This window comes from Melanerpes formicivorus, unplaced genomic scaffold (assembly GCF_026170545.1).
Source record: "Melanerpes formicivorus ecotype bairdi unplaced genomic scaffold, bMelFor1.0.p_v2 SCAF_43, whole genome shotgun sequence".
Classification (NCBI taxonomy): domain Eukaryota; kingdom Metazoa; phylum Chordata; class Aves; order Piciformes; family Picidae; genus Melanerpes; species Melanerpes formicivorus.
This window is the reverse complement of record NW_027142395.1, coordinates 4321468-4382415: the sequence shown is the minus strand read 5'-3', so window position 1 is coordinate 4382415 and position 60948 is coordinate 4321468. Positions and strand designations below refer to the sequence as shown.

Here is a 60948-nt window from a genome sequence, read left to right as displayed (position 1 = left end):
GGTGGTGGTTATCCCATTTGATTGGACATATTCCTACAGGAAAAAAGTCGTGGGTGAATATGAATGCTTAGTACTTTGCATCTGGGAAGAGATCACTGCTCTCCCTTGTCTACACTGCCATAGATTTTAACTAATGAGAATCTACTCATCTCTACTAAACTGACACTAGACTAATGTAGTGCATGGCAGTGGGAAGCAAAAACCTTCTGTGTTATATATTTACTTTTGTGGAAAAGGATATTGCAACATGTATTATTTCTTCTTCTTCACTGGTCATCTTCATTCAAGTAGGTTTTACCCCAATTGTGTAAAAATAATATGAGTAATCAGTGAAAGTACTATCGAAAATCTAATCAATACTCACCTCTCTACCAAACTTTTTAAAACAATATATAATAATAAAAAGACAATTAAATAATCTAACTTACACACCATGTACTGCTTGCTGGCTCCAAATGTTTGGTAACCTCACCACAACAGGGTGTCCTTGTCCACTCAACTGCATGTTTCATCGTTTGTCAAAGAAACAGATCTGATGCACTGATATTCAGAACTCTTTATTTCAGAAAAATTCCCATTGATTTAATGAGAAGACACAAAGAGTGTCCAGGTCATATTGATCAAAATATGAAGTCTGTATATATAGATAGAGATAGAGATAGAGATAGAGATAGAGATAGAGATAGAGATAGAGATAGAGATAGAGATAGAGATAGAGATAGAGATATGGGCTTGTATGTACATGTGCCTGTGTACATATAAGTAATACAAATACAATACACAAAGGTGCACAGAAAGAAATGCTTCTATTCCACCCCCCACACTCCCACACCCCCGGCTAAAGAGTTAGTGACTTAAATACTTAAATGGCAGTTCTGTAAGGAATGAAGCTTTGAATTTCTGCAAATATTTGCTATGAATTTCAGCTCTAAATTTTTATCTAATTTTGACCTCCTGCAGCTCCCTGATTTTAAAATAGCCTCTCCTAATTTTCATAGAATAGAATCATAAAATCATAGAATCAATAAGGTTGGAAAAGACCTCAGAGATCATCAAGTCCAACCTATCACCCAACACCTCATGACAAAGACATGGCTTCAAGTGCCACACCAAATCCTTTTTTGAAGACCTCCAGAAATAGTGACTCCACCACCTCCCTGGGCAGCACATTCCAATGGCAAATTACTCTTTCTGGGAAGAACTTTCTCCTTGCCTCCAGCCTGAACTTCCCCTGGCACAGCTTGAGACTATGAGGATATATTCTGAGGATATAAGATGTATTGGGCTGAATAAGACACAAATCTTCTCAGATATAGGCATTTTCTCATTTGAAAAGGAAAATACAAATCTACATTTGCACTCTTTCCCATCTTGATTATGAATTTAAGTCTTTAGTTTAAATGATCAAATCCAGTACTGATAGATTTTTAGCACAGCAAATATTGGACAGTCTTACTCAAAAAGTTACATCCAGCATGCAAGCTTACCATTCATCATTATGGGTTTATTGTAGAGTTTATTATTACAAGATAGGTTTACTCAAGTGCTAGCTTTTAATGGGAGTTTGGAAGGCAAGGGAAGTAAGGTCACGCCGTTCTTTTGGTGTATTGTACATTAAATTGGAAGGTTCTGCTGATTATTACAGAAATCTACTTTCTCCCTCTTACACACTAATGAAAAGTTTTTTAGAAGGAAATACTGAGAGTTCTGTACCTAATAGAAATTTCATAAAACTTAAAATTCTTGACACATTGGTTAGATGCCTTTAACTTATGTGTGCCTAATCTGTTTTTTACAGTATTTCTCTATCCAAGAGTTCTGCTAGCTATAGATTACTTCCACACAGAAATACACACATCTGGGTGTTAGCATCTGTGAATGATTTGATTGATTGCCTATTTGCCTGTGAATTTTCACATGTAGAGGGGAAAAAAAAAAAACACCTATTTCTTGAGAATATAAGGAATTAGTTGAAGCCTTAAAATTATATCTTATTATTAAACAGGAGGTTATCAGCCTGCTTCACCACATAATACACAGCAACTAGTTGTTTATTTAACATATGGCAGGAAAAGTGCCTACTTCATCAAATTCTATGCATACTACACATTCAAACTTTTCTGCTTCTATAGTGTCTTGGAAAAGTTCCTTTATGCTCAAAATTGTGAAGCAAGGATCACATTATGGGTCTCCAGACATTTAATAAGACTTCTCAAAAAAGGAAGAATTATGTATATCTACCTTAGTGTTGAAGGTTACATAATATCAACAGTGTCTCAGCACTTCTCAGTCTTCAAAGATTAGCCCAAAGGAAATATACACCAGGAACAAGACCTTGCACTTCTCTGATTTTTTTAGTACTCTAAGAAATATAATTGGAGAGATAATTGTTCATCTTTTCATTCCCAAGGAACAGAATCAATTTAAAATACTTATAATCAATAGTAACATGACTTGTCTTCCTAAGGTTCTTGTCTGACATTGAAGACAAAAGGATTTTGCATTGTTCGGAAACAGTTCCTCCATGTACCAAGATCTGTGCTATCCTAGCCTGCTACTCTCTGTGCCAGGTGACTAATTGGAAGATTCTTTAGAAAAGTTCATTAATACCATTGAAAGATCTCCAAAATTTACTTTTGTAAGCTTCTCTCCTCCTCTTATTTCATCACAAATCCTTTTTTCCCCCTACTTTTTCCACTTCTTAAGACCCATGGTGCAGAGCTGACAGACCTGGTAGGATTTTCTCCATCAACTTCTGTGCACTCTGTGCATGTACACTCTATACACGTAGAGTCTTTCCTTCCCTCTGGACAGGTTACAAGGTTAAATAGGTTGCATAATTAATTGCAGTAAAAACAAAACAACAAAACTTTCACAGGATGGGAAGGTGGTTCTCAAAATTCTGTCAGACATGCATCACTCATCAACATTAAGATTTTTGTCATGTGAGGTTGAATCACTCAGCCAAATTGCTCACTAATGTTGGGCAAACTATGAGCCTTCTAATTACCTGAATGCAGTCAACGTGCTTTAGATTTACATTGCACACTTCTACCTTCGAACTAGACATGGCTTATTTATCCAACAGGGATTTTCTGAACCTTCTTCAGCTGGAGGAAAAAAATTAAAGCCTTTGAGAAAGAGCATATGAAAATAAAAAGAGCTCCTGGCTCTTTACTCCCTGTTTGTGGCCTCAGAGTACAGATGATTTTGAGGTGATCACAAACACTCTCCATGTCCTTGTAGTCTCCCTAGCTGAAACCTTCTCCTATGACACAGCATCCTCATACTTTCTGCAGCTGTAGAGAAAGCAGGTATCTTATTGACAACATTCATACTCTCCCATCCCCCCAGCCTCTTTCCTAGTTGAAGCAAAGCCTTCGACACTGTCCCGCACCACATCCTGGTCTCCAAACTGGTGACACATGGGTTTGATGGGTGGACCACTAGATGGATAAGGAACTGGCTTGATGGCCGCACCCAAAGAGTGGCTGTCAATGGCTCCATGTCCATGTGACAAGCCCAGGCCAGTGACAAGCAGAGTCCCTCAGGGATCTGTCCTGGGACCAGTCTTGTCCAACATCTTTCTCGGTGCCATGGACAGTGGCATTGAGTGCACCCTCAGCAAGTTTGCTGATGGCACCAAGCTGTGTGGTGCAGCAGACACGCTGGAGGGAAGGGAGGCCATTCAGAGGGACCTTGACAGGCTGGAGAGGTGGGCACAAGCCAACCTCATGAGGTTCAACAAGAGCAAGTGCAGGGTCCTGCATCTGGGTGAGGCAATCCCAGGCACAAATACAGGCTGGGCAGTAACTGGCTGGAAAGCAGTCCTGAGGAGAGAGACTTGGGGGTGCTAGTGGACGAGAAGCTCAACATGAGCTCTCAGTGTGCACTTGCAGCCCGGAAAGCAAATCAGATCCTGGGCTGCATCAGGAGAAGTGTGGCCAGAAGGGCAAGGGAGGTGATTCTCCCCCTCTACTCAGCTCTGGTGAGACCCCACCCGGAGTACTGCATCCAGTTCTGGAGCCCCTATTACAAGAGGGATCTGGACATGCTGGAATGTGTCCAGAGAAGGGCCACAAGGATGATCAGAAGGCTGGAGCACCTCTTCTACAAGGACAGAGTGAAGGAGTTGGGGCTGTTCAGTCTGGAGAAGAGAAGGCTCCGAGGTGACCTAATTGTGGCTTTCCAGTATCTGAAGGGGGCCTACAAGAAGGCTGGGGCGGGATTTCTCAGGATATCAGGTAGTGATAGGAGTAGGGGGAATGGAATGAAGCTGGAGGTGGGGAGATTGAGACTGGATGTGAGGAGGAGGTTCTTCACCATGAGAGTGGTGAAGCCCTGGAATGGATTGTCCAGGGAGGTGGTTTGGGTGCCGTCCCTGGAGGTGTTTAAGACCAGGCTGGATGAGGCTCTGGCCAGCCCGATCTAGTGTGGGGTGTCGCTGCCCATGGCAGAGGGGTTGGAACTAGTTGATCCTTGTGGTCCTTTCTAACCCTGACTGATACTATGATATTATGATACTATGATACTATGACTTTAAAACCAGAGATAACTTCAATTGTCCTGGACTAGCCTTCAGTAATCCCAAGATTATTTGTGGTATCTACAGCTTCCTCCAGAATGTTGTGTTTAGGTCTTCTTGCTTCATTCCTTTTGCCCTGATCCTTTTAAGCCAGTGCCCTCATCTCTGTCCTCCATGTTCAAATGTCTCAAAGTACAGTTTGATGGATTAAGAGAACCATCTTAAGGCATGCCCTCTCCTTGTTGAATTCATAGCACTCAGACCTGCCAGCCACAAGTCTGGCACCCAGTTTGGCACTGTAGATTTTGCCTTCCTTTATATGTAATACAGCCAGTTATACCTCTTTACTTTCTTCTCTTCTTAGAAGATTAATCTCTTCTTTATGATGACTGTAAGGCCTAATTACCAGACTTCTTCAATGCATACCAAATGCCACTGTCAACCTCCTTACACTTGAAAGCAAACCTGAACATATCATCCTCACCCAAAACTGTATTTGTTTCAAAATGCAGATCAGGAGGGGAAAAAAAAAAAAAAAAAAAAAAATCCTTTTGTTCTGCAAAATTCTTCTTGGGCTTGAGTTATTTCCTGATTACTTTCTGGCTCTAGCAGGTATCAGACAGAGAAAACCTGAGAGATTGTTGCACAAGAAACCCATGCTTTACAGCTCACTATCACTCAGTGAAATCTTCAGCACTAGGACTAGTATCTGGGCTTCCTCTGAAACTTATGGGGAGAATGAAACAAGTAAAAATTCATTAAGCACTAATTAAACTCCATTAGAAGAAGGAAGATGTGGTAAGTCTCAAGAATTTGGGAAGTCCCATTGTAAAAAGATGTTTGAACTATGTTTCTGTTGCTAAGTAGAACAGGGCTGAGAACCCTTCTCTGGTCCTGATGCTAAGAGGGATTTGTCACTAAGTCACTGGGTCCAGAGTGGACCTGTAGTGTTTTAGTTCTGAATTTGAGAGGTGATGTGTGTATGTGTGTGTGTGTGTGTGTAATAATATATATATATAATAAAGGGATGCCTTTGAAACTATTCAAGAGGTATTTTCATAGTATGAAGCTGAAGGAAGTTGAGAACTGAGAGCATAGAAGGGCTCCTGGAACTGCAAAAGCTTTTAGGAGAGTGTTGGAGGACTGCAATAGTGCAGGATGGAGAGAGCCAAACTCAGTGCCATGCAGTGCAGACTGCACCTTAGGAGTGATCCCATCTGTGTGTGGCATCCCCAAGCACTGTTTGAGAGAGATCACAGTCAAAGCTGTACTTGGAAGTGTACTGGTAGCTGCACCATGTGCTTGAGTTCATGCATCCTCCTTACCTTCTGCAGCATGAATTAATGGAATACCATTTGGGGGTGATGGTGCTGTTTGGTTTTGGTTGGTTTGTTCATTCATTTTGGTTTTGTTTTGGAAATAAAATGTCCATGATGCATTTGAGCTGATTCAAGAACCTGTGAATTAAAGTGAAGAAGACTTCAAATGACAGAGGCAGAATTAACTCAGAAAATAGGAGGCTGAAACAATACACAGAAATAAATATAGAATGTTGACACATGTTGACACAAGTTCAGAAGTGACAAATTTTCCATTGGAAAGTTGATCAGCTTTAACTGATATTAAATTATCTAACCTCTCTACCTTTCCACAAAGCTTTTCCTGTTGGAGTTTTAACCTGTATGCAAAACTTCTGAAAGTAATGCAAGACATGAGAAGCAAACTAAATTGCACTTCCTAATTTCTGTAAATAAAGCAATTTACTTATTTATTACAAACATTATTGGGACTGAAATTTAACTGAATGCATTCTGAAATATTACAAAGTTTCCCTTACAACTAATAATTGCTTTGGTTTTAGTTAATGCTGCCTTGTTTGTTTTTATTTATTGCCGACAGCAAATTGTAGCAATTATTTAAAAGGAAAAAGATCCAAAACAAGAACAAATTCCAGTTAAATGAGTCAGTGCCTTTGACACTAATCTCTGTGCATATTAATTGATGACACTACATTGCATTTCAGCGTTCCTTAGTCTTGCAGAATTTCAATTATGGATGTGTTTATGGGCATACTACACTCTATAGACCATAGAAGAGCTTATGCAAAATGTTTCTATAGGGAAGGGGGAAAAGTAATGTACACATCTGTAAATAGTGCTTACTCACTGATTCATTACAAGAATACCTGTGTCTGGGGCCCACCTCGAAATGAGAGCTTTGGTTGTTTTATGGACTGTGCTTGTTTGTCTTGCCATGGGATAGATTCAGCTCCCCAAAGACCTCTAGCGCCATTATGTACCAGGAAAGCGACATCAGTCCTGCTCAGTTGCAGGTAGAGCAGGGTAGGAGGTTACTATTAATAAGACAAAGAATTTCCTGTCATGGTGATGATCTATCTGAACCAGTTTCGACAGCGCTGGGAGGTGGACAAGACCAGGCTGAACCTGCCGGGAAGACCAAAGGGCATTAAGGACGAAGCCTCGCTTTCTCTCGGCAGCAGCCGGAGCTGAGTGGTAGAGCCCTCTAGTGAGATTTCTCTGACTGGATCTCCCCTGCGGCCCCGTGGAATCGGCCTCAGCCCAGCCTGGGGCCGAAGGAGCAGTTTTCGTTCCCAGAGGGGAACCGAAATTGCTGCTGCAGGAGGCGGACGGAGGTTTACCTCCCTTTGGCCATCGCCCTCCACGCCCTGGCGAGGGACCGTGGGGTCTCTGGGCCGGGGAGCTCATCTGCGGCGCTGCTAACTGAGCGGCTGCCTAAACTTCGGCGGTACCTCCGCCCCGGGACCCCTCTAGCCACTGCACCAGGGGTACCTGTGCTTCGTCCCCGGCCCCGGGGCGGGCATCGCGCACCCTCGGAGAGGGCAAGGTCATGACCGAGCCCGTCGAAACCGTCAGATGCCTGGCGGAGGAGGACAGGAGGGAAGGGAAGGCAGTCTACTCCTAAAAATACTCCCAGGCCAAATCTCCGTGAGCCAGGGATGGAGTCGGTAACAAAAATGCCTTGCATCAGTAGGAACAGTGAGCAATCTTAGTGCTTTCCTCATCATCTTGGAATAATCAGCGGAATTAACTGAGGTCGGGGAAACAGGGTCTTGGGTTAGTTGTGGGAGGCAGTGAGAATAGGGGGCAGCCATTAAAAGAAACCTGATCGCTATTCATCAACTCGGAAGAGGGGAAAGGGGGGGGGGGGGGGGGGGGCGGCGAAGGGAGACCTTCGTGGCTCGAGCTCATAGCAACCTGGTCTATCTCTGATCAAGAAGATCCCTGGAAATAAGAAGTTTATAAATATTGTCAAATTGATGCTTGTAGTGTGATTTAAGTTGTCAATCCCCCAGAAGCCCACCAGAAGTTTAAATTCTAATGCCCTGCATTTCTGGCTAGTTATTGCAAATCCCCTAGGGCAGAAAGTTCTCTCTCCTTATTTTAACCATATGTGCCTTTTATTGTAGTTGTTGTCTTGTCTGTAAGCTGTACGTTGTCTGCTGTGCCGCGGAGCATCTGGGGCGGTCCCCGAAGCCAGCCAGGGTGAGGGACCTGGGTGGGCATCGGCACAGTCCCCCATGCTCCCCCCTCCCCGGGCCACCCCCCAGCCGGCAGTCCCCTCCGCGTGATCTGAGCCCTGCTGTGGGCCGTGGACGGGGGACACTCCGGATCTGAACATAGATGCTGGGGGTAACGGCCGGGAGGGTACTGCTCTTAGAATTGAATGGGAACTTGCATCCCCGCTCCTGAGATTGAGAAAGGATAATACAAAAGTAATCAGGACCGGCCGCATTAGACAGTTGGGGGCTATCGGGTTTCAGGGGGAGCGCGGGAGGTTACAGTGCCTTGTGCTGAGGACACAGTGACGCCCCCTGAGTCCCATTTCACCGGAGGGCGGCGGGGACGGGGACGGAAAGGTTCACCGAGGCCAGCTCAGTCACGTCTCATCAGGCCCCAGTCTCCTAATTAATACATCTCTTTCGAAAATGTTATTCGAGCATCTCAGGTCCAGCTGGCCGGGAAACGGCTCCGGGCTGCAAAGGACTGACGGATCTGCGGGTGCGGGGAACGGCGCCGCTCCCTGAGGCAGAGGCTGCGCTCCCGCCGGTGCCTCAACGTAGCTCTCCCCCGGCCCACAGCACCTCGCTTCCCCGCCCCCCAGCCCAACAACGTTTTCTTTCAAGCGGAGTTTGTTAGCATAATCGAGTTACCCGCTACATATCTGAAATCCTTCGTGGGTCCCCTTGAGGAATAGCGCACTGCGCGCTGCAAAAGCTTTGAATTATTCCTTTCGTCCCAAATCACGGAACAGCAAGCTATTGTTATTTGCCTTAATTTAGTTATGGTCAGTGATCCTCCGTCATGTTTTCTTTTTCAGTCGGGGCAGGATCTTACTGCCATCTGTGACGGGATAGACCCCGAGATTTAAACAAAACGCAAAAATAAATAAAATCTTGGATAAATAACGGGAAGGCGGGAGGAACAACTCACGGTTCCGGGTTGTAAACTGCCTCCATGGATCCCGGGAAAGCTCTGACCAGCAGAAAGGGCCGGGTCCCGTCAGGGAGAAACTGGCTTAGCTCCCCCTCAGGTTCGGGGATAGGGGGCAGGTGGGCCTAGGATGCTGGTAAAGACCTCTATGATCCATTTTTAAGGGCTTGCGAAAATAACGGGGTTAATTGCGGCGGGCTTTCTGTCACGTTAAAGCCCTTCGATTTTAAGAGCAATGCATATTGCACCCCCGCCAAAGGAAAAAAAAAAAAAAAAACCAAAATGAAAGAAAGAAACGAATACTTCGAAGTTGTTTGTCTTTTGCTTGCTCTTCCTGCAGTCCTTGCCACAGTAGTGGACATCTGCGAGGATGATGCGTTTCTTTTTGGCATGTGAAGTTTGCGGGGTTTATCATTTTTTCCCTACTCCTGCCGATAAAACCTCCCGGAGAGCCGACGTCCCCTTGTCTTTCCCACACAGGCAGCCAAGGCCGACTGGCAAGAGCACTCGTGCCCTCAGCCCCGCAGAGTGGGAGAAGACAGGGAGACATCACCCTGCCTCCCGCCTCTCCGGCACAGGATTTGTTTCGAGCCCAGCGGGCGGCATCTGTGCCTCTGTAACATGGACGAGGGGGTCTGCAGAGGCAGCGACTATGGGGGTTTGTGGGAAGATGCAGAGCAAGAGTTTGGGTGAATCGTTTCCTGTCTTTAATGGTGTCTGTCATGGAAACGGTGCGGGCCTGCACCTTGGCGTTCCTCGAGGAAACAGTCGAGGCACAGCCGAGAAGGAGATTTTCGGATGACTGCAGCGCTTTTGGCCCTCACTTGTGGACACAAATCAGTTATGGACAATGAAAGGCTCTTAGGAAGCGACACGACCACCCCTTTCTCGTCCCCCAGACAGTCTGTGCCCCGGTTAATGACCCGACTTTTTATTTCATTCGTATTTAACGATTAATATGTTGACACTCTCACGCTCCTTCGTGTGTGGCAATGACTACGCCAAGGGGTGAGGGCTCGTCACGAGTGGAACCTAGGGAAATTCACCGCCGAAATCAAGGCCCAATCCGGGGATGGAATGACCCCCTGGTCTTCTCCACCGGTCTGTAGCGGAGCTGGGAACACTTTTAGCCTGCGATTAAATGAAGACAGCCTTCAGCCGCCAGAAAAAAATGTTCTCGTCGGACTGGGGGCAAGCGTTAGTTGCGGTGAACCAGCTCTTTCGTAAACGCCAGAAACACAGCTCCGCGCCCGATCATCTGATTCTCTCTCAAGTCGCTACAACTTGACTAGCTCCACGCTGTGGATTTGCAGCCAGTATCTGCCCTCCTAGCAGGTACAGGAAGATTATTTATTTTTCGTTTCTCCAAAGTTAAAAGCAGTTATACAGAATGTGGTATCAGATGTCACTAATTTGCAATTGCTTTGGGACGCAAGCTGATGCAGGGTGCTCGGGATGGGGCTAGTCCTGCATTTGCCTAGGCTCTGGGAAATCTGCAGCCTGGCTCAGGCAGCCTAAAATGAAAGCGTCTACGCAGGGGCTGGCGTGGCGGTTCTGTACTCACATTTTAGGCTATTAGAAGGCACTTTCTCAGATCTAAGTCCATGCAACAGGTTTTGATATCTCCTTTCCGGATAGGGCGATCAGCTGCTCCCGTTCAGATTCAACCGTTCTGGTTATGAGATAGGAGAAGAAGCGGAGTCAAGTATACCCCTAATAAACGTGGGGTGACCGAATGCGAGAAGGAGGGGAGTGGGGAGCAGATCAGACCCCGCTAGCGCTCTTCTGTGTTGCCACGGTCCCCATTGCAGGAGACAGCAGACCTATGTTCTGTTCTCTCTCGCAAACGGCACACGGTGTGTGAGCAACCGTCGGGGGCTGGAGGGGGATTTGTGTTTCTGTCGCCGTTTCTGCTCGGAGTAATGTTTGTAATGGATCGGTTCTGCTGTCCCGTGATGTTCTGCTGCAGCTCCGGCTGTGAATTATCCATCTGCTTAGGGTGGATAGGAATCGCTGAGATCGAGATACTTTCGTTTACAAACAGGAGCAGTTTAAATCCTGCAAAAATCGGCCAGCATCGAGGTACTATGCGGCCGAGGGCTCATCTTGTAAAAGGACGGAGGGAGAATCATGCAAGTAGGTTTTATGGACCTATCATCAACATCCCCAAATTTGTTTTAAACGAATTTGAGCGCGCTCTCTCTTGTCCTGCAAAGGACTCCTCTTTATTGCGTTCCCGGGAGATCCAGGGCGGAAGCCGCCCGCTTTCCACTGCTTCTTTGTGGCAGCGCTGGGGAGAAGCTGGACAGGTAGCTCGACACGCAGCTTCCAAGGCGGGGCGCGCTGAGAAAATGCAGATGCAAGAATCCAGACACGCTGGGAGCAAGCTGGACGCGGGCTGATCGGCTGCCCCCCTCTTCCTTCTGCCTCCCTCCCCTGCAGCGGTTCTCCTGGCCGTAGCCCTGAAGCGGCTTCTCGCCGGGGCTGCCGGGAGCGGCCAGGCTGCGCGCCGCCACCCCGGCTTCTCCTTCCCCTGGTAACGGCCGCCGCTTCTGCCCGTACCGACACGAACACTGAATACTTCGGCGGCGGAGGGTGAGGCTACGAGGTGGGGAGCTACAGCTTGATCTCTTGTGCCTTCGCTAACTTTCTGACGTGCCGGGGTGACTACAAAGGTACCGTGGCAGGAACACACAATTGCAGAGACTTCTCCTGTCTGGGTTGCAAACAGAGTTAAAAAGCCTTGGTGATTTAATAATTATTTATCCGCAAAAAGGGAACACTAAAGGCCATGGAAACTGCCCTGACTTTGGGACCAGGAGCGTCCTCCTTCACCGGGGCGAACCCCGCCGCCACCTCCTCGGCTGTCCCGTTCGTCTAGGTAGGGATGCCCCTTCGCTAGGTCATCTCATCCGCTCATCCCCATAACAATCTTCCGGCTTACAGAGTCACTCTCCTTCGCCTTTCGCTTTGTGCAGACCGAAAAGGGCGGGAAAGGATACGGGTCCCTGCCCCGTGCAGGCAGTACACATAAAATGCGGTGTGTAATGGGCACGCGTGGGTGATAAGGGTCGGCTTAATCACCCGAAGTGCCTCCGACTTTCACACGTGTTCCTGTCCTGGATAAAACACCTCGACACGCTCCTGGAAACCAAGTAGAAATAAGTGCCCGTAGTCCAGTGATCACAAATGCCAGCGCCCCGCACACTGGAGGGTGGTGGGACATGGCCCCTTAATGGAGAGGCAGTCCTTCCCTAGTCCTATACCATCATGCCTCCTCCTAGCTCCCGGGCAGGTACGATCAGCGTGTAATAGGATTCCAGGTCACGAACAGGGTCTCTATTGTACATAAGAGGCCCCTTCCCTATAAAACTCTAAAGACAGTTGTTACTGGGCGCTGGGGAGGGGATTTAAGCCAATGTGTTTAGAAAGAAACTTTCTGCAAGGCCCAGAGACAGTTTTTTTCTCCCCACGGCACCCTCGCATGCCTGGGACGGCAGAGCCAGCGGTCCAAAGCGATGGTGCTGGGATGCGGTAGCAGGGGGAGGAGGCTGCGGGATCCAGACTGGGCTATGGGGCTGGGATGCGGCTGCGGGGCCCGGGATGGGGTGGCGGCTCCGTCCCGCAGCGCCGCAGCGCCCTGCGGCGAGAGACAGAGTTCTGGGCTCCGCTCTCCGGCGCTGCCTCGCTCCCCCGACGGGCGCCTGCAGCGTCAATCATGGCGGAAATTTCTCCCTCGCAAGCTAATATCTCAGCTCGCAGGGCCGCCTCTGAGTAGATCTGAGCAATCTGTCAACCCAGCCGGGGAGCCACCTCAAAACAGATCGGGTTACCCCTGATTGACAGCGTCACCATGGCAAATAATTTGACTAAAACTATTGTCTTCTCCTGGCAGTCCCCGGGTCAGATAACCGGACCAATCACAGCGCGGATAATCACTTTTCATGCCAGCTTAGAATAATATTATTTAAAAAAAAAAAAAAAAAAAAAAAAAAAAAAAAAAAAAAGGGGGGGGGGGGAGAGAGAGAGAAACAAAGGGGGAAAAAACTCCGAGAGGGAGAGGAGAGAGGGAGCAGGGCTTTACCAGTATATTATGTGGGATCTTGCGGCGGCGGGGGGTGGGGGGGAAACAGGGAGATCCCAAACCGGCGGCCGAGGGGGGTGGGAGTGGGAGAGCCGCGGCCGGTGCGAGCGCTGCAGATAGGAGACAAAAGAGGCACGAAGTTACTCTCGCAAGTTGGACTTACAAAAAGGAGGCGGCCGCGGGGAAAAGCCGCCCGCGCTCGGGCTCCCGAGACTTTCTTTTTTGCCTTCGCTTTTCGCTTTTTTTCCTAGGCTACCGCGGCCGCCCAGGGGCCGGGCGCCGTATGGCCGCGGACCCCCGCGCCCGGCCGTGACGCCCGAGAGGGCCCCGCCGGGCGCCACCGCCCCGGGGCTGGCCCCGCATGCCGGGCGCTGCCCGCCGCCCCGCGCCGCTCCCCTCTATGCAGCCGTAGGGTGTGCGGTGGGGCAGGGCTCACCATGTCGATGCTCCCGACTTTTGGCTTCACCCAAGAGCAAGTGGCCTGCGTCTGCGAGGTGCTCCAGCAAGGCGGCAACATCGAGCGGCTGGGGCGGTTCCTCTGGTCCCTCCCTGCCTGCGAGCACCTTCACAAGAACGAGAGTGTCCTGAAGGCCAAGGCAGTGGTGGCCTTCCACCGGGGCAACTTCCGCGAGCTCTACAAGATTCTGGAGAGCCACCAATTCTCGGCGCACAACCACCCCAAGCTGCAGCAACTCTGGCTGAAGGCGCACTACATCGAGGCGGAGAAGCTGCGGGGGCGACCCCTAGGGGCGGTGGGCAAGTACCGGGTGCGCCGCAAGTTCCCCCTGCCCCGCTCCATCTGGGACGGCGAGGAGACCAGCTACTGCTTCAAGGAGAAGAGCCGCAGCGTCCTCCGCGAGTGGTACGCCCACAATCCCTATCCGTCCCCCCGAGAGAAGCGGGAGCTGGCTGAGGCCACCGGCCTCACCACCACCCAGGTCAGCAACTGGTTCAAGAATCGCAGGCAGCGGGACCGCGCCGCCGAGGCCAAGGAAAGGTACGGCTCCCCCTGCGCCCCGGGCGTCCGCAGCTCCCCGACTTCTCCCCTCGCCCTCTGCTTTCAGCCCTAGCTGTGGAGAGGCCCGCTGGATGACACGCCCGGGACGGGACAGGCTGTCCGGGGCGGGGGCGTTGAGGGAAGCAGAGGTGAACGAGGGGTGCTCGGCGAGGTCATCTGTCCGCCAAAAGTAGCCCCAGAAGAAGCGACCAGGACACCTGCCCCGCCGAAACGCTACTCCCAGCATAGCGGGAGTGGCGGCCCCGAGACAGACCCTTCTGCTGGGAACGCTTGCCGTGGCTGGTGGCGACGCCCGGTTAAGCAGCGCGGCCGTCTCCTTCCCGACGCAGTTCTGTCGGGCGGCGGGGCCGGAGGTGTAGGTCCGCGGCATCTGAGGCTGGCTGCAGCGGCGCTGAAGGCGAAAACTTTGCGCCTCGCGTGGTTCGAAGCATGGCATTAAGGGTTACCCAGGTGTAGAGAGGGAAATCTGGGAGAGTCTGGGCACTGTAAATGGTGGTTTGCAAAAACTACCTCTAACGTCGGCTTCTGGAGTTGGAGTGAGGCATTGACCAGAGCAATTTCTTATTTCGCTCATAACATGGCAGTTCGTGGTCACTGCCCAGCAAGGTGCCCATGAATACATGTTAATACGTGTATGTTTGTATACCGAGCGTGACTCCGAAAGTGTGTCTTTCACGTTAAATAGAGTGAAGTGACCATTAATTTCTGGACAGAGGTTAAATACCTCCGTCCTCGGATATTCACAATTACTTTTCCGTTAGCATTCCCGTTGCCTTAGGAAGGGGGGTGAAGAAAAAATATTCCTCTAACTGCCCAGTGGCTCCCCACTAGCTCGCTGAATTGCCCGTTCCATATGGATCGAATGGTAGGACCTGAGCTGTTGATTACCGGATTAGATAGCACCCATAGATCCTTCCCTCCGAGGAGACTCTCTTTTTTTTTTTTTTTTTTTTTTTTTAATGTCTGTCTAATGTGGTTTGGAAATGGCCAGATCCGCGGCCGCGCAGTTGTACAGCCCGGCAGGTTCGGCTTCAGTGCAGATTGGCTCTATACATTTCCCAAAAAAGTGCCAGAACTTTAATTTTCCTTCAGATCCCCGCAAGTGTTGGTTAGATGTTAGGGAACCTTTTTATTGCTGATAGAAGAGACTCACCTTCAAATATTCAAAGGAAATGAAGGTTACGCTTATTTCCCAACACACCCCGCCCCGGGGAATCCAATTTTAAAGGTCTGCAGAGGAAAATAAGATTTTTCAGATTGAAAAATACCCTCAACTAAATATTACTCTTCAGGCATTAGAAAACAGAACGTTCATGGGATTGTCATTCACTCAAGCAAATTTGTTTAAACAGAACTTTCATGCCTGATTTTATTTTTCGGCACAAAATGTCTCCATCCACATCCTGCGGCCCTTATTGAGAAAACACCATCAGTTCAATGGCTTCTCTTCTTTCAACCAGATCCTTCAGGATAGGGCCCCTCTGACAGATAGTGTGGTTTAAAGCTTCCGCAGGAGCTTCTACATAGATTCGCTATGCCTTCAGCGTTTCAGACAAGGCTTTCTAGGAGGGCTCTGTATGAAAGCCACGTTAACCTTGCTCAGATGGCTGCCCATCTTGCCCCTCTAATTTCGAAAAAAAAAAAAATACACTTTATATGTGTGTGTGTGTGTATAAACACATGTGTGTGAGAGAGAGTGTGTGTGCAAGAGCTTGGCCAGCCTCCAGCCATTTCTAGGTATTTACCCGGTAATGAATTCTGAAATTACGTTCTCCCTTTCCGAGACGGCTGTCTCTGTCGGTAGACTCACCGTCTGGGCCGGCCCCGTCCGCCTTGGAGCCTCCCAGGCTGCCACCTCCTTCACCCGGGGAGCGGCAGAGGGATGGCACCGGGCGTGCGAAGCACTTCCCGAGAGGGCCATGGTTAGCGAGTTAACTACGTTTGCTTGCCTTACCTTACATATTGAGTTATGTTTTGAGCTTTAAGCTCAGGGCGATGGGAAAACCCCCCGTCCAGCTCTACTGCTGCTGCTGCAAAGAGCCATCCTGCCTGCACATCTCCGTGCTTTGGCCTTCCCCGCAGAAATCGTGGCCGAACTTCTCTTCAGCACTAGAAGTAGTTTTAAAGTTAAAAATTTATTTCTTCTTGTTGGGTTTGGGTTTTGCTGTTGTTGTGGAATTTGTTTGGTTTGGTTTCTGTGTTTTTGGTTGATTGGTTGGGTTGGGGGTTTTTGTAGTGTTTTCCTCTTTTCCCTTCTTCCTTCCCCCCTCCCCCTCCACCCCTCCCGCGCCCTTCCAAGCTGTGCAAACGCTTTGGACGCAGAAAATTACATCTTGGCAAAGTGACACTTTCCTCTGGGCTAGTGGGAGACTCTGTTTACAAGCTCAGCAGACCTTAGACCTCTATGCCAGATGAAGAGGCCTTGGAGGTTTGCAGCGTTTGTAAATCCACTGTTTCTGCACTCCGCGCCGCCCGCTGCCCCGGGGACCCAGCGCCCCGCCGCTCGCCGCTCCCGCGGTACGCTTCCCGTAGCGGCGGCCACACGGTGATTTCCCTCCCTGTTTTGTGTTTCCTATAGGGAAAACAACGAGAATTCGAACTCCAACAGCCACAACCCGCTCTCGGCCTCGATGAACGGCAATAAGACAGTTTTGGGGAGCTCAGAGGACGAGAAGACGCCATCAGGGACTCCGGATCACACCTCCTCCAGCCCCGCGCTGCTGCTCAGCTCCAACCCAGGGCTGCAGCCCCTGCACAGCCTGGGACACCCCCAGGGCCCCAGCGCCATTCCTGTGCCCAGCGCCGACCCCATGCATCACCACAGCTTGCAGGACTCCATTCTCAACCCCATGTCATCCAACCTGGTTGATCTGGGCTCTTAAAACCGCGTACCATGCTCCCTCCTTCGTACCAGCCTTCCTTTACTCTATTTTTCAACTTTTTTTTTTTTTCTCCCTCTTTTTTTTTTTCTTTTTTTTTTTTTTTCCCCTCTCCTTGATCTTACCAGAGACTTTGAAAGCAATGGCAAACTCTTTAGTGGGTGTGTTGTGCCCTTTGTCAGCAGGCTGGCTGCAGGTTTGGAAGATATCGAACTTAGCTGTAGGCAATGATGTTGTGAAAAGCCTTACGGGCTGCTTATAGGTGGTCTCAGGCATGTAAGGACTGTTGGACAGGAGATGTGATTGTCACAGCAGGCTGCAAGACGTTTTGGTGTAGCAGCTCCAGCCTTAACTTCACAAATCTCTTGGTGGTGTCCTCGATCGGGCCGGTCTGTGTGGGAAGAGGCACATTGTAACCTTTTCTTTTTTTCGGGGGGTGGGGAGGAAAGGGGAGCCCAAGGCCGCTGTTTTCCATGCTTGTTTGGAAGTTACACGTCGCTCCCGTTATCCTATTGTAGCTATGTATCCGTGGCAGGTGTACGATGTACAATTTCAACTAAGAATACAAAAGTTGTAGTCAAGTTATAGCAGCAACGCGCTCTAGGCACACTCTGTAACCTTCTTGTAGCTGATGCTATGCAGAAAGACAGCTTCTTTGGCCTTGTCCACTCAGTGCTTTCGCCATTTGCTGGGTGGGAAAGGAAGTGATGGCCCGGCTCTGGCCCCAGAGGAAGGCAGGGGCAGATTCTCTCCTAAATGTGTAGTAAGGGCAGGAGGGGGCTTAAAAAAAAAAAAAAAAAATTGCTGCTCAAGTTTAGACCTAAATGACAGTACCAACTGCAAGTCACTCAGTTTTGTCTATTGTTTATATTATGTGAATACATTCTTTGGAAAATATTTCTGCTTTTATTTTATAATAAAATTTAGAAATCTAACTCGGCGTGCGGCTGCTTCACTCGCCCGCGGGGTGGGTTAAGGCTTAGAGGGAGTGGAGCAAAGAGGACAGGCCGCTGGGCATGGGAGGCGGTGAACACTCGGGCGGTGTGGAGGGCCCCGGGGCTCAGCCTCAAGGGCCTCCCGCTCTGCCGCCGCAGAAGCGACAGGGTCTCATCCCCTTGGAGGTCAGATGGCTTCCCGTCACCCCTGCCCCGTTAAGGGCACCCAGCGGAGCGACTCCTGGGCATGTCCAGGGCCACTTCAGTCCACCCCGGGGAAAACGGGGAGGTGAAAGGACAGGGAAGGACTCACGGTGCGTGCCCGAAGGGGAGCGGGAAGGTGGCGTGGACGGAGCAGGAAGGGCCCGGGGGCGTGGACGGACAGGCGGCAGACTTTTCCGCACTGGTGTCCCCTGGCCCCACTCCCCAGGGGCGGGTTTGGAAACTGAGCGTGGCCAGATTTGAGAGGTCCGGCATAGCTGGGCTGCCAATTCCTCTCCCGCGCCCGGGGGATTGATGCCGGGAAAGGCAATTCTGTCATCCTCTCCTTTTTTTTTTTTTTAATTTTTTTTTGTTTAATGTTATTTTAAAATTTTTCTTCCTTTCCCTTTTCTGTAAGGACAGGGTGGCAAAAGTTTGCTTCATGAAAAGATAAGAGTTCCGAATTATTACATTATAACATGCACCCTCGCTACCAAATTCTTTGCTAGAAGTCAAGTGTGATACATCGTCTGTTTAAAATGTTCGTCAGAGCTTACGGTTTGGTTTTGGTTTACGTTTTGGGTTTTTTTTCCCCTTTCAAAATGAATTTCTTGTGAAAAATAAACCAAGAAAATTATATGGCTTCAAGTGGGATAGAAATATGCGTAGATCAGCACAGATCGCATCCAGGTTTCAGACCCTAGATGAATTTTCAATCAGTGGAAGTTTTGTGCCGGTGATGTCCTAATTTGATATAATCTGGGGCTGGATTAGCGCCTCTGTACCGTTGTGGACATCCATGGACATTCTCTGAGACCCCGTTAAAGTCTATAGAAGGGAAGGTATGGATCCCAGTAATGGGGAGGATTTGCCTCAGAAAAAGAAGGCGTCTCTTATTACTGGTTATAAATCCAATGTTCTCCTTATGCTGGGGTGCAGTGGGATACATTGTCATGAAGGAGACAATGTGGTATATTCAGGTTTATGTTTCTCACATATCTCCTCTTTGGGGTGATTTTTCAGCAGTGGAGATGATGTGGCTGTTGCCTCTTCTGTGGGAGTTTACCAGTATGGTCCTGTGTGCATTAGGATCTAAACAGCAGATCTTGTGATTTCCGTTGACGGACATCTAATAATTTTAGCTATGAATTTTAATCCTTTGAAAACAAACATTTCACAAGCAAAGGAATCACTGCTTCCCAGGGCTATAGAAGATCCCTGCTCCCCGTAAAATAACATATGCAGTGGTCCGATGTTGTAAAGAATTAATTAATTGACTAGTTAATTATTTGGGGGGGGCGGGGTGCTAGATAGAATTAAGTTAGGGAAGCAAAAACAGAATGATTTGGTTAATAACACATGGCATTGAAACTGAAATAGAGCCTTAAGGCTTTGCCTGATGGAGAAGAGAAAAAGGAAAACAAAAAAAAAAAGGAAGGAAGGGGGAAAAAAATAGGGAAGGAAGGAAGGAAGGAAGGAAGGAAGGAAGGAAGGAAGGAAGGAAGGAAGGAAGGAAGGAAGGAAGGAAGGAAGGAAGGAAGGAAGGAAGGAAGGAAGGAAGGAAGGAAGGAAGGAAGGAAGGAAGGAAGGAAGGAAGGAAGGAAGGAAGGAAGGAAGGAAGGAAGGAAGGAAGGAAGGAAGGAAGGAAGGAAGGAAGGAAGGAAGGAAGGAATTCAATAAAGAGTAAACCCAAGAAGATGGAGAACATTTTAAGAGACAGTGTGAAAGCAGGATGGTGTTTATGTGGTCATATTGCACAGATGAGGAAGAATTAGATCAGGGAAAGTAAATGAAGGGTTGACAGGGTGAGAAAGGTGCTATGAAAACAAAGGGTGAAGAAAACTGTAAATTGCAGCTAGGATCACATACTGGGAGAAAGGAAGAGAGGACAAGTCACTGAAGTCAGTTCAAGATAGAAACAGAACTCATGCAGTAAGAAAAAAGTTTATCTCCAGGTCAGCCTAGCATGTAAGAGTGCACACAGCTTAAAGCCAGATGATGGGACATGTGTAATGCAGCCTGACACCCTGTACATGTTAAAACTCATTTTATCAGGCTGTACTTGCCTTAGCAATGAGGTTTGGTAAATTAGCCCAAATCCCCCTGATTTTCCACGCACCAAAAAAAAAAAAAAAAAAAAAAAAAAAAAAAGTTCCTGATAGAGGAATATGCCAAAACTGACCTGACTAATCCTTTAAACAGATTAGTCATGATTCACTGGCATTACATTACATGAGGCATAGCTCATCTCAGAGTTGGTTGTTTGCAGCATATGTGTGCAGAGTTTGGGGCATAAATAAAAAGATAGTCCAGACCCAGCAGGCTTTACCCATGGGTCTCTCCCTGTCTGTCCCCACATTGAGGCTAGGATGCAGCAGGCAAATCCCACAGATGAGCTCTTATAGGTTGGACACCTGGGGAAGAAGCTGCTCTCTGCCTTTCTTGTGTGTGCACATGTACATACAGATATCTGCATACACACACACATATATAAAAGTAGCATTTGCCCTCAAACTAAACACTTACCAAATCATAAAATGAATGCCGCATTTACAGACCCCAGAACTGAGAGTTCAAAGGAGTAACTCCTATAGGATTGCAGGGCCCTAAGTATTCACTGTGTACTAGAGCAGATTTGTTCTGCTGGGAAGTCCTGTACTTTATTACATGAGTATTGACTGTCCTGGTATTCTGTTTGAGAGAATTATGAGAGGAACTGCACATTTGAGACAGAGGTCAATTTGGTCTGTCCTGCCAGGGTACAGCTCATCACCCTGCTGGGTAAATACTGATGAAGATGAAGGAAGAAAATCTCATCAGGGTAATGAAGATGTGACATAGTCCCCAAAAGGGCGCATGACATTTCACTGGGTACAGGAGTCAAGTTTGTTGGAATAAGAGGCTCCCCTGAGAGTAGGGGAGTATATGTCAGATCTTCCTGGTTAAACACCTTTTCCCTGCAAGACCTTGCAGGTCTTGGGGTTAAACAGGGCCCTCTGGAAAACATGTTTGTATCTCAACTACAAGGCTGTGTGGCTGCATTTTCCTTTGGATAATATAAGACGTTTTGGAGAAATTCAACACGAACTACATGAGAGAAGTCTTCCGCTCGTCATATTACTGGTGGGCTGCCCCACAGAAAGCTGTATTGCTTCTTTGTCTCCACATCCGTGTCTCAGCCGTTTGGGCCTAGCTGAAGCCTCAGTGTGTGTTTGATGGGGGCTGCTCCAGCCCTGAAATGAAATGCCTTGAAAATGCCCCTGCCTACCCAGAGATGTTTGCATAAGGAACTTGGCCTTCTGTTACCAGACCCGGAAATAAAATCTATTGCTTTCTTTAGGAGAAACAAATGTAACCCAGTATGAGTAAGATATTGCCTTGAACAAACCTTACTTGAGCATGACAAATAATGTAGGAGGATAGGGATGAAAACACTGGCCACTGGCCCTCACTACAGAGCACTTTAACTTCCTCTGCTTAGTGAATCAAAACGCTGTGGCTCAGCCAGCCAAGAAAAATACACTGAAGGGAACTTTCAGTGCTTCAGCACACAAGGAAAAGGTGAGGGTTTTGTCTGGAGGAGAGTAGCTCTGGGGTTTGGAAAAGTACATACTAAAATTAAGGATCTGGGCTGAGCCGTCAGCTTCTCATTTTGCGGCAGGAAGTGGGGCTCAAAGCTCCCCCTGCACCGGGGAGATGGCTCCATGCTCTGGAAGAAGGTATATCTCCCTCCCACTTAAATAAACGGGAGATGGGGTTTGGTTTGGTTTTGGTGTTGTTTGTTGCTGGTTTGTGGTGGGGCTTTTTCGGGGTGAGGGGGGTGGGGGCTGGGGTTGTGTGTTTTGCTTGTTTGTCTGAGTTTTAGAGGATATTTTTTATTATTAAAGTTTTTTGTCCTTTGCTTGCTTTGGTTGGGGTTTTTGTTTGTTTCTTTTTCTCTTTTAGGCTTTGGGCTACAGTGTTCCATCTCCATCTCTAAATACCGAATTTGCTTTTATTCAGAATCCATGTGCCATAGAGAGAGAGAGAGACTCCTTTACTCCTTAAAAAAAAATAAAATTACAGGCACACGAAACCAAATTTGGACTTCACCAAGAGTTTGGAAATCAGAGGGAAACACAGACTTTTAGTTGGAGCTAAGGCGAACAGACAGGTAAAACGTTAGTTACATCAGCCAACGGTGCTGCTCAGTAGGAGGAGAGAGAAGAAATCACTTGGAAAGATGAAAATCGCACATGTGCTTCTGATGACCCCATTAGATGCTAAGTCCTCCAGGAAATACATATTTGAAACAGCCAGGAAAAACAAACATGCCTTTTATAGACTTGCTTGTCCCGCCATGAAAAATGCAAACCTCGGTATGGTGCGTGTGTATCTAGGGGACAGGAAAGAGGAGAGGGGAATAGATTTTGTAAAGAACCCGATGAAAGATACCTTCATCAGGAAAATGCATCTGTGCTGCCCTGCTCTCCAAAAAAATAGGCTACAGCGTGAAAACTGAGGCAGTAATTACAGCTACCGCATGAAATGGACAATCTGAGCCTGAATGGCGACTGTCAGGAGCTCGTCTGTGTGTCAACACAGGCAAGACAGGCTGGTAACTGTGAGGAACAAAAACCCCGGGGGTGTGAAGAATTAAAAACCAGTATTTTATGAAGCTTACAGTTCACCGTAAAGCTGGACAAAGTACAGTGAATCATATAGGAAGAGCAATTTCTAGTCGTGCAGGACTTAATGTCTAAGCAGAGATGTCCCAAATCCCTTCTTTCCAGAGACTCGGTTTAGATGCAGTTGCGCTGGGGACAGCGCAGTGACTCGATGCGAGATCTCTTTATTAGAAAAGGCATCATTATTTATTCCTCTCCCCGCCGATCATCCTGCCCATGGAGCCGGCCACAGTGACCGCACAGGCTCTGAACGACCCCTTTCCCTCTGTTCACTGCGGCCGCGGCACGGCCCCGGCCTCTGCAAGGAAGGGGCAGCTCCATGCACGCCTCTCGGCACCTCTTGTCCCCTCTGCGGGGCTCGGCTTTCCCTGATGCTTGGCAAACTTCGGCGGCAGGTGCCCCGGGGAGGGTTGTCTGGCAGTGGCAGCGGGCCGCAAGTGTCACCCACACCGTTCTTCATCACAAGGAGACGGGAGCATAGACAGAAAGTGACCCGTCGGAGAGACGTTTCTCTCTGCACACCTCAGGGCGCTGCCAGGGACGGAGTGCAGGTGACTGACCCACTCTGGTTCCGTGGGTTGCGTTTAATCAAAGGAGTTTAAATATCGTCCCCCTGTTATCACCGGTGATAACATTACCAAAACCTGAGAGAATGTCATCCTCTAGAGAGGTCCTACCCGACCACTGAGCGGGGTCGAGCCGGGAACCCTCTTCTCTTCACTCAGGCGCCGTGAAACCGAGCGGCTGCCAACTCTTGCCGCCAGAGCTGCCCGTGCCCCGACAGCCGAAACTGCCTTGTCGGGAAGAGCTGGCTGCAGGCTGTTACCCTCCGACTGCAGGCGAGGATCTGTTCACTGTTGCCCGCTCCGTCTAGCTCACCTCGCTGCCCACGACCGAAGCCTGAGGAGAAAGTGCAAGTCCACGGCTTCCCTGGGGCAGCAAGCGCGAAGTACTCAGGGGCTGCTGGAGCGGGGGCAACAGATCTGGGGCTGCTGCGGGGTGAGGGGTAAGGGGGTGTCTCCCCCGCTGCACTCCACAACACTGAACACTGCGCTGCCAGTGAGGCCGCTTCTCGTGTTGAGACTGAGAGGGAACACGTAAAAGCTGGAACACAGTAGAGCGCACACACAACGAAATTATAAACAGCTGGAAAGTCAGTAAAACTCTCAGAATCAAGTGAAAGCAGACGTGGGGCAGGGAGGTGGCAGCAGCGCGGGGCGCGCAACCGTGATGGCCGTGAAGAGAGTGTCATGGGAGTAGGTTCCGTCCCTCCGCAGCTCACCTCGCTGCCTTCCTAAGTTATAAGGGCCAGAGCTCTACAATCCCACCTCACTTAGCGATTTTGGCAGAAACCGAGGCGGTCTGAGACAGAAGGTGATGCTGAACCGAGACGGTCGGAAGCAGGAGGTGATGTTGACACCGGTCTCTGGTGCTGTGGAGGTGCGCGGAGCCGGGCTCCGTCTCCCCGATCATGCCCAGAAAATGTCAGTGTCTTCATAGGTGCGACAAGCACTGCACGGTGCCGTGGCTCTGTGGAGTGATTTAGGTCTGAGAAAAGACCCAGGCACCTTTCTGTTTATAAGGGAATTTTGGTGGTTTTTTTTTGGTGTGGGTTTATTTGTTTGTTTGTTTGTTTGTTTTTTTGTTTGTTTTTCCCTGTTCGGGAGAGGCCGGCACAGTGAAGGAGACGGTGGCTCCCACCTACAAGCTACCACTTTGTGGTGGTTATTTCTGCAAGTCTCCGAGCCGCCGTCGGTGCGGGGAATCTCCGGAGGTGGAGGGCGGCCAGTCGCTCTCCCGTAATTACTCTAAATCGGGTGTTTTTATTACCTCGACTAGTGCCGGGCGGTGGCAACTGAAGCCGCCTTGGCGGTGCTCACTCGGAACCGCTGCCGCCACCGTTAATTTGAAACAAACACCCGGCGGGGGAGGGAAAGACGGGGCAATTGCCCTGCCCGTCCCTACCTCCTGCTACCCCCTGCCTGACCGTCGCTGGAGGCTCCTCACTAAACCCGTTCGTCGCATGCCTGGCTGCTCTGATGGGTTTGCGGAGACCGGTCGCCCCGCATCGCCCCGCTACGACAGGGGAGTGGAGCAGTGTCCGTGGCGGGGAACAGGTTCCCCTGCCTGCTTTTCACCGACACTGCACCTCGAGGCCACAAAATACCCCCCGCTCCGGTCGATATGCAGTGAGGTGGTCCCCAGCCCCAGCCGCCTCCCCCCAGGGCCGCACCAGTTGCGTGGGATCAGGGAGCTGGGGGAGCTCTGCCAAAGGCTGTAGTGTTAATGCTAGAGAAGGCTTAAGTCTGTTGCCGACCCACTCGGTTGGTCTGCGCTGCCATTTTGATGATATCTCGCTTCTGGGGGCATTTTATGGCTGGGAGAAATCTAATCCAGTGAAGAAAAAGAGAGAGAATACTGTTGGCATTGAATGAACTCCGTGTGGTAATCTTTGGGCAAATGTGGGGTTTCCATGATAAAGCAAAAGTGTTTTCTCGTCGAGTCTGCTCATACTCTGAAGGGAGGCAAAGACATCATTTAAGAAATCCAGCTGGTTGCAAATACATTTATCTCTCAGCTGGAATGATTTAATGGATCAGTATCGAGTAACAGTCCTGGAAAAATAGCCTCCTAAAAAAGTAGAGATAAATCCTGATTGAATAATAGTAAATGAAAACCGTGGATTACAGTGGCTACAAGACAGCTGGTTTGGTTTGGTTTTTCTTTTTTGTCCTGCAGTCCTAGAAAGATGCCGCCTTAGAGGGGGCAACAGAGCTGACAAAGCCCCTCATATCATTTTGATGTTGGAGTGACAGGTAGCGGCAGCCTGAGATGCCCTCCCTTATCACCACCCCTCGGGGTAGGCTTCCCCCTCCCTCCTCATGCCCTGGGCACCTTCTGACACGGTTTCCTTGAGGTGCAGGCAGCGGGGACACAAGCTCTCTCTCATACCGGCGCTCCGCGGGGGGGGGGGCCAGCGCCGACGTGCCCGGGCTAGAGGTGTGCCTGCGGCGGAGAGGCACCGATGAGTTCTCCCCAAGGGGCCATGATTAGCCTAGAGCTACGGCGGCGGCCTTGCCGAAAGGCCTTCATCTGCCCTGTGCCAGCTCAAGGGCCTCGCTGGGATTTTTCTTTTTCCAGCAGGGGAAGCACAGAGACAGGGGAAGGGACTATTAGCCCCGGAAGAGTGGCATTTTCCTCCGAAATGTGGAAACAGGAGAGCAAACCCTTGGTCCTCTGGGCATGTTGGAGAAAGAAGCAGCACCGGGGTGACGGAGGGAGGCGGAGACCGCTGCCAGTGGGGCCCGCGGCAGTGGCTGGCGCGGCAAGGGCCCCTTCGGCGGCCGGAGCTCCGGGGTCTTACTAAACCCTCCCCATTGCCGTAACTTTACTCCGGGTCCGGCAGCTCGGGCAAAGGCGTCACTGAAGAGGTCTCGGCCTGCAAGCGCAAGTGCAAAAGCACTTGGCTCATTTTCCATTACCGAGGCGGAGGTCATTACAGCGTTTAATTAAAAGTACTCCTTGCCAGGTCAGGTGCTTTCCTTGCCGTGGCCCTGGAGGACCCCTCGTCCCCCAGCAGCCTCTTCGTGTCCTCAGGGGCAGCTACCATGCAGTTCTCCGGCAACTTATCCCCCAAACCCGGCCTTGCTTACCTCGCACCTTGCTCTGTCCTGTGAGCTGGGCAAGGGAAGGAAAAGCCTGGAAGCTATGGCGGTCCCCGGGCCGGGCCGACAGCATACGCGTGGCCACCCCCCCGTGCACCTGCGGGTGCTGCCACCTCCTCTCAGTGCCTCCCCTCGCCCTCCCAACGGCGTATGCAGGGACCCCAGCAGAGCTGCCTTTCTAGGTCCCGCAGCGGGTAGGGATGGGGGCCATTACTATCATAATTTCCAAAAGTCATCCTCTTCCCAGCTCAGAGGAGAACGAGTTTTAGTGGCAGAGGCAGGTTTGCTCTCAGGTTTCCCGGCGTTTCATGTTACGATCGGTGAGGCACCGTCGAAGCGCGTCTCTGCAGAGGGCTGTGAGCTGCGTGCATTTCAGGAGATGGGAGTGTGGGAAGTACACTTTATTTTAGGTTATTTTACTGGGAGCAAAGACGAGAGGACGGCAGGAGAGTGAGGGAGGAATGGTCACTCGTCTGGGCCTCCCTGCAGCCCGACTGGACGGGTCGAGCTGCATTGCCCTTGTAAGGAATGTAATGCAAGGGCGAACGTCCAGAGCACAACATTAGCACATTTTTGTCATTAAGTGTACTCGAGTCGTAACAGTTGCTTATATTTACAAGGCATTTTTGAGCGCAAATCACATGCTCAAACGATCCACAGATGAATTCTGACTTGGTGCATCCCAAGGACAGCTTTGGTGACAAGGGTAGCTCGGGGCAAAATCAGTTTAGTCTGATGTTAGTTCTAGAAATGGAAATTCTAAATAAAGAAATGGGACATTGAAGAAATTCGGAATGTTGTGAATCTCGATTTATTTTATTTTTTCTTTGCTCACATGTTTTTCAGTCTCAGTCTCTTTATAAAAATATTACTATTTATAGATTGCATATTAATATTATTTTAAATATTAACTTAAAAATTCTCATTTGTTTCAAAGGACCTCTCCAAACCTTTTTAACTATTTCAATGTCTTACAATGCTTTTACATAAAGGTGTTGTTAAAAGCCCTACTTCTGTTTCTGCAGACAATAAGGACATTGACAAATGGGTATTATATGTTTCCTATTAATATTTTTTCTATTGTCTTCCAAATTATTAGCATAAACTTTTGAAGCCTATTGAAAACATAGCTACTGTCACCCAGATGAATTCTATAAGAAAAGATTAATAAAATAGTTATTCTGAAAAGCAAAATGTCCATCTCCACAAACCAGAAAACAGTTGATCTTAACTCTAAAGGACAGAAAGGTGCTCATTAATATGTTATTTTCAAGCTATACAATGTTTACATTATTACTTTTTCTATTAAGTGATTATTTATTAAATTTTTTTTCAACATACTTATAAGTAGATATGTCTAACATTTTTATTTAGGTACAGTATCTTTAAAACTTATATTTGGGGGTGTTTATTGTTATTAATAATGGCATCGCTACAGAAATTCAAATAGTAAATAATTTCTAAAGCATTTGGAAAGGTTGGGTGATTTGGTTTGTTTTGTTTTTTTGGTTTGGTTTGCTTCGCAGTTTTGGTTTGGTTTGGCTTTCAAGAGCAAAAGCCTGGCCCTGTTCTTTTTGAAAAGAGTGTCAAAAGTTCCCACCTACACCCCAAGGATCTGTGAAGTCATTCAGAGTTTTCCCTTGGACTTTGGATCAAGCCCATAGCATGAGTCAATTGAAGAAGTGATTAATTTTCTCATGGAAATGTACATTGCATCTCCTTAGATAACTACATCTTGAAGATTTTTTTTCCCCCACTCCCCCATTCCAAGATCTTAAATGAGGAAATTCTTTAGTAAAAATTTCCTTGCAATGGGTCCAAATCTCCCCGCCCCCACCAAGCACATACTTCCATTTTGGGACTTGCTCTAGGTGGCACTACTGTCCTCATAGAACTGTTCTTTTTGTTCCACTTCACCATCTGACATGTTTTCCTCCACAATCTTCTAACAACTGTATCTCCTTTCCTGAGACAGAGAACCATGAGCTTCTGGAAGAGAAAACCTGAGGAACTGGTGGAAACCCAATGGTAGCATCAGACACAGGGATGACATGGAAAGAAAGACACACTCTCTCCACCCTCCATTTCTGGACCTAACTCCCCTAGTTCTCTCACTCCACAATCTTCTCAGCCTCCGGTGAATATGAGCAGAAATGTCTTTACTGCCCTCTCTGCTAGTTACAGAAAACTGACCTACTCCTTGTTACTCACCATGCACTAGGAGGAAAAGGTCATGGTGGAAAAGCAGCCTGGGTAGACTCTGGCAAAGGAAACAGCTGATTCTGACCAAATAATCTGCTACAAGAAAGATTCTCCAAGGACAAGAGTGTGTGCAGCTCTGCAGCCAGCACAGGGCAGGGGCACTACATGGGCAGATGGTAAGGCCCATCTTGCAGCCTCGTCATCTTCCAAGTGTCCCCCCAGCAGCTGGTGAACATTCCTATCTGCTGTACCTAGCTCACTCTGCTCAGCCAACATGAGGAAGGTGGAAAGGTGAGGTCCTCATCACATGCCCAGCTTGCTGTCAGTCTAAACTACATATATTTTTGCTGGAACTACATATATTTTTGCTGGACCCACATATATTTTTGCTGGACCCCAGAGCCAGCCTTGGAACCTTCAGATCACATCTCTCTTTGATTACATCTGTTTGGAGCATCTGTTTATGTCTATCTGTGCCATGATAAAGAAATCTCCAAGGCTTGTTCTATTATGTCATGCAGAAATGAAATGGTGTCAGTCAGTGAGCCCTGCTGCACTGTTAGTGAGCCAGCACTCGGTGAGCATGCAGGCAGAGCCCTGGCATGGCAGCGGGCAGCCCCTAGTGCAAAGCTGAGTTGGGACAATGTGGAGACACGAATGGGTGGTTGGATTTTATCCACTGTATGCTAGCCCCTGGATCTGCTGCTACTAGCACTCAGTGACATTTCATCTGTGAAATCTCTTCTTGTGTCTCAAGAAGAGACCACAGTATCACAGTATAACTCAGGTTGGAAGAGACCTCGAGGATCATCAAGTCCAATCTATCAACACAGACCTCATGACTAGATCATGGCACCAAGTGCCATGTCCAATCTCCTCTTGAACACCTCCAGGGACGGTGACTCCACCACCTCCCTGGGCAGCACATTCCAATGACGAATGACTCGCTCGGTGAAGAACTTTCTCCTCACCTTGAGTCTAAACCTCCCCTGGTACAGCTTGAGACTGTGTCCCCTTGTTCTGGTGCTGGTTGCCTGGGAGAAGAGACCAACCCCTTCCTGGCTACAACCACCTTTCAGGTAGTTGTAGAGGGCAATGAGGTTTCCCCTGAGCCTCCTCTTCTCCAGGCTAAAATATAAAATAAAATGAGATATTTATATAGCAAATGTTTCCCCATTTCTTGCAAATCTCTACTCTTCAAGGAGTGAATAATGCTGGCTCCTGAGCAGGTCAAAAGAGTCTGCACAGCATTTATTTTCCAAATACAGACTTAGAAACTTTGCTGGTCCCAGGGCTCCCCACTCAGATGTAAACCACCAATGCCATCTGCTGCAGCATTACTGCCTGGGGGAGGCTGGAGAGGAAGCAGTGAGGACAGAACCCAGATAGAGATGTAAAATAGACCAACATTTATTTATGGCATAATTGTGATTAATTTTTTCCTTTTAATTTTGTGGCAACAGTATCTAGTCTCTGGGTACCTCAGGACCAAAATAAAATTGCTGCTTTGCATACAAGCAGATCACTGGCATTACCTGACATTCTCTAGCTGACATTATTGATCCAATTTTTGCCATGGTTTAGTTGTTTAGGTGGGTTGGATTGGTTGATGGGTTGGACGTGATGATCTTGAAGGTCTCTTCCAACCTAGTCTGGTCTATTCTATCCTATCCTATCCTATCCTATCCTATCCTATCCTATCCTATCCTATCCTATCCTATCCTATCCTATCCTATCCTATCCTATCCTATCCTATCCTATCCTATTCATTGTCTTTTGTTGTCTAAAAATAATAATAAAACAAACTATTCACCTGGAATAGGTGGTGGAAGGCAAAGTCACTCTTTATCTATGACTGTGTTGAAATGGTGGATTTGCCAAGCAAGTGCATTTCTAATCAGATCCAGAGATCTGAGTGAGCATGTTTTTTAAAAAAGAGGGACAATGTATAACTGAGATCCCACCACTGATTCTTCACAACAGATGAGTGAACTAATTTGACTGTCCATTACCTAGTGAACATCAGCACGAGGAGACGAGGAGCACCCAGTGTGACCTGTGTGCTTCAGGGTACCGGTGTATCTTCAAGCACCTGTAAGCAAGCAATAGAAGGGTTTTAGATCTGGGAAATCTGGGACAGTGAACTAGCTATCAAGCCCAGAAGCCCAAACTATTGATAACCCAATATCAGGTCAAGCTCGTGTCAAGACTCACTTGCAAATCAAAACTCTCAAGTGAAAGAGCTCTACACATTTCTTGACCATCTGAAGACGACAGGTGGAACTGTCACCAATACATTTTTTCATGTCTCCTTTATTTATGAAGTGTAGTCTTCTCCATCATGGCTGGCATTGCCTATGACTGCTGAGGAATGCTGCTATTGATTAAACAGTTTTGTTTTCTCATGCTGCACAGCCATAAACCTGCATTTTGCCTATTACTACCATTAACATTCTTTATCATAGTACAGAAACAGCACAACTTTTGTGATCTGATAGAGGACACAAGATGGTGTACAGCAAGCATTGCATTGGAGCCTGTTCTCCCAGAATTACCAGTTATATCACCAAGGAAAAATGGTGGTTGTGGCAGAGATTCACTGGCAAAATGCTATCAGGAATTCAGCCACTGGTTCAACTACATCAACTGGCAAAATCTTGCAGTTGCTGTAGTTGATCTCTAATAAGTGCTTATTTCTTTTTATCTACTGATAGACTTAATCCTTCTGGAAATAAATATTTTATGAATTTATTTTATGGAATTTACAGATTAAAAGTGCCCCATTGTAAGCTTATACTTTGCCTTCCAGTGTCATCAATGACAGATCATTCCACCTCCAAAATAAGATAGGAGGCACGCATAAAGGTAAGGTATAATGACCTGTGGTGGAAATATTGTCTAGTGCTTGGATTGTGAGTTTTATCAGCACTGCCTAGGTGTCTGTTCTATGCATATAGGACAGTATTCTCCATTTTTCTACCTTTACTAGGGAAAAGACATGTATTAATTAGCCCCCATCAAAGGATAAATCCCCTTAAATGCATCTTATATTTTATGCAGTGTTTTATATATACATACTTCTTCTCTGTTAAATCTTAGACTGCTTCTGTTAGTCTTCCCTGATGTTTCTCCAGCTCAAATAATACTGTCCTGACTTTAACATAATGTGGCAGTGGAGCTACTGTAACTCTACCATATGACAAACAAATATATAGATCAGTTACAACATCTTGGACTGGTTCAGCAATACAGTGAAGGGGTATATGCACCCTGGCATTCATTAGCTTGCTTGATTTTCACTATCCATTGGTTATTTTTTGTTTATATATTCACATTTGCTTGGATTTATTTTTCCTGAAACAAGTATCATGTTGTTCAATTCTACCCACATTTTAATCTCACTGTATTCTTCTGCTTTGTTCTCAGCTCAGCAACATTTTCTAACCCAATGCCACTTGAAAGTGTCACAGATGTGTAATGTATTCTTTCTGATTGTTAATGAAGATGTCAAAGATGATGTGAAATACTGCTCTCACTAAATACTCCTTTCTTGATTTGATGCACTACCATTAAACTTGATGGCTTCCTTCAGAGCCTTCAGGGCACCTTTCCAACTTCATGTGTGATCTCAGGAATTTTAAATTAATTTCCAGCTAAGATTTCATTATGAAACAATCTAATACAATACACATATAGTTGCTGTACCTCTTTTATCATGATTATATAGGAAAATTTAAAACTAATTATTAATTTTCCATGTCAAGATTCCTTCTTGACAGCCCAGCCGCAATTGTTTTGCACATGTAAAATAGGCCCAATGCTTCCCTGATGAATTTCTTGCACATGCAGTATAAAGTAGAACACATTTTTATCCCTAGGTGAAGGATGAGTGACCAGTACAGGAACTCTCTCATGTGGTAATTAATCTAGTGCACTCCCAGACTTTTTTTTGTTTGGTTTGGTTTTTTTAGGTTTGGGGGTTGGATGGTTTTGTTTTGGTTTGGTTTGGTTTGGTTTGGTTGGGGGTGAGTGTATTTGTTTTCCTGGAGCAATGTGAACCCAAGCAAGGAGCAGCCTGTTTGCTGTCTGAGAGGGTCAGTTATGGACTACTGGTCACATTTTTTCCTAGAGAATTTCACCATTTCCCCCATGTGACTAATGTTCTATTAGGGAGAAGGTCTTGGAGCTTCTGGAACAAGGTTTGAGCTGGATACAGATGCACGGCAGGTTGTACACATTCAGAAGGCAACCTAGAGGTGGAAAATTCCTGCTGTGGTCAAGACTAAGAGGAATACACAGCAACAATAACTTCCTATCTGAAAATGCAGAATCATCTAATGAAGAAAGGTCAGCTTCCTGGAGAAAAAAGGGAAACAAGTTCTTGATGAGATCTGTATTAAATATTTTTCTGTTGTGGTAAGGAGCTCACCTCATTCCTCCTAGCATCAGTGGTTTACCTTTTAATGCGCTCAATATGAAGTGGCTTTTTAAGTTTAGAGTAGACTGGAAGAAGACATGCAGTTTTCATCCCACAGAAGGGGGGGCAGAAACTCTCTTTTTGAAAGAGGGGAACTCAACCCCCCCTGAGAATATCACAGAAAGTTCTGGATTGGTAACATGAATGGAGTGTTCCACATTTAGCCACATGATATGAAGAGGGCAAAGACAGTGGACAGAGCAGGACTCACCTGTTACCATCCTGCCTGCAAGCACTAGCTTTAGAAGTACAGTCAGCACTATCTGAGAAGCATGAGGTGGTTAGCATGGCAGTTTGGACAGCTCACAAAATGATGAGGTCTGAGGCATGAGGAGTACCTCTCCTCTCACTTCAAAGACCTATTCCAACTGAAGTAATCAAAATTGCAGGTCAGAAAGAAGGCAGAAATATTGATGGTAAGCAGAATACCCAGAGAAGATTTGGATGGAGCTCCAGGATTATGAAATCTATGTGTCAAGAACAAAATAAACTAGATCTTACATTGACATCAACTCTGGTCAACAAACCACAATGAAATGGCCTTCACTTGTACCAAGAAGTGATTGCTTCTCCTCCAGCACTAATTAATCTGCCTTCACTCTATCATCTACCCAAACACAATTTCATTTCTTCATCTTCCATAAAAATAGCAATCCAATTACCAAGCACACATGGTTACAATCTTCTTTAGTGCCTTTTGTGTTTGCCTCTCATGCAGCTGCCCTAACTTCCATACTGCACTGTAATGAGGACCTGTGTCACCTAATGCTAGATTTTGTCCCTATTTTCTGCTCCTCCAAGCATGCTAACAAAGGTCATCAGTTTCCAAGTCCAATTTAGTCTTGAAATTTGCAGCTGTGGAGCTGCTCCCCTGACCATTTACTAACAGTAAGTCCCTGTCTGTCCCAGACAATACACACTCAGCCTGCTGTAGGCTGGGGTCCCTCATATCTGGAGCTACCCCATTGTTTCCAGTCACAAATTTAGGAAGTGCGAACCAGTCCTCATGCTGGCTGGAGCACACTGACTGTGCAGGAACCTTGGTGATGTCTCCTCCAGGAGATAATGTCTCCATATCAGAATCTTGACCTTTTTGTTTTCAGTTTCTTCAGCAACCATTTCCACAGCACATCACGTTAAGTAACAGATGTGGGCGTGAGGAGTGCTCATACCAAATACACCATGCAAATGTTTGTCACGTCACCCACCTGCTTCCGTAACGCATCACTCTCGTAACCCACCCGTTCTCCCAGATGTCATGGAGAAAACCATTCGTTCACTGTTCCCTCACTTCCAGCTAGCTCGGCAATCGCAGCCACCGCCCTCTCCTTCCGCCGCCGCCCGCCTCTTGCCGTCGGTGCCGTAGCAGTCCCGGACGGAGTGCGTGGCAGCACGGCCCCGGGGGGCACAGTCTGACCCCTCCGCTCTCCCATCTATCGGGGTGCTTTGGCCGGGTCGCTCCCTCGGCCACCTCCCGACCCGGGCGGGCACCGGCGGGCGGGGCACCGTTGGCCCAGGCTGGGGCCGCGGCGCCACCTGCCGGCGGGCGGGCGTCCTTCCGCACGCCTCTGGCTGCAGGCTCTCGGCAGGTGAGTGGAGGAAGACATTCGTCACCGTTTGGCGCTGTTTTAGAGACTATGAGAGAAGTGAGGAGGATTTCTAATCCACCTCCAAGCGCTATTAGGCGCACTAATAAGCTAATGAGAGTTTCTCACTTTTAGCGATGGGTGGCAGGGAGCTAATTATTAGTGGTATTTTAAAGAAGAAAAAACTTTGCAATTCCCATTCCCCTGATCTATTAATAAAGACCATCCTTCAATGATACAGTGATACTTTATGACACTTGAAGATCCACTAAAATCTAGCAAGAGTGTTATGTTCAAAACGTTCAGTCCCTCTGTTCCATAGACACAGCAGATTAATAAGCTCATGGGAGCTCCTCCATGGCAGCCTCAGGCTTGTATATTGCACAGGCCTGACGTGTGATTCTCAGTAGCAGCAGTGAGAAGTGAAAAAAAAAAAAAAAAAAGAAAGAAAGAAAGAAAGAAAGAAAGAAAGAAAAATATATATATGGAAGAGCCCTGATTCTCGTTTAGCCTCTCTCAGTTTTGTGGTTGTAGAATAAATGCAGGGGAAACACTTCTTATTTAACCTAGGGTCAAAGCAAAGCTGATCTCACAGGTTTGCTGGTCCAGCACTAAAGCAAGAATCTGTTGCATAACAGAGGTGGTGGGGAGAGCTGGGGGAAAGGACCTGTTGCTGGCACAACAGCACTGGAGTCTGGATAGGGCAGCTTTGGGATAGAAGGGAGAGTTCAGGGATGCAGTGGAGTTTAGTGCTGAACCCTACCCATTTTCTCAGATAAGAAGGGTCAGCACCTTCAGCCTAGATTTTTTTAATGAACACAGGAGTGTCTCACATTGTCTCAGAATAAACATCTACCCAGTGTTCTGTCCTGACTTGGCTGATTGCAGAGAGGTGTAAGAACCTTCTTGTGTCAGCACCTTGCAAGTACCTGCCCAATTTCCACAAATTAAGCAGTGACTAAACCCCAAGACAAGGGATTTATTCTACTCTCTTTTAGTAACTATGCACATGCAGAAGAACTCTAGCACTGTGAAGTCCCTATCCAAGACTGTTAGCTATGGTTCTGTCTTCTCTGGTTTACTCCTGAGAGTCTAAGAACACTTGAATTCAAGCCATTTGTCCATTCTCCATTCAGCCTGTTTCACTAGCCTCCCAGCAACAACAGCAAATACTTTCTCTGTTGCTCATTGAAATGCTGGATTCTCATCCTATCACCTGGGTTCTATCCAGTGGGTGATAGTTCACATTGCACACTGTGGTCTTAAAAGCAGAAACAGATGCTGTTCATGTATATTTCATTGAGCTGACCCGTTACGCAAACCCAGGCAGTGACTGATAAAGCTCACAAATTCCTTTGTCTGTAGATTCACGATGTGTCCTACATTCTGCTGACATACTTCAGTACACATCTCAGTTGTTCAGGTTAAAGCATCTTCTCCCTGAACCTAGCAAATGTGACAACTGTTAAAATATTTTACAATATCTGTAGAAGTGATATGTTTCTTCTTTCCAAATGAACTACTGCAGCTATGGCTGCTTCCTTTTTAATAATCCATTACCTGCTTTACTGATTAGGTGTTGACATTGATTTCTCTTGAGCATGTTGAGAAGGTCTTGTCAGACCTTGTTAAGCTAGAAATGCTTCTGCCACTACTCATATATGACAGCAGCCTCATTTTCTAACTTAATGGCATTGGTTTTATTAGAAGTGCATTTGCCATCATCTGTCTATCCAATAAGAGCTCTATAGCACTTGGCAGAAACTATACCAGGGAACATTTCTCTTCTGTAGTGATATGTAGGTCAGGCATACAACACTGTATTTAGCCTCCACTGGGGCAGGTATGATGACACAAAGCCATCTTCTGGAGCTTGCTCATACAGACAGTTTGAATAGAGCTGAGTGCCTCCATAGCCCAGCTATCCAGAAGTCTTAGGACCTTAGGTCCAGAGTTACAAAGGTGATAAGTGTCTAACACCATCCTCCTTTCATTAATGGTAGATACTGAAAATGTAGTGTCTGTGGTGCTGGGCCATAGGAACTTGAAGAAATTGTTTTCTTCGAGATCATTCTCCCTAGCTATAAAAAATTAATTGTAACATCCAACTTTCTCAATCCACAGTCCTTTTCCTAATGCTTAAATTGTCAGTGTCCTATGACATTTCACCTTAGCAGTGAGTTCCCCTGCCCTCTTTTTGGAAAAACAAACCAACCAACCCACCCATAATTTTTTAACAGCAAGACTTTGCCAAATCTTTCCATAGATCTTATGAGATGAGGAAGTGTGGCTGGAAAGCTGTCTGGCAGAAAGGGACCTGGGGGTTCTAATTGACTAACAACTGAATATGAGCAAGCAGTGTGCCCAGGGGACCAAGAGAGCCAATGGCATCCTGGCTGTGTCCAGCAGGAGTAGGGAGGTGATTGTCCCCTTGTACTCAGCTCTGGGGAGGCCACACCTTGAGTATTGTGTCGAGGTGCTGGAGGGAGTGCAGAGGAGGGCAACAAACCTGGTGGAGAACCTGAAGAATAAACCTTATTAGGAACGACTGAGGGAACTGGGGATGGTTAGTTTGGAGGCTGAGGGGAGACCTCATTGCTCTCTACAACTACCTGAAAGGATGTTGTAGAGAAGCTGGTGCTGGTCTTTTCTCACAGGTAATTAGTGAGAGAACAAGAAGAAATGGCCTCAAGCTACAACTGGGTAGGTTTAGACTGGACATTGGGGAAAAAAATCACAGCAAGAGTAGTCAGGCATTGGAACGTGCTGCCCAGAGAGGCGGTTGAGTCACCAACCCTGGATGTGTTTAAAGGTCATTTGGATGTGGTGCTTGGGGATATGGTTTAGGGGTGACCATTGTAGAGTAGGGTTATCGGTTGGACTTGATGATCCCGAGAGTCTTTTCCAACCTGAATGTTTCTGTGATTCTGTGATATGACAGCTGAGTCCAGCATGGAGTATTTATTGTCCTTTCTTACCTCACACACTGGCATCCTCTTCCTTCCTCACACCCACACACTAGGAGCCCACCTCAGTTCAGAGGGAAGAGTAGTCATGTAGCTGTGCTGAATTCCTTAAATATATGCCATCATAATCAGTGTTAGCCAATGTTCCCGAGCAGTTTGATGTGCAATAGCAGAAGGAACAGATTTTCTATTTGTGCTCAAAGTTTGACTTTGAACCCTTAATAGATTAATAAGGGCTGATCAAAAATATGTAAGATGTTTTGAATGCCTTATTAGTAGATGTACAGAAATTAGAAATTGTAGTAGATTGCAGGTCACAACCCCCCAGTCAATACAGTCTATTTTTCATCAATAAAACACCCAGGCAATATGGTCCATTGGTCAGATGCAGCGCAGGCAAGGGCTGAGTATGTAAGCATCTGGTAGCTGAAGGGCTGAATTCAAACAAGAGCAGGTAAGAACAAGTGTTACAATGTGAAACCTCAGAAATTTCAGCGGTAAACTCCACCGGGAACACACCGAGACCAGGAGCCTCGGAAAAGCACGAACTGCTGCCTTTTCAACCTGAGAGACCCGCGCGGAATCTCTACGCTCAGCAAGGATCAGCTCTCGCCGATTCTCCACATGTTCGGGATCGTTCGGGCTCCCCTGCGTGCCACGGCAGTTTGAAAGCCCACGGCAGCTCGTGGGTGGTTCCGTTTCAGCCCATGGCTTCTCGCTCGGACGCGCGCGCCGCCACACTTTTTTTAAAAACCTTTCTCCAGTAGGTCCGGTGGGCAGGGCTAGGCATGGTGGTAACTCGCCGCAATAACTCCTTTAAAAAGTCAGTCTCGACTCAGACTGAGGGGGAATATAAGCAGGTAGGTATGTGTCATAAGCAAGAGGTAGGTGTCCAGGCATCTAGCTGCAGACGGTGCTGGAGTCTGGCACTTGAGATGCAGGGTAGAGGGGACGGCTCCTGCATTAGGTGTGAGCAGATCGACTATCTGCTTAGCCTGGTGGCCGGACTGAAGGACGAGGTTGCTAGATTTAGAGATGTAAGCAATTGTAGAAGGGTGATGAACCTGAGTAACCAGGCTCTGCAGGCCCCCCCAGCAGAGGCCGGTTATCCAAAAAGCAGAGGGGAATGGACGCAGATTCCTCTCAAAAGACGCAAGTTTAAACCTCCTTGCCTCCCCTCACCCCCCCCACTGCCCTTGGAAAACAAGTATGGGGCATTGGAGGTTGAGGGTGAGGCGATTCTGATATCGGAGGACACACCATCTGGGGTTTTCCCTGTGGCAAAACAGCCTAAGGTTAAACAGCCTAAGGTTAAACAGCCTTCCCCTGGCATCAGGACTTGCTCCCTTAAAAAAAAGAGGAGGGTAATTGTTATTGGCGATTCCCTCCTGAGGGGAACAGAGGGCCCCATATGTTGGCCAGACCCTACTCACAGGGAGGTTTGTTGCCTTCCAGGAGCTATGGTTGGAGATGTTACCAGAAGACTGCCTGGTATGGTGCAGCCCTCTGACTATTATCCCTTGATAGTTATGCAGTTAGGGAATGACGATGTTGCAACCAGAACTCCCAGGGCTATCAAAGATGACTTCAGGGCCCTGGGAGATCTGGTTGAGGGGTCAGGTGCACACATAATTTTTTTGTCTATACCCTTAGTTGCAGGAGGGAATACCATAAGGAACAGGTGAGCAGCTGCAGTCAACAAGTGGCTTAGAGGCTAGTGCAGTCAAAAGAATTTTGGGTTTTTCGATCATGAAAAACTTTCTGCTGCACCAGGCCAGCTGGCAACAGATGGAGCACATCTGTCCCAGAGGAGGGGTAAGATCAGAGTGTACGAGAATGGCCTGTCCCTCAAAGGAAAAAAGATTCTAGGAAGGGAATTGGCAGGTCTCATAGATAGGGCTTTAAACTAGTTTTGAAGGGGGAAGGGGCTGAAACCAGTCCCCCCAGGCAGGAGTCTGGGGGTGATAAGCCAGAGCCAGAGGTGAAACCAGCAGCCTGGATGAAGTGCATGTACACTAATGCACGAAGCATGGGCAACAAACAAGAGGAGCTGGAAGCCTTGTTGCAGCAGGAAAGTTATGATGTAGTTGCCATCACAGAGACATGGCGGGACGACTCACATGACTGGAGTGCTGCAATTGACAGCTACAGGCTCTTCAGGAGAGACAGGCAAAGAAGGAGGGGTGGAGGGGTGGCCCTTTACATCAGGAAGGCACTAGATGCCATTGAGCTGGAGATCAGGGACCATCAGGTTGAGTGTCTGTGGGTGAGAATTAGAGGGAAGGCCAACAGGGCTGACATCCTGGTTGGAGTCTGTTATAGACCACCCAAACAGGAGGAAGATGTTGATGAGTCATTCTATAGGCAGCTTAAGGCTGTCTCAAGATCTCCTGACCTTGTTCTCATGGGTGACTTCAACTTGCCTGATATCTGCTGGGATCTTAACATAGCAGAGAAGAGGCAATCTAGGAGGTTCTTAGAATGCATGGAGGACAGCTTCTTATCCCAGGTGCTGCGTGTGTCTACCAGGGGCAAGGCTATGCTTCACCTCCTCTTCACCAATAGGGAAGGGCTGGTGGGTGATGTGGTGGTTGGAGGGTGCTTAGGGGCCAGTGACCATGAGATAATTGAATTCTCAGTATTTGGTCAAGCTAAGAGGGGTAGCAAGAGGACCTCCACTCTGGATTTCCGGAGGGTGGATTTCAGGCTACTCAAGGAACTAATTCAGAGGGTTCCTTGGGATAAAGCCCTTAAAAACAAAGGGGTCTTCAAGGAAGAATTGTTGAAGGCTCAGGGACAGGCTGTGCCAATGTGCCAGAAGATGAGCTGCCGGGGCAGACGGCCAGCCTGGATGGTTAATGAACTTCTAAAAGAACTAAGGGAAAAAAACAGGGTGTATCATCTTTGGAAGAAAGGTGAGGCAACCCATGAAAAATTTAAGGATGTTGCTAGGTCTTGTAGAAAGAAAATTAGGGAGGCAAAAGCACATTTGGAGCTTAGACTGGCCTCTGCTGTGAAGGACAACAAAAAGTCCTTCTATAAATACATTAACAGCAAGAGGAAGGTCAAGGACAACCTCCACTCCTTGGTGAACACGCAGGGGAACGTTGTAACAAAGGATGAGGAAAAGGCAGAGATACTTAACACTTTCTTTGCCTCAATTTTTACTAGCAGGACAGAATGCCTTCCAGACAGCTGGTCTGCAGAGCTGGCAGAAGGAGGCAGGGAGCAGCATAGTTTTCCTCTGTTCCAGAATGGGGTATTTGGTGATCTGCTCAGCTGCTTGGATCCCCACAAGTCCATGGGACCAGATGGGATCCATCCGAGGGTGCTGAGAGAGCTGTCAGATGAGCTGGCCAAGCCGCTCTCCATCGTTTTTCAGCAGTCCTGGCTCACTGAAGAGGTCCCAGAGGACTGGAAGCTGGCCAACATGGTGCCCATCCACAAGAAGGGCCGGTTGGATGAGCCAGGGAATTATAGGCCTGTCAGCCTGACCTCAGTGCCAGGCAAGATCATGGAACAGGTCATCCTGAGTGCAATCACACAGCACTTAGAGGATGGCCAAGGGATCAGGCCGAGCTAGCATGTATTTATGAAGGGCAGGTCCTGCCTGACCAACCTGATCTCCTTCTATGATCAGGTGACCCACCTGGTGGATGTGGGGAGGCCTGTGGATGTAGTCTACCTGGACTTCAGCAAGTCCTTTGACACCGTCCCCCATAGCTAACTCCTGGCCAAGCTGTCAGCCCATGGCTTGGACAGCAGCACTCTAAGCTGGGTTAGGAACTGGCTGGATGGCCGAGCCCAGAGAGTGGTGGTGAACGGTGCCACATCCAGCTGGCGGCCAGTCAGTAGTGGAGTCCCCCAGGGATCAGTGCTGGGCCCTGAGCTCTTTAACATCTTTATTGATGATCTGGATGAGGGCATTGAGTCGATCATCAGTAAATTTGCTGGTGACACCAAGCTGGGGGCAGGAGTTGATCTGCTGGAGGGTAGAGAGGCTCTGCAGAGAGACCTCGACAGGCTGGACAGATGGGCAGAATCCAAGGGCATGAGATTTAACACATCCAAGTGCCGGGTTTTGCACATCGGCCACAACAACCCCATGCAGTTCTACAGGCTGGGGTCAGAGTGGCTGGAGAGCGGCCAGGCAGAGAGGGACCTGGGGGTACTGGTTGATGGTAGACTGAACATGAGCCTGCAGTGTGCCCAGGCAGCCAGGAGGGCCAATGGCATCCTGGCCTGCATCGGGAACAGTGTGGCCAGCAGGAGCAGGGAGGTCATTCTGCCCCTGTACACTGCACTGGTTAGGCCACACCTCGAGTACTGTGTCCAGTTCTGGGCCCCTCAGTTTAGGAAGGATGTTGATTTGCTGGAGTGTGTCCAGAGAAGGGCAACAAAGTTGGTGAGGGGCTTGGAGCACAAGCCCTATGAAGAGAGGCTGAGGGAGCTGGGGCTGCTTAGCCTGGAGAAGAGGAGACTCAGGGGTGACCTTATTGCTGTCTACAACTACCTGAAGGGGGGTTGTAGACAGGCAGAGGTTGGTCTCTTCTCCCAGGCAGCCAGCACCAGAACAAGAGGACACAGTCTCAGGCTGTGCCAGGGGAGGTTCAGACTGGGGGTCAGGAGGAAGTTTTACACAGAGTGATTGCCCACTGGAATGGGCTGCCTGGGGAGGTGGTGGAATTGCCATCACTGGAGGTGTTCAGGAGGTTTAGTTGGTTGGGTGGTGTTGGATGATAGGTTGGATGCGATGATCTTGAAGGTCTCTTCCAACCTGGTCTGGTCTATTCTATTCTATTCTATTCTATTCTATTCTATTCTATTCTATTCTATTCTATTCTATTCTATTCTATATGTTGCAGACTCAGCTGACACAAACACAGGGTGCTAGACTGGAAAGTTTTGGGCATATCTTGACACAAGAAAGGCACAGGCAGAAAGAAAGGACAAGCTAGAGCTCTGCCATGCCAGATGAGCCTCAGTTTGGGGCTGTCCTTACTCTTACCATCCTTTCTGGTCTTCTGACTTTTGCATTCCCAGTCACATAACAAGCCAGCTTCAACAAGAGAGAAGAAAGTGGCATTGGTATGAATGCCTGACAGACTTGAGGTAGACTCGGATATGTAGCCATACCTCTTAAACTTGGTAATGTCCTGGGGATGTTTTGCTTTCTACACACATGACCTAATGTTCAAATCACATTTTTTCTACCTTTGTTTTTTTGGTGCTTACCTCCCTTTTCAACCATAATCTTAGCAAAATTCTCTGATTCCCATGTGAATAAAAGCAACTGATGTCCTGAAGCAAAAAGCATTTTCAGATATCCCCCCCCTTCACTCCCCCTCTCCCCTTCCCCCCCCCCCCCCCCCCCATGCATCTAGCATGTTTTTGAATTTTCACAGTTCCTACCCTTCCTGGATCACCATTCAGACACTCTTACCTCCTTCTATTAATTATCCATTTGGTCTGTCTGACTCATTTACAGTATCACAGTATCACCAACACTGGAAGAAACCTCAAAGATCATCAAGTCCAACCTGATTTAGATGCACTAGGTGATCTTCCTGGAGCTAAAGTGGCTTGTAGTTAAGTGCTGCTGCACCCAAATTAGGTGATTAAGATTTGGCCATTTGGACAAATTTACTGTATTGGTTTACCTCCACTAGGATCAGCTACTGCCTTGCCTCCTTCTTGGAGGATAATGCTCAAACTATCTGAGTAAGGATATTTCAAATTACTTATGGTTTCTAACTACCTATAGAAGCTCTAAATCATATCCCAAATTTGCCATGAATTCAGGTTTCTCTATTGCTATTTGGTAACGCTACACGGTAGGATGTCCATAGGAAGTCTATGAAAACACTTTATTTATGTCAGTGGCTAAAGGTCTGTAAACTCACCCTCTCAGAAATATCTTCATAAATCTTACATGATGAAAAGTCTTTTAGAAATATGAACCCCTTACAAAGAAGATAAAAGTTCACCAGACAATGTTTTTCTCATTTTCAGATGACTATGACCAATAAAGAGTAAGGTGGCAGCAAAGCCTTGTGATTAATGCTCAGCAGACCTTGTTCATGTCTCTGATTTCCATACCTCTTGGCCAGTCCAAAGGAATTAATTGGATGTGTCTGAGATGTGTTGATCCACACAGCAGCCTTTTTGTCTGGGAGTTCCTGATGGCTGCTGGACAGCCAGAAATACAGTAGATTTCCGGTGGTATCGACGAGGGACAGTGGGCTATCTCTAGAAGTGGTACAGTCCTAGCTAAAATGACAGACCTGGGAGCTCTCTATTCCTTGTTTGACTGCATGTATCTTAGTGCATGCAAAATTTATAATATAAGGGCAGTTTATTACATTTATAAAATAGGGTAAATAATTCTTATTTTCTCTTATCTACTCAGGATGTACACTTTTACTCCCAGAAGGCAACTGTATGCTACATATACTGTGCAGAGCCCTGATCCCATTTGGGACCTCTAGATGGTACTGTAATATAATAATATAATAAACTGGCAGATGGATACTTCTTAAAAAAATAAAAACATAAAAAAAAAAAGAAAAAAAAAAAAAAAAGAAGAAAGAAAGAAAGGAAGGAAGGTGGGGGGGGAGGCTAATTCACATGAATGTATCACAAAAGGAATAACAGAGTTACCCAGGTTTCAGCTTCCATAGACAGACTGCATAAAATACAAACAATGAACAAGCACAGCCAACAGGAGGTTTTTTCATTCATCAGACTTACCTGGTAGAAAGGCTAAACTACTGCTAACCTTTTCATGTCTTACAAATCCACTCTCTGTACCCATCATTAAATACCTTCCAGGTAAAAAAACCAGCCAAACATAGAAAATGGCCTCTTGTTATAGAAGCCAATGCGTGTCCAATAGGTGACATAAAAGTCAGTTTTCCCTCTGCATTGCAATAGGTTTTCTCTGGCAGTCTCTTTGAACAGAGACAACTGTCAGCAGGAGGCTATCACACCCTGCTCCGGAGTTTTTGAAGAAGGAATGTCAGAGGTTCAAAATCCTTGAAAAGGGAACACCCCTGTCAAGAGGAGGCTTTGAACTGACACTAAACATATATTTATAATTACAGATGAGGCAGTATAGTATGCACAATGAATAAAGACATGCAGTGTGTCCTACGGGCATGGCAGGAGAGGTGACATGCATCATGAAGCCTTGTTAAACTGCTCACTGGGGCTGAGGAAACCTGAGGCTTGTGCTTTTCATGTCACAATGCAATCCTTTTGCTTTCAGGAGTGCGCACACTTCACATGCACTATTGATATCTCTTTAATACATGACATAACTCTTAAGCCTACCTCAAGAAAGTAACATAATCTTGTTCACATACCTAGCATGGATGCCAGAAAGGATGCAGGGCAGCTCAGCTCAGTGTGCTCCCTGTGAGAGGCCTGAACTTGGGCAAACAAGCCTCAGGAGGCTCGCTTGGAAAGAGTCAGAGCCTTGCTGCCATTTGCCTGGGAGGCATGGAGAGAAAAGCAAAGCCAAAACCAGACAAAACGTGTACATTTCTATTTAGAGATGAAGTTGTTTCCAGCCCTTTATGTGCGTGCACATATGCATGCAAGAGTGATTATGATCTCAGAATGAAAGCAGTTTACTGAAGCAGTATGTTGTTTTCCTAGTAGGAAAACATATGCGTATATAAACATACAAATACTTATATTTATGCACAGAAAATTTCCACATATTAAAGTCTGCAGCACTTATTCTCTTATTCAGGAAAATGCATGGGTGCTATTATTTATTGCTCAGGATTCCTGAACGAGTGTCCCTAGAGAGTCAGAGCCCCCAGACATCTCTACTAAAACTTCTGCACTGCTTGGCTCCAGACACAATGGATAAATAGCTCATCACTTACCTGCTGAAAGGTACTTTGAAAACATGTGTAAAAGTGCTAAAGTTGTCCAGATGACAATTTCTTCCATTCTACCAGCTAACTGTGGGAAAACAAACAAACAAAACAAACCCCAAAACAAGCAAAAACCCAACCCAAAACAAAACAAAACCAACCAATCAAACCACAACCTACAGCTTTTAATGAAACTGAGCTATGGATAAGTTGAGTAAACATTCCTGTAGACTGCATTAAAACCACAGCATATGCCTCAGAGATATTTGCCACCTGCAATGATTTTCCTTTCCTAGGAACAGAGAAGTCTGCAAATAACAAGATTCAGTTTCAGCAAGCAGTGTCTATCATTATTTAAACCATACTTTTCCAGCATGCTTTATCCTGAGGGAGAGCAGAGACATGATGAATTTCCTGTGTGAATCTGATTATAGGATCACTTCATGGATGTGGTGTCCATCTGCACTACACATCAAACATCACTAAACAATACGTGGCAAGAATCCCTGACATAATGCTACTTCTCATTTATGTTTTATGCATTCTTCTTCACCCATAGAGCTTAATTGACAATGCTCTTTGTATTTTGCCTGCCAGTTTTGATCAAGCAAATATAAAAAAGGATGCATGTTTAAACCAACACAGCATGAGTAATTAGAATCAAATACAGGTTTGCATTGAGGGTTTGGTGTATTATTTGATAGTAAACTTATTTTAAATCCTCAGGACTGCCATTATGAGGTGGGATTCCACATCCTGCTTGGAAGAGGGATTGAGTCTGAATGCAAATCACCCTTTATATAGCAATGCTTTCCTCTCCTCTTCTGTGCATGGGTTTTAAAGGGCTCCTTCAGGCTACAAGATTTTCTAATCAATTCTTTGCAGTCATATATGATCTTCTTACATGGCCCTCTTCCTCACTTTCCTCTCTTTACACCACAGCCACCCTGGTACATTTACACAATCTTCCAATGGTGTTCAGACAGGGCTTCCGGTGTCATAAGCAGCCCATTTACACAGTTCATTCTCAGGAGCAGACAGAATTTATAAGTAACTCACGTGAAACTAATATTCTTCCTCTTCAAAGCAATAGCCTGTTTTCCCTTAAGGAATAGAATCATAGAATCAACAAGGTTGGGAAAGACCTCAGAGATCATTGGGTCCAACTTGTCACCTAACACCTCATGACTAAGCCATGGCTTCAAGTGCCACACCAAATTCCCTCTTGAACACCTCCAGGGATGGTGACTCCACCACCTCCCTGGGCAGCACATTCCAATGGCCAATTACTCTTTCTGGGAAGAACTTTCTCCTCACCTCCAGCCTAAACCTCCCCTGGCACAGCTTGAGACTGTGTCCCCGTGTTCTGGTGCTGGGTGCCAGGGAGAAGAGACCAACCCCTTCCTGGCTACAACCACCCTTCAGGTAGTCGTAGAGGGCAATGAGGTCACCCCTGAGCCTCCTCTTCTCCAGGCTAAACAATCCCAGCTCCCTCAGCCTCTCCTCATAGGGCTTGTGCTCAAGGCCTCTCACCAGCCTTGTTGCCCTTCTTTGGACACGTTCAAGTGTTTCGATGTCCTTCTTAAACTGAGGGGCCCAGAACTGGGCACAGGACTCAAGGTGCGAGTAGTTGTAGTCAGGTAGATGTAGAGAGCAATAAGGTCTCCCCTGAGCCTCCTCTTCTCCAGACTAAGCAAGCCCAGCTCCCTCAGCCTCTCCTCACAGAGCTTGCGCTCGAGACCTCTCAGTTAAGTATGGTCTAATTTTCAGTATGGGTTGGCCCTGCAAATACAAAAGAGGTTCATCTGGTCATCTCCAAGGCCTCTTGGAAATACTAAGTGGTAGACAATGAACAGTCAAAGAAAGTCAGCATTCCCCAGAGAGATCCCTTTGGCACTCATCTAGTGAACAGAAAGAAATTAAAGGCATATGTGTCCATAGAACAACTGTATGGATATGAAGTTAGGTTTGGGAGCAATACAGTTTTCCAGATATTTGTGGACTTCACAGTTGATGCACATCCCCTAATCCTCTGTAGCTATGAAGCACATTTAGAAGTTCAGTGGCATGCACAAGGATGCTACCTGTGTTTTCATACACTGACATTTTTCACAACAAATAAAATAAACTACTAGGAGGTGAGTCTACACTGCTCTACTGTCTTTCCAGGTTTGTATCAGAGCTTTCTGGGGAAACTTGGAGAGCTCCCTTTGTGTTCTTCCCCAGAGGATATCTCTGTATATTATTTACATAATTATTTTTTCATCCAGGATGTTTTACTGCATCTGGCAGAGCTAGACCTCTGAATGATCAGTCAAAACATTTACAGAATAGACACAGTGAGTAGATTCTCCCACTTCAGGAAATAATGGTTACAGCTAGCCTAAAGGAAGTCATCAAAGTACCACTTAAGTCTTTGGCAGAGGCAAACCATGACTGTGTGATGCAGTCACTTATTAAACCTGAACTGTGTGGTATATGAGCACGTAACATATTACAACTCAGATTTGCCATCAACTAGTAAGAAGGTATAAAAAAGACAGGACTTAGATGTACAGCTCTTTGGAACAAGGGCCTGCACAAATGTCCCTGAAGGGTTTTTTCAATCAGTTTCTGTGATAATACTTCCATACTGAAATGTGACTCTTACAGTTTACCACATATGCTTTTGGGAGAAGACTTATGTCTTATTTGCTGCCTTAGTGAGGAAAAACAGCATCCTGTGAAAAGAAGGAATGATGTTATTTTGCAACATGCTTATTTACAAATCCTCTGTTAAGATGTCATGATTGCAGTTCTGTTGCACAGTAGTTTTTAAGCAACTTTATAATAACTCTGAACCAAACCATTCGAATAAGATACAAATGTGAAATAAAACCTCTAATTACTTCCCAAAAGATTTACAAGCAATGCTCAAAGGTTACAGACTGTAGACATAGCCTATTTCACAGACTGTGAAATAGCCATAGTGGGTACACGCTACCAAAACCCAGCAAGAAGGCCAATGGCATCTTGGCCTATGTGAGGAACAGTGTGGGCAGCAGGAGCAGAGAAGTCATTGTGCCCCTGTACTCAGCACTGGTTAGGCCACGCCTTGAGTATTGTGTCCAGTTCTGGGCCCCTCAGTTTAGGAAAGATGTTGAATTGGTGGAACGTGTCCAGAGAAGGACAACAAAGCTGGGGAGGGGTTTGGAGCATAGCCCTGTGAGGAGAGGCTGAAGGAGCTGGAGTTGCTTAGCCTGGAGAACAGGAGGCTCATGGCACCTAGCACCCCATCCAGTCTCCTCCTAAACACCTCCAGTGATGGTGACTCCACCACCTCCCCAGGCAGCCCATTCCAATGGTCAATCACTCCCTCTATGAAGAATTTCTTCCTAACGTCCAGCCTAAACCTCCCCTGGTGCAGCTTGAGACTGTGTCCTCTTGTTCTGGTGCTGGGTGCCTGGGAGAAGAGACCAATCCCCACCTGGCTACAACCTCCCTTCAGGGAGTTGTAGAGAGCACTTTGGCCAGGAGTTCAAGCACAGCTGAGCTAGTCAGATGTGCTCATCTTTAGACATTTCAGCAGCTGAGAGGAGTTATGGCTGGCTTCCCTGTGTGGTTTTGTTCCTAACTCTAAAGCAAAGCCGAAAAGGTAAATAATTTTCCTCAATAATATAGAATTTCTAAAAGTGAAAATGACAATTCAGAAGGTAAGTTCTGGCACTGCACTTAAATGCCTGGTCTGTAAGAAATGTAGTGACTAGGACAGAGTAACAGACTGATATACCTTCTACTTCAAATACTCTCTTTGGTTACAGAGCAAATATCATAAGGAGAATTAACCTGCCACACCAGAGTGCACTCAGACCATCTGAAGAGTCCATATCTGGGAGTCTGATGTCAGTCATGCTTCTTGCTTTCTGAGGTCCTCACTATTCAGATGGAACTGACGGATGCACAGCTGATGGTTGAAGTAGTGGTTTAACAAGAAGACAGCTTGTCCAGTGCTGAAACACTGTTAACTTATTTCACTTAATACTATCACAGTATCACAGTATCGCTAAGGTTGGAAGAGACCTCGAGGATCATCAAGTCCAACCTGTCACCACAGACCTCATGACTAGACCATGGCACCAAGTGCCACATCCAATCTCCTCTTGAACACCTTCAGGGATGGTGACTCCACCACCTCCCTGGGCAGTCCATTCCAATGACTAATGACTCTCTCGGTGAAGAACTTTCTCCTCGCCTCTAGTCTAAACTTCCCCTGGCGCAGCTCGAGACTGTGTCCCCTTGTTCTGGTGCTGGTTGCCTGGAAGAAGAGACCAACGCCTTCCTGGCTACAACCACTTTTCAGGTAGTTGTAGAGGGCAATGAGGTCACCCCTGAGCCTCCTCTTCTCCAGGCTAAACAATCCCTGCTCCCTCAGCCTCTCCTATGTAAGACTTGAGATCAGCTCCACTTAATCCTACCACAACATCTAGAGTGTTTCTGGTTAAGTCTCCTGGCAGTGAACTCCAATGAATGTTTAAGAGTGTGAGAGTTAGGCGAGCTACATACTGTTTTTCTCCCTTGTACATCTACTCACCTCTGGATAAGGGAATTGATGTTCTCAGTGTTGCATTCAGATCATCATTTTTAAAACCTGACAGTGGACCTATCCTCCATGAGGACATACAATCTTTCCTACTTCTCAGCCTTTTAACCCTTTTTGTGTCTTTTTTAAGCAAACTATATCCTTTTTTTGGTACAAAGAAACTCCAGAAATGCGTGAACATTTGAAATGCGGATTAATTTTAAATTTAAACCAAACCATGTTTTCTGGTTTGTTCTTTTCATAATAAGTAATTTCCTAGTTTTGTTTTCAACTGACATAAAAATGTTTCCTACCTCTGCTATAGCTAATGGTGAAAGTTCTGTTTTCCATGAAGATAGGTTGAACCCCTTGCCCAGAGTCACTCAGCAACCTTGCCCTAATCTCATGAGTCATCAGGACAGTTATCAGGACATCAGCGTGTATTGGGTTTGGCCAAGCTGGAGTTAATTCTCCTCAAAAGCATCCTTCTAGTGCTGTTTTGCAGCAGTAGTTGATAATACACTAGTGTTTTGGATACTGCTGAACAAGTATCCAGGCTGTGTTCTTCCAACATCTTTCTGCGAGAAAGGAGAGGAGAGGAGAGGAGAGGAGAGGAGAGGAGAGGAGAGGAGAGGAGAGGAGAGGAGAGGAGAGGAGAGGAGAGGAGAGGAGAGGAGAGGAGAGGAGAGGAGAGGAGAGGAGAGGAGAGGAGAGGAGAGGAGAGGAGAGGAGAGGAGAGGAGAGGAGAGGAGAGGAGAGGAGAGGAGAGGAGAGGAGAGGAGAGGAGAGGAGAGGAGAGGAGAGGAGAGGAGAGGAGAGGAGAGGAGAGGAGAGGAGAGGAGAGGAGAGGAGAGGAGAGGAGAGGAGAGGAGAGGAGAGGAGAGGAGAGGAGAGGAGAGGAGAGGAGAGGAGAGGAGAGGAGAGGAGAGGAGAGGAGAGGAGAGGAGAGGAGAGGAGAGGAGAGGAGAGGAGAGGAGAGGAGAGGAGAGGAGAGGAGAGGAGAGGAGAGGAGAGGAGAGGAGAGGAGAGGAGAGGAGAGGAGAGGAGAGGAGAGGAGAGGAGAGGAGAGGAGAGGAGAGGAGAGGAGAGGAGAGGAGAGGAGAGGAGAGGAGAGGAGAGGAGAGGAGAGGAGAGGAGAGGAGAGGAGAGGAGAGGAGAGGAGAAGGAAATAGGATAGGATAGGATAGGATAGGATAGGATAGGATAGGATAGGATAGGATAGGATAGGATAGGATAGGATAGGATAGGATAGAATTAACCAGGTTGGAAAAGACCTTTAAGATCATCAAGTCCAACCTATCAACTAACACCATCTAATCAACTAAACCATGGCACCAAGTGCCTCATCCAGTCTCTTCCTAAACACCTCCAGTGACTCCACCACCTCCCTGGGCAGCCCATCCCAATGGCCAATCATGCTGGGCAAGATCTTGGGAGGGAACACAGCTGGGCCAGCTGACCCAAACTGGCCAAAGGGATATTCCATGACATATGACATCAGCTCAGATATAAGAACTATGTGAAGGAAGGAAGTATCCTCCAAAGGAACTACCAAGCATAGAGAGCCCTGCTTCACCACCACCTCCTTGCTGATGGGAAACAAAGACTGACATCTCTCTCTGCTTCTCACTTCTGCACAGTCTATTGCTTTTGCTTATCATTGTGATTAAATTGCTTCTATCATATAGCTGGATTCTGTTATATTTTCCCCTCTCCCCTGTCCATCTAAGGGGGAGTGATAGAGTGGCTTTGGTGGGCATTTGGCCCCTAGCCAGGGCCAAACCACAGCACAGTGTATCAGGCCTTTTGTTCATCTCAGATGTAGATCTGCATGGATTCTATGTCAGGTCAATGTCTCTAGGCTTCTCCTGAGGGGGGAAAAAATTATCATTGCCGATGTTTTGTTTTCTATATTGATCTTACCTCCTCCCAACATGAAGCTCTGCTTATGAGGAAGTGCTCTCAAAAATATCCTGAATAAACCCCACTTTACTTCCATAAAGAACTCAGTATAGAATCATAGAATGATCTGGGTTGGAAGGGACCTGTGAAGGTCATCTAGTCCAACCCCCCTGCAGTCAGCAGGGGCATCCTCAACTAGATCAGGTTGCCCAGAGTCCTGTTGAGCCTTGTGAGAAACAAGCCCACTCCTAAAAATTTTGTTGAGGGCCAAAGTCTGTTAAAGAAGGTTTATATACAGCACAAGGTACATGCCCTCCAGCATGTATACCTTTCCTCCCCACACTGGGGGCTTTTATAACCCACCCTTATTACACAACCCCTTCCTGTGCAGCATCCTGATTGGATCCAAGAACAAAGAACCTCTGCCCCACAACAGGAGTTCCTGCTACTGCATGTTTGACAGTGGTCTCTTCAGGGGTCAGTGGATGCCTGAACTTCTGAACTCAGGTGTCCCAGATGCACTGCACCTGCTGCTAAGGACCAGTACCTCACACGACATGGGTCCTCACATTCTTCCCGCTTGCTTGCCTATACCCTTAATTATCTGAAGGAAAATTACTTCCCCTATCTTTATTAATCACAGCCTCATTTTGAGTAAGTCCAGGGATGGGACCCCAGCCACTTCCCTGGACAACCTGATCCAGTGTTCCACCACCCTCATAGCAAAGAGCCTGCTCCTAACATCCAGTCTAAATCTGCTCTTCTTTGGTCTGAAGCTATTGCCCCCTGTCCTATCACTACAGGCTACTGTAAACAGTCTTTCTCCATCTTTCTTGTCGGTCCCCTTCAGGTACTGGAAGGTAACTATTAGGTCTCCCTGGCACCTTCTCTTCTCCAGGCTGAACAACCCCAGCTCCCTCAGCCTGTCATTGTAGCAGAGGAACTGTAACCCCCTCATTGTTTTCATGGCCCTCCCCTGGACTTGCTCCATCAGGTCCAGGTCCTTCCTGTATTGAGAGCTTCAGACTTGGACACAGTACTGCAGGTGAGGTCTCACCAGAGCAATACGGCAGAATCACCTCTCTGAATCTGCTGGGAACTCATCTCTTGATGCAGCCCAGAATGCAATTTGCTTTCTGGGCTGCAAGCACACACTGTCTGCTCATGTCCAGCTTCTCATCCATCAACATCCCCAAGTCTTTTTCTATAGGGCTGCTTTCTATCACCTCTTCCCCCAGTCTGTATTGATAGTGAGGATTGTTCTGGCCCAGGTACAGAACCCTGCACTTGCTCTAGTTGAACCTCGTGAGGTTCACCTGGGCTCACCTCTCCACCTTGTCCAGGTCCCTCTGGATGACATCCCATCCCTCTTGGGTATTGACAACACCACTGAGCTTGGTGTCATCTGCAAAGCTGCTGATGGTGCACTCAATCCCACTGCCTGTATCATTGATAAATAATATTAAACAGCACAGGTCCCAGTACAGACCCCTGAGGGGCACCACTCTCTATTGGACTTCAAGCCACTGAGCACCACCCTCTGGATGTGACCATCCAGCCAATTCTTTATCCACTGAGCAGTTCACCCATCAAATCTGAATCTCTCCAACTTGGTGAGTAGAGTGTTATGGGGGACTGTGTCAAAGGCCTTGCAGAAGTCCAGATAGAGCACATCCATAGGTTGTCCCTTACCTACTGACAGAGTCACTTCATCATAGAAAGCCATAAGGTTAGTCAGGTAGGATTTGCCCATAGTAAAGCCATGGTGGCTGTCTTGAATCACCTCCCTGTCCTCCATGTGCCTTAGCATGGCATCTAGGAGGATCTGTTCCATGATCTTCCCAGGCACAGAGGTGAGGCTACAGGTTGATAGTTCCCAAGGTCCTTCTTTCTGCCCTTTTTAGAAGTGGCTGTAATGTTTCCTTTCTTCCAGCCCCCAGGGTCTTCACCTGACTGCCAGGACTTTTCAAATATCATGGAGAGTGCCTAGGCAACTACATCAGCTAATTCCCTCAGGGCTCCAGGATGCATTTTGTCAGGTCCCATGGACTTGTGTCTCTCCAGGTTCTTCAGATGGCCATACAGCTCATCTTCACCTACAGGGGGAGGGACTTTGTCGGACTTTGTCACCCTTTGTCACTCTTATACCAGAAATAAAAGAGGAAATCTTCAGTCAGACATTGTCATGACCCAGTTATTCTGGTCAGACTTGACAAATCCTCTTGAAATATAAGCAAGCTAACACCAAATGGCTGATTAATTTGGTTTATTAGATTGGACTGGAGCAGAGGGGTAAATGGGAAGAAAAAGGAGAGGGAAACGTAGAGAGAGAGACTGGATGAGAGGGAGAGACTCAAAGAGCAAAGAAAGGATTTTCACGATTTCCTGTATTCAGATCGTAGAGTTATCACAGGAACAGTCCCCATTTGTTTGCGGCATCCACACACGTCGAAAATGGGCGCCCGCCGTGGCAGCAGCGAAAACAGACTGGTGCTGTGCTGGCGGAGTGACGCAGGCAGAGGGAGCCGTCTGGGCCGCGCTGGCGGTGCGAAGCGAGGTGGCAGCAGCAGCCGAGAGGGACAGACTGCCGAAGAACTGGTGGACAGCACGGGCAGTGCGGAACGCTGCAACGCGCAGCGAGGCCAGCTGTGCAAGAGGTGAAGAGCGGAGCCGTCGGGCTCCCGGGCCACACGTGGCCTCCCGAACATTACCGTTCTCCCATCACCCTCTGCAGGGCAGGAGCGGTGTTTCCAGAGCTATGCAGAGTGCAGTGTGCACATTGGCCTTTCAGTGGTGCTGTTGCAGTGCTTTTAAGCCGCACTGTCAGGCCATGCGACACCCTGTTTGAGACAATAAAGCAATTGGGGATGTCACAGACACATTCTTACTCCTCGGTAGACAGAAGGATTAAAAAGGGCACGCTTCGTCTCTGTAAGTTTAGCCTCCAAAGCAGGTTTGAGCTCTGTGTCTGGGATCCTTAGGAAGCTAATACTGGGAAGGGCATGCCAGCTGTGCTGAAGTCAAGTGATGCAATTTCCAGCAGTTTCATTACGAGTGTGGTTTTACCCAATGATTTTACCAGTGAAGCAACTCTTACTGTATTTGTGTACAGTTAGAAGATGTATGATGTCAAGAGCTGAGATTTTCAGGTAATTGCTACTTAGCATTTGCACAGTTGTTTAATAGGAAATGTCACAGATGAGGTATAGACTCTATTGTTGCCTCTGGTTAGCCGTCTTTGCTTTCTTCTAGGTCCTAACTTGGATAGACTCCCCAGAGAAGAAGATTTCAAGAGGATTTCTTCTCTGAGCAAAATTACTCACATGCATGTCTCTGAAGGGTCAGCAACTAAATTTGTATATTGCTTCTCACACAGCAACTACTTTTCCCATTTGATTTTAACAATGTTAGCTCCCAATTCAATTAACATTACCACTATTTTCTCTTGACAATTTCATGGCAAGTCTATGGGGATCCCATTCAAATGTCATATTGCCTCTGTGTTGTTAGACTTCAGTAGGAAAACAACTTCAGCACAAGTCTACAGAGATCTTGTTATGAAGCTGAATGTGAAATGCAGATGTCATCAATTATTTCAGTGTGAGCCTGTGGAGTCCCGGTCCCAATGTCATCATGATATGAAGTTTAAAAGAAAAAACATTTCAGCCTCCACGTGCAGAGACACCAGGATGATTTGAGAATTAAGGGAGAAACAGAAAGAGAGGGAAGGACAAAGCACATTTAATGCATTGTTGCAGTTGTGTGGGACAATAAATAGAATTCATAGGTCATATATTATGAGGCAGGAATTGGCAGGGGTCATTGATAGGGCTTTAAACTAGATTTGAAGGGGGAAGGGGTTAATAATCAAATGCCAGCTGGTGACACACAGTGAGGCAGCACTGCAGGGACAGAGGGATGGAGTAAGGGCTCTCACCTTGTTGCCCTGAGGCAAGCCAAGGACAATGCACCAAAACACCCTGAGGGAGTCAAGGGGGATTCACCTAAGAGGGTGACACTGCCAGCACAGCTGAAGTGCCTCTATGCAAACGCACAGCTTGGGCAAAAAAGCAGGATGAATTAAGGGCCACTGCACTGCTGGAATGCTATGACATAGTGGCTGTTACTGAAACTTGGTGGGATGATTCCCATGACTAGAAGGTAGGGATAGATGTGTACTAGCTCTTTAGGAAGGACAGGCAGGGTAGGAGGGGAGCAGGTGTTGCTCTATGTATCAATGACCAGCTGGAATCAGTGGAGCTCCACCTGGGCAAGGATGATGAGCTGGTTGAGAGCATATGGGTAAAAGATTAAAGGAAAGACAGGGGAAGGTGATGTTACTGTAGAGGTTTATTATAGAACATCTGACCATCAGAACCAAGCAGATGAGGCCCCTCATAGGCAGACAGAAGAAGCTTCACATTCACAGGCCCTGGTCCCCATGGGGAATTTCAATCACCCTAACATCTGCTGGAGAGACAGCACAGCAAGGCACCAGCAACCCAGGATGTTCCTGGAATGCACAGATGACAACTTCCTCCTACAAATGGTGGAGGAACCAATGAGAAAAGGTGTTATGTTGGACCTTGTGCTCACCAACAGGGAAAGGCTGGTGACCAGTATGGAGCTCAGGGACAGCTTTGGCTGCAGTGACCACAATGTGCTGGATTTAAGATCCTCGGGGAATCTAGGAGGATATATTCCAAGTTTATGACCCTGGTCTTCCGCCATGCAGACTTTGATCACTCCAGGGATCTGCTGGGCAAAGTATAGTGGGACAAAGCCCTAGAGACAAGGGGGGCCCAGGACAGCTGGTCCACATTCAAGGATCAACTTCTCCGTGTCCAGGAGCAAAGTATACCAACAAAGAGGAAGGCAGGAAAGAATGTTAGACCTGCCTGGATGAGCAGGGAGCTCCTGGACACCCTGTCACACAAAAAGAAAATGTACAGGGAGTGGAAGAGAGGACAGCTGGAATGGGGGCATGTAAGGAAGCTGCCTGAGCAGCAAGAGACTTGGTTAGAAAAGCTAAAGCTCAGTTAGAATTAAATCTAGCCGGGGAGATCAAGGGGAACAGCAAAAGTTTCTGTAATGACCAAAAGAAGACTAGGGAAAATGTGGGCCCCCTCAGAAAGGAAACACAACTGGTGACAAGTGACGTGGAGAAGGCTGAGGTTCTCAATGACATCTTTACCTCAGTCTTCACTGGCAAGAGCTCCAGCTGCACAACTGAAATCACAGAAGATAATGGCAGGGGCTGGAAAAAGGAACTGCCCATTGTAAGCATAGGCTCTTGACCATCCTTGGGGTCCCTTCCAACCCTGACAATTCTATGATTCTATGATTTTATGACCTTGGCAACCACAGTACTGAGCCTTCTGTATATACAGTCCTCTAATCCCATATGCAGAGGGTTTACACAAATGGATTACAGTGATAAGGAGTATTTCTAGATCCCTACAAGGAAAGGATTCTTTCTGGCTGCACATACTTAGAGTAGAACGTTGCTTCCCACAGATGAAATTTACTCTGCACCATGCAACACATAAGTACCCCTTAAATCCATAGTAAGTTTAATTTTGTCTGTACACTTCATCTGTGTAATTTTCTAGAAATAATTTGAAGAGAAGGATCTCTGAGCCCAGAGGGTGGATTCCCACTGTGTGCTAAGGGCGGCTCCAAAGCTGCCTTGATACCAGACTCATCAGTCACGCAGACAATAAACCTGTGAAAGGAAGCTCAAATGCAGCTTGAATGTGCCCTGGCATTGGTCCTCCCAGCACAGGTACAGAGGGGGACTTGGCTCACTGGATGCTGCCTATGTGGAAGTTACCTGGATGGTCACTTGCCTGCCCTAAACCCTATTACTTCCTAGAGCAGGAGAGAAAGATGCAAGGTCTCTGTGAGTGAGGCTGGGAGATGGCCGATCATGCAGTACTGGATTATTACTATCTTAGTGAGTGAAGACAGTGGGATTAACCCCAAAGGCAAGATCTTAGTGAGGTTAGTTTAGGAGGTGGAGCAGTCACTGTGGGAACAGATAGAAACAATACATATATGTGGAAGATGAGGCCAAGTACATTAACTAAAATGCATTTTTCCATGCTGTGCCAAGCAGAGAGTTTTCATTTGTTTTTTTTTGGGGGTGTTCTCTGTGTGTGTGTGTATGTGTGCAGGGCCAGTATCCCCTTATCTTTGTGCAGGTATGCCCTACTCTATTTACAAAAGGTCTACACAAAGTAAAAGTAATGTTTAAATGTAAGAAAATCCCAAAAGTGCTGCAGGCTTTCAGTCAATCACTTTGGACTTTGGTCCAAACTCATCTAGTCAACAATAGACTGCAGAAGAGTACTCATTTTGCTGACGTGGACCAAGGAAGTTGAAAAGTGTTACCTATTCTTCTGCCAGAAACAATGTAAGGTGTCTGAAAGGACAGGTCTGTCTGATAGGATGGGTAATCTCAAGTTCCCATCACAAAGGAATGTTTGCTTTGCCAGAAAATTGTCACTATTGTAGTCATGGCCTTTGACCAGTCCTGAAACTATCAAGGGCTTCCATACACATCCAGGAATCCGTGGCTAGGGAAGAGGTGGGAATTCCTCTTCTTCTTCTTCTTTCATAAAGACATTGCATGTTTGACTGTTCATAATGCTGTCCTTCTGAGAATAAAATGAGATCTGGATGAAGGGATTGAGTCCATCATCAGTAAATTTGCAGATGACACCAAGCTGGGGACAGGAGTTGATCTGTTCGAGGGTGGGAGAGCTATGCAGAGGGACCTTGTCAGGCTGGACAGATGGGCAGAGTCCAAGGACATGAGACTGAACACATCCAAGTGCCAGGTTCTACACATTGGCCACAACAACCCCAGGCAGTGCTACAGGCTGGTGTCAGAGTGGCTGGAGAGCAGCCAGGCAGAAAGGGACCTGGGGGTCCTGGCTGATAGTAGGCTGAACATGAGCCAGCAGTGTGCCCAGGTGGCCAAGAAGGCCAATGGCATCCTGGCCTGTATCAGGAATAGTGTGGCCAGCAGGAGCAGGGAAGTCATTGTGCCCTGTACTCAGCCCTGGTTAGGCCACACCTTGAGTCCTGTGTCCAGTTCTGGGCTCCTCAATTCAAGAAGGACATTGAGACACTTGGAACATGTCCAGAGAAGGGCAACAAGGGTCTGGAGCACAGCCCTGTGAGGAGAGGCTGAGGGAGCTGGGGTTGTGGGGTTGCTTAGCCTGGAGAAGAGGAGGCTCACGGGAGACCTCAGGGGAGGTTGTAGCCAGGTGGGGGTTGGTCTTCTCCCAGGCAAACAGCACCAGAACAAGCTGTGCCAGGGGAGGTTTAGGCTGGATGTTAGGAAAAAGTTCTTCCCAGAAGGAGAGATTGGCCATTGGAATGTGCTGCCCAGGGAGGTGGTGGAGTCACCATCACTGAAGGTGTTTAGGAAGAGACTGGATGAGGCACTTGGTGCCATGGTTTAGTTGATTAGATGGTGTTAGGTGATAGGTTGGACTTGATGATCTCAAAGGTCTTTTCCAACCTGGTTAATTGTATTCTGTTCCATTTAATGGAACAATGAGAAACCCTTCAGAAGTATGATGGCCAGATTTTAGAACACATCTCATATTTAGAAACTAGCCTAGGAGAGTTGATCTAACCATATCTGCCATATCTCATGTGTCGTTCTGTCTGCCTACATGCACTCATGATGGTGTTTTGCAGCAGACTCAGGTTTTGCAGCAGCACACACTGCACTACACCCACAGAAGTCCAGAATAAATAATTCTGTAGATGCCACAATGCTTTCAACACAAAAAAGCTGAGTTCAAGGAGTCTTTCATTTCTCCACATCTATTCAATAAACCAAGTTTCCAACTTTGCTTGTATTTGCTTTGAATCCAGGTACTTCCTGCAAGCACAAAGCATCTTTTTTTTTTTTTTTTTTTTTTTTTTCCCCACTAAGGACAGGAAGTTAACAGAAGAGTTCTTACCTCAATCCATCCCAACACTGGTGTCATCTATCTGTAGTATTCGCTTCCAGAGCTATTAGAAAGGAATAACAATACGGAGTTTGGATGGCTTCCTATTCCTTTTAACTTACTGAAGCACAAAAAGGGAAGTACTATGGTAACATCTCAACATACTTCTGCTGATATAGCCTAGTCTTAAGCATGCTCTGTGTGTGTGTTATGCATCCTGCTACACTTTTTTGATGTTCAGGGGTCTCTGCAGCTCATCCATAGTGGGAGCTTTGGATGAGAATATCTGCTGGAAGTTTTGTCCTCAGGCTGAGATGAACTGGAGGTAGCAAATTACTAACTGCAAGACTAGAAGATTTTTACATTCTGATTCTGACTTGCATGTTAAACAGCAAATTTGTTACACCTTTTGATATTATAATGGTCAATGTTATGGTAGTTGAGCAGTTACTGTACTAGCAGCTGCTATAGCTGCTATAGCTCTGAGTTACTCCCGAGTAATACACTGTGGGTAGCCTGTGTTGGTTTTACGTGGATAGAGAGCTCAAGGGGGTCTGCATACTGGCTAGTTTCTTTCTGCACTGCAAATAATACAGGCTTATTGAAACGTTCTTAATCTGCATAATCAGGACAGAAAATTAATATGAACAGGCTCACTCATTAAATTTCTCTCTCCTGCTTCTGCACCACCTCTGTGAACAGTCTCTTCTGCAATGGATATTACTATTTCTGAATCTGTTCCAAGACAGAAAACAGAAGAGCACCAACACTCTTCTGGGTTAGCTGACTTAAAAAACAAAAGCCTGAAAAATAAAACTCAGCAGGCGACCTCAATTTTATCTGAACCCAGTTTGCGTTGCTATGGATTATTTAACCCAAATCAGTTCACCCACCTCCCTGCCCATTTAGCTACAATGTTTATTTTGCACAGAAATTAATAAGGAGGCTAAGTGAT

At 47.1% G+C, this 60948-nt stretch overlaps 1 protein-coding gene and 1 long non-coding RNA gene across 2 annotated transcripts; one reads left to right on the top strand and one right to left on the bottom strand.

Annotated features, from left to right (window-relative positions):
• The first annotated feature begins 13463 nt into the window (after window positions 1-13463).
• Window positions 13464-17913, top strand: SIX2 (SIX homeobox 2). The gene is made up of 2 exons (XM_068158876.1): window positions 13464-14078; window positions 16678-17913. The coding sequence occupies exons 1-2, from the start codon at window positions 13519-13521 to the stop codon at window positions 16979-16981; spliced, it is 864 nt and encodes a 287-aa protein (XP_068014977.1). The 5' UTR covers window positions 13464-13518; the 3' UTR covers window positions 16982-17913.
• A 9381-nt stretch (window positions 17914-27294) lies between these two features.
• On the bottom strand, window positions 27295-34550 carry LOC137451381 (uncharacterized). The gene is made up of 3 exons (XR_010989804.1): window positions 34334-34550; window positions 30661-30740; window positions 27295-28457 (listed from the first exon to the last, which is right to left on the bottom strand). It is a non-coding gene; the product is annotated as an uncharacterized lncRNA (long non-coding RNA).
• Between the last annotated feature and the right edge of the window lie 26398 nt (window positions 34551-60948).

Excerpts from the sequence above, each read along its gene's own strand:
- SIX2 (XM_068158876.1), top strand. The coding sequence starts at position 13,519 with ATGTCGATGCTCCCGACTTTTGGCTTCACCCAAGAGCAAGTGGCCTGC. Across the intron at positions 14,079-16,677 it reads GCCGCCGAGGCCAAGGAAAG|GGAAAACAACGAGAATTCGA; the intron begins GTACGGCTCCCC and ends TGTTTCCTATAG.